This window comes from Candoia aspera, chromosome 1 (genome assembly GCF_035149785.1).
Source record: "Candoia aspera isolate rCanAsp1 chromosome 1, rCanAsp1.hap2, whole genome shotgun sequence".
NCBI classification, from domain to species: Eukaryota; Metazoa; Chordata; class Lepidosauria; order Squamata; family Boidae; genus Candoia; species Candoia aspera.
Genome location: NC_086153.1, coordinates 194,503,761 through 194,555,015, shown reverse-complemented (window position 1 = coordinate 194,555,015; position 51,255 = coordinate 194,503,761). Strand labels below are relative to the sequence as shown.

Genomic DNA, 51,255 nt, shown 5'->3' with positions numbered 1-51,255 from the left:
GTACATACGCATGCATATATACACACACACATTCACCACATCCTAAACTTTGGTTTTCTGTAAGAAGAAGAAGATGGGATAGTTTATTCTTTCTTGTTATTAACATTTTAATTATTTAATTATTGTCTGATGTTATACTTCCTGTTGTTTTCCTGAATTCTCAGGTCCAGTAATAAAAGTACTACATGCTACTGTGGGAATGATCAAAGTACTCCAAATCCAGCCTGTCTGCAAATCAGAAACTATCAAAAAGCCTTTTATTTTACTACAAGGGTGCTCCTTGGACAAATGGGATGTCGCTAAACTGCCCAACTTTAATTTCTCTCTTTCAGAATTGTCTCGCGTTTTTGGAGGAAATTTCTTTGTGCAGCTTCCACTGCGGCAAGTTTTGACTGAAATGAAAACGAAGTGCCTGGTTCAGCTTGTATACCGAGGAAATGGGTCCCTTTATTTTAATAGAGGGAAAGGATATGTATGTTTTGGTGGTATTTATCTCAGCCTTTACTTTAGCCTTGTGCGTTAATGCTACAATAAGGTCATTATACCCACTGGTAATGACAGTCGGATCAAAACGAAGCATGATGCATACCAATCTAATACGGTGGGCTGCAAGAGGTATGCATGTGTGCCCCATAAAGTAAGGCCCTTTTGGGGCCCTGTGCCATGTTCAGTAGGTCAGCTCAGGACACAAGGGTGCAATTTTCCCCCTGAAATTTCAAGACAATCTAACAGTCTGAGCAACTCCTGGAACTATGAGAACTTACTGGCATATTCCATGGTCAAAAACAAAACAATGTGCATAGCCTTGGATTTTGCTGCTTTTTCCTTTTTTCATAAATATAAAAAGAACCATTCTTCTGAAACACTTGGAATCAATCAATCTATCTTGTGAATTTAGATTTGAAAACACTTTCATAATAAACACTAAGCATTAGGACTTTTTTTTTCATTTGCTCTCTTTCCAATTAAAAGATTACAGAGGGAAACCCGAGGCTTGAACCTAGGCTAAAGTCCTCTAAGCAGCTTAACCAGAAGTTGGATTCACAAATGTTGCTAAGCTATTATTTGTCCTATAAGCCACAAGAGCTGGACTCCCACTTCATGCCAAGCCATAAAGCATGGTAAGCCCAAACCACATTATAGCTGAGGATCACACAGACACAAACAACGGACCTTCCAACTGTAAATGGAAACATTTGCCCAGCCTTCAGTAAGCTCTGATCTCAGGCACCAAGCGCGTGGTCGAACAACACTGCTCACAGGAGATTTGGATAGCGCTGGAAGAGAGCTGCATGGACATTGCTACTCCTGCTATACTCCTACCATCTTGATGTTCCCTGATTGAAAGTCATGCTAGAAATGGAATAACGCTTTGGGGAAAGCAAACTTCACACAAAAATCATAGAACATCCATGTAGAAATGTATCTTCCCATAACACTGTTTTTAGTTCCCATTTACATTTGGATACAAGCTGTATCCTGACAGAAAAGGCTATCTGATCCAGCACAGGTTTCCTTTAGTGAAGCCTCCCCATTTTCTGCTGTCCCTGTAGCAATTATGCCTCTGAAAGAGATTGAGAAGGGAAGAATCAGTGAAAGTTTCCACTTGCACAAATGGAAGATCCTCTTATCAATGAGATAGATATTTGTAAATTGTATTTTATCAAAATAATCTCAAGAGGCAAATTCTTGGGATTGTTTTAGTGGGCAGAGTATTTCTTAGTATTGACAATGCTTCAGGCACCATTGTCAATACCAAGGACATATTTTAACCCAAAGTCAAATTCAACTTTGCAAAATCAGTGAATGACCTAATCCTGCCTTTTTCAACCTTGTGACCCCAGAGGAACCCTTAAAATATTTTTCAGGCCTTGGGGAACCCCTGCACATTCAAGCTCAAATATAGGCCAGAAGTGACACAGTATTTTCATTTCATGGGTATGCCTGTATATATGCACTAACATTCTTTACTAAACATAAAGAATGAAACTTACCTCTTTAATGTGAAGTTGCCCGAGTTTGAAATATTTTTTTAAAATAAATTGTGGTCTCCCAGGGAAGCCCTAGTTACCTCTCATGGAACCCTGGGGCTCCACGGAACCCTGGTTAACAAACCCTGGCCTGGTTGCACCATTCCCTGCAAAGTACTGCTTTCCTAAAGGGAGAATGGAATGACTGCTAGAATAGTGCGGGATCACATGCAGCAAATAACGATTCCATGGGGGCAAAAAATAAATGTGCTGAAGTCTTGCTGCCATTCCCAATACATTTTTAAAATCCTTTTTTATATTAGATGGATGCTTAGTGAAAGCTCAACCAACACTTTGTATAGAAAAATCTGCTTAAGTTGGTACTGGCTACTGGCTTTGAAGTATAGCCTTTTGGTGCAGATTTCCTTGAATTTCATCCTTTATTTTGTATAGAATTTCCTGCACAGTGCAGGAATCCAGCTGAAAGCATCCCCAACAAATGTTTGCTGGGCTCAGCTTGACAGTATCTAGAAAAAAGGATTCTGCCATCTTCTTTGGTAATTGGTTGGACTATCCAACTATTCTTACTACTGAGAAGTATTTGCTAACATTCAGGTGGAGGCTACTTCCATGTACCTTAAGTCCATTACTCCATGTTCAGCACTCAGGAGGTCTTTCTGAGGTTTCCCTTAAACAGCCTTCCAAATGAAGCATTAGTGCCACCCTTTTTCATCTTGCACAGAATACCTAGAGGCTAGAGGCATTTCTGAAAATGAAGGTGAGTATGGATTCTTTTTGTTGTTGCTTCTTTGTTTAACAATTTACAAAATAGGTAGGTCAGAGCACCTAGAGGACCCAGGTGTTCTTTCTTTGATTTATGCAATTGCTCAACACATTTATCTTCCTGAGAGCACGGTTCTGTTTTCTAATGTCCTAGATGGTATTTGGAGAGGCATTTCCCTTCAGGCCAGTGGGGCTATACCTCACTTTCAGGGCCTGGAGGGCATTCTCTGCCCACCTGAATCCCCATATATTCAGGTGAAGCTCTAAAGAGGACTAAACTCTTACCCAGAATGTACAAGAGGGATCTGCAATAAAATATATTGTATCTACATCCTGAGCAGACCTGCTGCTCAGGGCACTAAGGAGCCATGCTCTCCTCAAGGGATACAAACAGTGTTCCCCACCCATCCTCCATTTTTGTTTGTCGGTTTCAAATTAATATTCCACAGCTACTGAATATGTTTAGTACAAATTGGACTGCCTGGGAATAGTTGTTTGGCCTCCCTGGATTCAGACATCTGTTCAACTTCTGCAAACATCAAATATGAGTCAACACAACCTGAGTTTATTTTTTGCTGCATGTATGACTGACTGGGTTTACACTTCACACTAAGTTATAATTTTTAACTACAGTTGTTGAATAAATAACTGTTTATTGTTCTGGTTCACGCAATGTTAAATTATTGTTCTTGAGCCAACGTGTCTTGTTTGTTTGTCAAATTTAGAAGGCCACCCAACTCCATACAGATTCTGGGTGGTATACAACATTCAAAACAGTAAGAAGAATAAAACAAAAGAATGAAATCTGTCCAGAAGAGTTCAAACTAACATTTAAAATTCTATAATGGACTTGCCACCCACTTTAACCCAAGGCCTGGAGAAACAGCCAGGTTTTCACAGACCTTTTAAGCACCCTCAGGGTGAGGGCCATATTGATCTCTGGGGGATGTTGTTCCAGAAGGCAAGTGCTGTGAAAGAGAAGGTGTGCTTCCTGGGTCCTGACAGGTGATGCTGTTTGATCAGTGGGACTTAGAGTATGCTCGATCTGTCTGATCATACAGGATGGGCAGAAACTATCAGAGATAGATAGTCCTTAAGCCTAGTCTTCCTTTTTAGCTAGTTACAGAACAGGTTTGCCGTTATTATGATCTCTTCAAACCTATCCTACTACACCTTGAATGAAAATATCTTATGTAATCCTGGGTGTGTCTTGCCCAGGTTTGCTCTTGTCTTGAGCAAAAAAAGATGGGCACACCTTGAATTGCTTCAATATCCTTGCAAGATGCGTCAAGGGAGGATTGGGACGGGAATAGCAGAAATGCCTGTCTGGCAGCTGCTGCCCCAAAGGAATAAGATGCATTTGCTTGTGAACATCAAGAATGGCCTACGTGGCACTACAGCTGTCCAACATTTACCAGCAGCTTCTTTACCATCTCCCTCTCTCACTGGCATTGACCTATGGCCTTTCCCTTCTTTGGGTGCTTTCCATGGCCCTTTTCATGAGTCCAGACTGGATAATGTCCATAGATGCATTTAAATATCCCAAGAGTTGGGAGTGGAGTTCAATATCTTTGGCAGCCACCTAGGTCCAAAGAGAAGCTAAGAAGCAGGACAGCGAGAGGGATCTTTCCTGTTTGTGTCTCCAGCACCTAGCATTTATTTTCCTATGTTTTTCTACCACAAAGAGTAGAGAAAGTCACTGAACTCAAACAACTTTAACCTGCTTATGGATATGCAGCAAGGGAGGGGCTGCAGGAGTTTGAGAGGAGAGGTTATGGAAGTTGTAATCTGACACCTATCAGGGATGTCTACTCGGTATAGTTCTGTTTTGCCACTGGTTCTCTGGGAAGTGATTGCTACATTGATTTTCCAGCCTTCCAACCCAGTGAGGATGCCTTGGGTTTCCCATCAGTAAAGGTTTCAGACACATAACTGGTCCAGGGTCACCTACTGAGTTTCATGGCTGAGGAGCCGAGTGGCAAGGGAGGGCTTGCCAATTCTACCCGACTGGGATCCCTTTTAATTCTACAGTGGTGCTCCGCTTGCAGGCTGATAAAAAGTGCACAGAAAACACTCCCCAAACTGCTTCTAGCCTTTTGATTTGTGTTTGTCTACCAGGAAGACACTAGATAACAATCAGCCACTGGGCTAGTCCCTTAATTATCTTGTGTTTTGCTTTGCTCATCTGACCTAACTGCTTGCGTGAAACTCCCTGCCTCAGACCTAGACTGAACTGGAAATGCTACAGCAACGGCAGGCAATTCAGAATGAAGAACCCACTTGCTGGCTGCACGGTGAGTGGAACATGGGCCTTTCTGTGCAACTCCTCTCCTTCTGTCTCTCCCTTAGACCAGGAGACCGGGTGTCAGCTTGGAAAGGGGATTTCAGATTGCAGCTTCACAAGGGCTTGGAGGCAGGCAGGCAGAAGGAATTCATCATTCCTACAGCACTTCCAAGTTGTGGGCTCTTTCCTGGAAGCTGGCCTCTGGGTTGAGCTGAACCATGGATTCCTGGGTGCTCTAAGTACCCTTGCCCCTTTCTCTTTTCACTCTCCCAGATGTTCCATCTCCAGCCCACTCACTCCTCCTTAAGCAGGCAGCAAGTATCTCTGTTCCTTTGGCGCATACCCAAAAGTTGAGGCATGCTACTGCTCACCTCCAGCATCTTGACTTTCTCAGAGTGGGGCCAACTTGAGGCCTCCTGGAGAAGTGAAGATGTTGGGGACAAAAGGGAAAAAGGAAGTGGAGGAAAAGAAACATAATGAAGAAGAGCACAAGCAGCATAGGACCCTCCTGAATGTTTTGTTTGTTTGCTTGAGGCTCCCCTTTGGGGCTGGTGGACATTCTTGAGATTTTGAAAGCATGACATGGGCAAGGCCACAAAATAGCTTCCACAAGGATTGTGTCCACTCAAAAACTACACCTTTGCCAGGACACTCCTTCTGCACATACTTAACCTGTTTTCCCAGCCCAGCCTGTCCTCTCCTGGAACAGCTCCTTCCGTCCTCTCTTTGCTGAAGCTAATAGGCGGAGAATCTGTGGGTGCAGCCAGCAGACTCCTTCCTAAAGCTGCAACCAAAATAACCAGCGAGTGGGGGGATTATACAGTATATTGGAATAATCCTAATGTTTAAATAATCTAATGTGAACAGGAGTTTAACTTAACCAAATATAATTTGTGCCAGGCCTTGTCCCATTTCTGAATTGCAGCCCCAACATACCACCCAAAGTTCCCCCTGTAACCCTTCTGCCGATAAAAGTTTGTCCACCCTTGTCCTACATCAGATAGTGCCTAACTTTTTCCAGCCCAAAGACTACTCTTGTCACTCAAATGGCAGGTCAAGGGTGAGGCTGCAAAACGTTACCAGCAGAGTTAAGGCAAAACTTCCTCCAACTTTTTGAAACAATCCTTGGGTGTAAAGAGTCATAGAGAAAGGAAAATGAAATGCAGTGCCCTTCCTAGTAGGGAGAAGACAGCCTTGTTTGTTGGGTCACTTATTTTATCGCCTTTGTCTGCTGCCCCAGTAAGAGATTCTGATCCTTGGTGGAACCTTAAGGACTTAAGGACCAACTATCAGGGCAGGGAGCCAAAGCATGTAACTCTTTCTCTGAGCTTCATCACTGGCTGATTTTGACTGGAAGACAGCTTGAAAGAATTACGCCCTCAATCCTGTGCCATGGTTCAAACTTCATTTTGGTTAGATGCTTTGCAAAAACAAGGAACACAAACATCCTTGAGGATAACATCTACATGTCACAGCATCAAGTGTATTTTGACCCTTTGGAAGCTACAACTATTTCACAGAAAGTCTATAGGGGCCACTATTTTGGGATGGAGGTAGCAGAATTACTGTCTTTCTCTGCTTGATCTGGGTCCATTGCATGTGGGTGCAAACTGGTTTAGGTTCTGCTGCTTTGTGCTCTTCAGCTCTATTAATATGTACAATGCCTTCAAAAAATTAACATCAGTCATACATTAGGAACAGAAAAACTGATATTCTGGAAAGAGGGAGATGACAGAGCAGGCATGTACCCTTGGGTGGATGCTAAAGAAGGTGTAGTGATACTGTGAATGCATCTCTTTCTGAGTAGGCTGGGCATTCAGTTTCTTGGGTGGAGATGCCAGATACTCAGAAATGGCTGCAACTCCGCAGTTGAAATTCTTGTGCAGGCACACATACAAATCTGGGCATTGTGTATAATCTCACTGGTTCATCTGTTTAAGAGATAAATTATCACTTTAAGTCTCCTTCCCTTTTTTCCCAATGTTTCCTCTGGGAAGAATCATTGGCACTCATTCCTCTCTCTCTCTCTTTCTCTCTCATACATACACACACACACACACACCTGTGCGGGTACAGACAGTTCCAAATGCTTTGTGCCAGAACAACATAGCAGGTCACCCTAGTATAGGCTTGAAATATTGCCAGATGTTAAACCCTGTAAGTGACTCAATCCATGTGCTGTGTTTCAGCATAATCGGGCATATCAAGAGCTGAAAGAGTATTCTAAAAATGGAGATAATTACTGCAAGCAACTCTTATCGATCCTTCAACAGAGGTAAGTATGATCAGCCTGAGAGAATTCAACAAATTCTGCTGCTGAATTTGTTTTTGTTTTCAAAATTGGGAAGGAAGAGAGTTGCTGTCACTTGGAGCAGGCTTTAAGATGGCTTTAAGATGAGACTGAATTGGTTGTAACAGGTGTTTAATTTACTCCTCCACTGATTACTAGGGCAGCTGAGACAATGGAGACAAAAGACAAGTTTTAGAATAATATTGTACACCTGGGTTTTATTTATTTTCCATGATGTTTGTCTGGCTTGATCATAACGCTCCCTTGTATTGTAATGGTATGTAGGAAAGGCCTTGGGAGACAGGGTGAAGAGATGCTGCCTAGGGAACAGTCAGATAGGAGACAGCATAGCCCACAGCTGGATAGTGGGCAGGGCAAGAGGCTCAGAAGGGATCCTCCCTAGTTTCTCAGGCTGTAAAGGAAACAGTGGGAGAATGGTACTTTCAGACTTGCAAGATTGATGTCAGCCTTACCAGGTAGACCAGACAGGAAACATGACCAGATAAGCGAATTTTGCTTTATTATAAAGCTACATTAACAGAATCTTGCAAGTCTGTTCACTTTACAGCCTAGATAGGAAACCTATGGTCTTCTAGATTGTGTTGGATGACAGTCCTGATCAGTCTCAGCTGCCATGGAGACAGAATGGAGACAATGGAAGCAACAGTCTAACAACAGTTGGAGGGCCACTTTTTCACAAAATCTTAATTGGCATGGGAATCATTGAATCACATCTTTACCTTGGTTCATCCTACATGACTTCAGAGGTCCAAGGTGATGGAGTTGTGTGATAGTCACACCCTCACTGCTCCAAAAAACATTCAAATTCTAAATAACATCCTACAACACAGGAAACTCACTGGCTAATGTTTTTAAGCTCTGCTGACTTCAACTGGGAATAATTTTAAACTGTTCCATTTAATTTAAAATGGATTACATTTAATTTAAATGTACTCTTCTACCTTCTTCATATCAATTGTATCTCTAGGTTAGGAGATATTTTTTGTAGCAATTATTGTTGATTTTATAACTCCATAATAAAAATGCCATAAGATCTACTAAGATATATTTATCACTGAAGAGAGAGGAAGGACTTTTAGCTGCAGTTTATTTCATCCTGAAAACCCAATTCATTTTGCTGTCAGATATTTTGAGTAGCTTTCATTAGCTGTGCATTCCAAAAAGCAATTGCCATTCCACTGAAGATTTGTCTTGCATCTGAAACCTTAGGACTTCCTTTGTATGCAATGTCTTTGTGAAAGTGATGCTTTTATAAATAGAATGAAACATTTCACCATCTGTGCAGTTAAAGGAAGGGAGAAATGAAGTTGAACAAAAATCACTGTTCTTCCTCTCATAGATGCTGGAGCATTATAGTTATTTTCATAATATTGAGATAATAAAATATACAACTTCTTCTGAGCTATTCTTAACAGCCTGATTCTGAATCAGGCAAGTATTTGGCTCAGTACTAGTTGGATTCACACACTGCAGTAAGCCATGGCTTGTTTTAACTGTGGTTTATTGAATAAACTACAATGCCTTTGCTCATACATAACACAGTAATTCCTAAAACTATGTACAAGATCTGTGTTCACACAAAACATGAAGTGAAAAAGGAAACCACTTCAGATATACAATTTAATGGGGTGGTGTGAGAAGTAGCTGTTCTCACATTTAAACATTTAAATTCTAGATAACATCTTAGAACATGGAGATCTCCCCAAATATTAATTTCAAGGCATTCTGATTTCAACTGGGATTGTTTTAAAGTTTCCATTTAAATTAATTTTAAATTTTTCATCTCAGTGAATTAAGCAGGTCACTTCCTCCCCTACTGGTTGGCAACCATTCCCAGGCTCTGTGTCACCACTTGCCACCTAAGCCTTTGAAACAAGAGATATCAAAATTGGCAACCTTGGACAGTGTTTCTCAACCTTGACAACTTTAAGTTATGTGAACTTCAACTCCCAGAATTCCCCAGCCACCAAGGCTGGCTGGGGAATTCTGGGAGGTAAAGTCCACACATGTTAAAGTTGTCAAGGTTGAGAAACACTGACCTAGGATCTTCTGTCTGCAAAGCATGAGCACCAATGCCTCTTTCTTGAAGAGTATGTGGTGCTTTTTCACTTGCCTGTGAAAAAGATTAGATACCCATGGACCCAATATTACCCAAATCTCAAAGCCAACACATTTCAACAGAGGCTGCTTCAGATATTCAACTGCAACTTATCAAATGAGGAATAATCAAGAGAAACAGCTCAACGTATGTACGTTTGTGTCTGAATTGGCATACAGATCTGTAATCAGTGCCTCCAAAAGATCCAGTTAGATCACCTCTGTCTGTAATAACTGTATTTAACTGTGTGCCTGTTATTTGTCCTATACATTTTCTTATAGCCCACTCCTGCCCCACCCCTCACTCGAAGAGCATGGTTGATGGATTACATTCTAGTCAAAGCCAGGAAGAGTGGCTGAGAGACGGAGACCAATTTTCTCATGTAAATTACATGAGCGCTGAGGGTGAACAGGGCATAACTGATTCCTGACAGTGCAAATGAGAATTCTTAGGAGAGTGGTGCTGACTTTAATGGGAGCTGCTGAGTGACATGAATTATGGAGCAGTGGGGAAGGATGAAATTTCCAGAATGATAGATAGCTCCTGTCAGTACAAGGAGCGGCATGTCCTGGAAGAGGGTTTTTGAAAATCCGTTGTTTTGAAAAAGTTAAAATCCATCTTCCCTCGGTAAAGAGGTGTCTGCAAAAGAAAAGCACTCTTTGAAAGAAGGTGCAAAATCCATTAACTTCCTTCCAAGCCCAACTAAATAATTATTTCTCCATCAGTGATGGATCTGCACTAATGCTGGAAATAAAAGTTATTTATTGAATTAAAGTGTAAACAATATTTTACAGTATTTATGTTGTTTATGAACTTGGCAGCAATCAGTTTCCAAATGACCTGTTGGAACTGGTTAAATACTTTGTTTCATTGTTGTTGCTGTTGAGTTTTTTGCAGGGAGGGTGGTATCTCCGTGCATGCACAGAGATAGAACCAGCACTGGGTGCAGCTAGCTGAACTCCCCCCACTCCTCTGAACTGGCACTTCCAGGTAGAGCAGAATATCTCTCTCTGTCCTGTTTCCTCCGATTTTATTGGGTTTTTTTTTAAATTTCAAATTCTTTCCCTCCCCCTTTTTAAAGGCATGCATGAACTCTAGTCAAGGAACCCTTAGGAAAGGAAAGTGTCAGTTCTAATTTAGTGTCATAAACATGACTGAAAACATCTGCAATGGCAAGGAAGGACATTTGCCAACCTATCCTGATAAACCATAATCCCAGATTCCCAGTTTTCACTTGGAGAGAGAGAGTAGTATTTGTAGCTGATGTCTTTTAAAAAGAAGTTGATTTTTGTTCTTTCTTTCTAAAGAATGTAAAACATCTCCTGCCAATGAATACAGAGCAAGGCCCTGGTTAGATGCTGGTTGCAAAAAGCAGGGTGATGGCTGAGAAATGGGGAGGGATGTCAGCCCGGCCTGGTTCATATACTGTAACAGGCTAACGTTTGGAGAAGGGAAGAGGGCTGAATGACAACCACACAGGTAGTAGTCCAGTGTTTTCATCCAGTATCCTGGTATGCGGGACTGGGCATATATGGAGGGGCAGGAGGTGGGGGAAGACATGGAAGTTGTAGTTGGCATATGTTAAGGCCCAGAAAAGTTTATGGAGTATCCGAGAACAGTTCGAAGCAAGTAAGCCTCACAGGTTTCTTTTCTGTTTCTTCCTGGCTCGAGGACCCCTCTGGTCCTTTGAAAGCAGACCTGGGTGTTGCCCAGCCAATTTGGCTTATGACCGCTTGCAAATGAGAGCCCTCTCTGGTATTTTTAGGCAGGATGTGGTGAGTCTCTCATGTGTTCCTAGAAAGCAGAGGCTAGACCAAATACGCATTTCAAGGAAGCATGAAACAGCTGGGTTCACGGGAGGGCAAACAGAAGATGTGCCCTCCTTTTCTACATGCATCATGACATCGTGCGCATGCCCCAGAGGGGCAGAGCTGGCAGTGCAACATCCAGATGCTGCTTTCGGCATTCAGATGAGAGCACCCACAGGCATCGCTACCTGGGATTGCAGTTCTTTGTGTACCAGATTTGTCGCCTGCTTTTCCTCCAAAATGGAGCTTAAGGGGATTGATCTGCCTTCTGACTGACAATTAAGTTGCTTTTCTTCCTCCACCCCATGCCTGATAGCGTCCCCTTTTAGGGTTTGAACAATACCCTTGGATTTCACTCATTTCACATTTTAGTTCCTGATAGAAATATATTGTCTGGAACCAGGTTTATTTATTTTTAAAAAGTATAGACCTAGTATCCCACTTCCTTAGTCAAGCGTATTTTTCTTGGTTGACCAGCTGTCTGGGTTGCTCCGTCATAATAGCAGCAGATATGATACTCTCTGGTTGTTATTATTATTATTATTGTCATTGTTATTCTTGTTATTCTAAGTGCAGACACAAAAACTGCATCTCCAGAAACACATATATAATTCCAGCAGTATTAGTATAGTATAATACTGTGAGCGGCATCACACAATAACACCCACAGTTACCACAACAATGGACTTCCAGTGCCCCTATTGTGCTAGATTCTGCTCTTCCAGCCACCTCCATGTCCACAAATGAACTGCACAACAGCATGTCTTCTTTGAACCCAAAGGACTACCAACCAGTATAATATAACATTCAAGTAATGCAAGAATAGTTAGCTGATGACAGAAAAGTGGTTGACCAATATTAAAGTAAAGGATGATGATGATCAAATTTATTAGCTGCCCAACTCCAATGGACTATGGGTGGCGTACAAAACTGAAAAATCCATAAAAACAGAGAAAACATCAAACCACACGACAGCCCAGGCTAAAACGATCTTACAAACTACACAAATCAAACAAAATAGGGGCCTCAGAAATACAGTAATACATTAATACATCAACCCCAGTCCTGGGATCAAAGCCAGGTTTTCAGAGCTTTCCAGAACTCCAGGAGAGAAGGTGCTGCTTATATCTCAGGGGGTGGGTGGCTGTTCCAGAGGTTGGGGGCCGCAACAGAGAAGGCATGCTTCCTCAGTCCCAGAAGACAACAACATTTAATAGAGGGAAACTGGAGCGTGCCCATTCTGCTGCAACATATCAGGTGGGCAGAAACATTGGAGACAAGCAGTCCCTCAGATACCCAGCCCTGTGCCAGTGCAGCTCACATAGCAGTGGTAACACATGGGCATATTGAAAGGCGCCTGTTACTGTTCACACTGCTGCATTTTGAACCAGCGGTGGCTTCCGAGTGCTCTTCAAGGGCAGTCCCATGTAGAGCATATTGCAATAATCCAATTGTGAGGTGACCAGGGAATGAGTAACTTTCTGAAGGGCCTCCTGATTGAGGAAAGGGCAGAACTGGTGCACAAGATGAGCCTGTGCAAAGGGCCTCCTGACAACAGCTGCCATCTGCTGTTTAAGCAGTGGCTGCAACTCCAGAAGGGCCCCTAAGTTGCACACCAGTCTTAAATGGGGAGGTGCAGCCCAACAATGGTAACCAGACCAAAAAACGGTAAGATCCATGACCCCAGGGGGGGCCAAACAGCCACAGCCACTCAGTCTTACCAAGACTGAGCCAAAGTCTGTTCTGTCTCATCCAGACCCAAATGGCCTCCACCACTGGGTTAATTTATCAACAGCTTCACCTGTGCAGCTTGGGGTTGAGATACATACTGATGATACTAAACCCTGAACCAGCGAATGACCTCACTAGTAGTTTCATGTAGATGTTAAACAGGACAGGGGAGAGCATCGTGCCCTGAGGCACCCACACATGAGGGGCCTTGGATGCAATCTCTACCCCTATCAACACCGACTGGGACCGACTGCTGAGGAAGGATGTGAACCACTGGAGGACAGTGCCTCCCAATCCTAACCCCCACAGCCATTCCAGAAGGATACTGTGGTCAAGAGTATCAAAAGCTGCCAAAAGATCAAGGAACTCTAGGATGGATGCACCACTCCCATCCCAGCTATGCCAAAGGTCATCAACAAGCGTGACCAGCACTGTCTCCGTACTGTACCCTGGTCTGAAATCAGACTTAAAAAGGGCCAGATAATCTGTTTCCTCCTGAATCCTCTGTGGCTGTTGTTCAACCACCTTTTCCACAAGCTTCCCCCAAAAAGGAAGATAGGAAATAGCAACTTTTCACTGCCCTTATCACCATGATGTAGGACAGAGTATGGGCTTTTAATTGTGTTCAGTCAGATTCACACGTCTTTCTTCAATGATGTGCTAGGCATCGCTCTGGCATTTTATCTCCCGGAGCTCTTTGGAAAACCGAAGAGCACCCCAGGCTCAGTACAGAGAGAGGCTGCATTGGAACAATCTGATCAATAAGGACTTCAGTTATATGCCTATTCCAGGCTGTAGCCAAGGCCTCAGCCAAACTGCCTGACAGGTCCTCGGGACAAACCCCATGCTCCCTCTGGAACCCCATAGGGTCCATCAGTTGCCTGGGGCGGGCCACCCTAACGGGCCCTTTAAATGCTCCAAACACTTCCCAAGTTTTTGTCTTTCTCTCCATCACCACTACAAAAGAGTTTTGTAAGTTATTTAGAACCATTAAGGGGATGAGAGGCATATAAATCTTCTAAATACATAAATGCCTCATGCTCCACTGTTATTCTCTACAAAAAGCCCATCAAAGTTTCCAAAATGAAGGAGAGGTTGCAGTTTAGAGTCTCCACTATTTATGAAGAAGTTTTATTCTCTGGCCTTCCAAAGTAAGACTGGAAAAAACTCTATAAAGTTGCTCCCTGTCAGTGTGGGCACTACTGAGCCTGATAGGCAAGGCTCTGATTTGATATAAAACACCTTCCCATGTTCCTATTCTAGAACAAGGGCTTTTTTCCTTGATTAATTAGGTGAAGTTGTCAAATTTATGAGAAGGATGGTTATTCCAAAAAATAAAAAAATCTAACAGCTCACATCCACAGAGAGAAGGGGAGAGAGAGAGAGAGAGGTCAGAGCAGTACAGGCTACACATGCAAATTGCAAGCATAGCCTGCCCTGTGGCTTTGATTCTTCCCTCCTGCCCATGGAGAAATTCCTGAGGCTGCCCATGATTCAGACTTTGAGAAACTAAGCATTCTAATGTTGTCCTGGGACTGGTGAATCTGTCCATTTTGCTTTAAAATAGTATTCAACTCCCTCCAAGTCTGACTTTTGTGATATTTATTAGATTCTGTTTAGTGGAAGAATCTGGCTTGCTTAGGCTCTAGCGCAGTTTGGGCCAAGATTGAAACTATCATTTTAACTCTTGCTGTATAGAGTCCTGTCTCCCCACTTACCCCACCCCACCCCACCCACACACATACACACACAACACTGATTTTTTTCCTCTCTTGGTGAAGTTTCCAGAGTTTTAACTTATAGGAGTAATAGGTGCCCATTGATTCTTTTCTCAACAGGACTAGTCTGGAGATTACATATGGTAAAGGACTGGAGAAATTGGCAAACAAGCTTGCCAAAATGCTGAATAAAATAAAAGTGAAGTAAGTGATAACTATACTTTTACACTCTTTTCCTCCACCAGCGGTCTAGGACTCTCTTCATGGGTGAAGACGTATAGCCCAAGATGGTTGTTGGAAGTCCAAGTGTACAAATCTTCTCTCTTCTGGGTGTGACAGGAGGAGTCTGTCTTGCTGGACATGCTGCAGTCATACATTCTGACCAAATGGTATGAACTCAGAGCCCTGATGGTTAGAAAGAGTTGCTCTGTTTGATACCAGCATTTCTTGATCTTTTCCATTTGAGAACTGCAGCAACAGCATCATAACTGGAACCTGTTGAGGACCACCATGCATGACGGTTGGTAATAAGGTGATTGCAGGTACCCACGGGGACTCCACAGGCTTCCCAAAATGTTTTTAAAACCATTGAAATTGTGTAATGTTACCAGATATTATGCGAGTTTAGAATTCTCACCTAAAACCATCATGTGAGGCTTGGCTATCTTCTGAGATGTTTATTTTATATTGGTGTCCACCACTGACCATTACAGTACCTTTGTGGATTAACAGAGGTCCTCAGACCACAAATGGGGAATGGTTCTTCTAATTTCAGCCAATACTCTATACCAGACACGAGCAATCTCTGTTAGAAGCAATTGTGTTTAGGCATGGCTGAGGACTAAGCAAGTAAAGCATTGGTGCAAAGTTAATGTGAATGGAGTCAGGATTTTCTCTTTTGCAGAGAGAGGTTCAGAGGAAGCTTGGGAGAGAGAATTCTCCATGTTTTCAAAAACTATGTTAAAGCCATTATAGAGCTTACACTGGGGTTTGTCTTTGTTTCCCACCCCAAAATAGGGAAGATTATGACACTATTATTCAACAGGAGCAATCAGATTGGAAAAAAAAATGGGGTTCGTGGTCCATATATAACTTTGGGACCTCAGAATGTCCCTCTGCTCTATCTGCATAACAGAATTGAAATAAAATGTTCCAATACTGAAAAAAATGGGGCAGCCCTCACTTTAACTACACATCACTCAGGTGTCACTTTGCCTCAAAACTGTTGTCAAACATAGCCAGCCTGCTTCCCAGTGTTCAGTTCTATAAAGCAATTTTTTAAAAAAATCCATTCAATTGTGTCTGATTCTCAGAGTGCCTGGACAAGTCCCTGCAGTTTTTTTGGCAAGATTTTTCAGAAGTGGTTTGCCATTGCCTCCTTCCCAGGGCTGAGCGAGAGTGACTGGCCCAAGGTCACCCAGCCGGCTTTCATGAGTAAGGCGGGACTAGAACTCACAGACTCCTGGATTCTAGCCCGGTGCCTTAATCACTATACCAAACTGGCTGTCTTAACAAAGAAGAGATCTGGTAACCTATGATATAAAGATTTTTTTAAAAATACACATCTGTAATTCATCTTTTAAAACTACTGTTGTAGAATTTGCCTGGGTCTCAGATTTCCAAAATATATCATATGAAAATGTAAACCCCAACCTAGTAAAAACAACATACTGCCTGGGATTTTAGGAATCATAATTCAGTCATTCAAAAGCTGAAATAAAAACAAATGTCTCCTTTCTTTAGCTGTATTCATAGTACTTCACTTTGTGTTTCTGAGGAGCTGAAATCTGCATCAGATTTGCACAGGTAAGTACAATCTGGTCCATTATTCAAAGGCTACGGAGGACTGGAAGGGCTTTAAAACTTCTACAATAAACATTTCAGTTTTATTGCTTGCTCTGAGGAGATTGCAAGGGTGATATTTACAACCATTTCGGCTGTGGTTGTCTGGCAAATAATATTCTGAGAAGGCAAGTTTTTATAATATAGGTGTATATATTTTATGTCCTGTGCCCAGAAAGCTTGGCAAAACCATTCAGACAGAATCGATAAACCCAATGAATCGTATCCTGCAGGACCACGAGAAGAAGAAAAAAATAGTGAGTTCAAGTGACCCTTGTTTTTATGATAATGTACTGCAACATTTTGCTCGTGGCATTTGGGCCTACCATGATCCTGGTTAGGATTCAAGCCTGTACCACAGATTGTCATCTAAATATCTCTCACTGGAAAAAACAGTCTTTATTTGAACCTCACCCATTCCCCAGGTCTGAACATGTTGCAAAGATAGCAGTATGAGCAGAAGTGACTTTGGCCAACACTAGCTAGCAGAACATCCCTAGAGACATAGACAAACAGGGACGATGGAAGAAGAAGGTGCGCTAGAAAAAGGGAAGTCATTCATGTCACCAAGACGTAAAGGCAACAGTTCCTTTCAAATCTGTCTTTATTGCCCATATCTGAGATGGTTCTTCTGAAAGTCATCCCAATAAAACCATTTCACCTGCCTCAGGATACATGTCTCTAACAAACCCAAGTGGGTGATGGTCACCATAGGTGACCAGCTCTCCTTGGATATGGTTTACAGTGGAACTGACTCCTCCCTCAAGTCCTGAATTTTAAAATATGCAAGGTGCAAAGAAGGTTACATGTGGCCTTTGGGGATGGGCTTCTAATTTCAGTGAGTGCCATGACTTTTACTGGGCAAAAGCAGGGTGACTATGTACTGGTGACTATTCCTTTTTTTTATATAATAATTTTTAATTAAAATTTAAAAATAAAAAATAAAAAGCTAATGCAAACTAAGAAAAATATAAAAAAGTTAAAAAAATGAAAAGTGCAGAGAAAAAAGGGGGGAAAGGAAAGAAACAAATTATAAGAAAAAAGAGGAAAAAAAATACACTATAAAGAAATGGCTTCCCCCTTCATCAAGACAAGGACAAACAATTTCAGTAACTTATCACTTTCTCTAACATTTCAACCAAAGATCTCTTCTTCCCATATCTCATCTCTTATCTATAAACAAATTATAAAGCCTCGTCATTCAATCTTATTCAGTAAAAGTCCATTAAGAGTTACCAGAAATGACAATATATACAGTATATTTTAATTTTAGTCAAATAAATCAGTTTCATATTCCCTTCTTTTATTTTAACACAGTAACTTATCATTTTCTCTAAAAATACAACAAAAAAATCTTCCCATATTTTATCTCTTATCTATAAACAAATATTTAAAGCCTCCATCTTTTGGTTAGTAAAAAAAAATCCATTAAGAGCTACCAGAAACAGCAACATATTAAAAATCTTAATGTTTAATCCCTTCAAATAGTATCCCACAAGTTAATTTCATGTAATTTTCTCTTTGTCTTCTCTCAGAAATTCCTTCTTAACACTTACCAGAAATAGCAACATCTATATTTTAACAAAAAACCTCTTCTTCCCATATCTTATCTATAAACAAATCTTTAAAGCCTGGTCATTCAGTCCTGGTCAAGAAAAACCCATTAAGAGCTACTTGAAAGAACATCATATATATTTTTTAACCCTGATTGAATAAGCCAACTTTATATTCCTTCTTTTTGCTTTAAAAAATCTTGATGTTTATTCCCTTTAAATAGTGTCCCAAAAGCTGACTTCTTTTCATTTTCTCCTTGTCTTTTTAAAGGAACTCCTTCGTAAGTATAACATATTTCTTTTGTAAGTCCAAGATAGGAAAGTTGTCCACATCCTGATTTATTACTTGTGTATCCCTTTTAGTTATTGAGAAATCAGCCAGTTTCATTTGTAAGTCCTGTGTAACATCTTCTTCCATATTATTCTTGTATATCACCATTTTTAAATCCATATCCAAAACAGCCTGGTTCTCAGTTGTACCCTCTTCTATCTCCTCTTTTAAACCCATTTTTATGGTAACAGACAAACTTAAGAGAAATTTCTGAGTGCATTGTTACCAAATAACCTTGAATTCTTCCACAGTTAAAATACTTTTCTCCCTTCTGTATTAGTGGGTCTCTTCTCCTTTAATTATAATCGTTAGCTCTTTCTGGTTGCCTCTAGTGTCCAGCTTTCAAAGTCTTATCATGTTTTTCTCTAATCCACAACTTTTTCCCACAGGAGGGTTTCTTGCACTTGGATTCAAAATCTTCATATATTTTTAATAGGATTTTAAACAACCCACAGGAAGGATTCTTATAATTAGTTTCAAAATCTTATTTCCAGTCCATCTGGCCCCTTAGTCCATTTAAAACTTTCCAAAAATAATGTTCTAATCACCCTTTTGCTGTTTATTTCAGACTTTTTAAAAGTTACGTATAACTTCTTTTGCTAAGGACTGAAGGAGAATCACCCGGTGTGATGAAACTTGCAATTCTGAAAATTCTTAATTTCCAAAAAGCAGTTAACAAGCCATTTCCTGGAGTGATTAAGAGAAGAAGTGGGTGAACCCAGTGACCGTTTGAAGGCTCTGAACCACAGCTTGGGCAAAGCTGACTTTCTCTCAGCTCCCAGAGCAATAAAATCCACTGGAGACTGCTGTTTTATGGTCTCCTTGTGGGGAGCGTCTGTGTAGAGCACATGGGTGATGCCAGGTCCTCCCTTTTATCTGGGCAGGAATTTCAAGGCCCGATCTGTTCACCAGCTCCTTGTTCTGCTGTGGTTGTTGGCTCTGCAAAAGGCGAAGCTGTCTTCAGTCCACTATTGCTTCCCATGAAGTCCATGAAGACTATTCCATACTGTCCATATTGTTGGCAGAGCATCATTAGAGTACTAAGTAGCCAATCAACAATTTGCTGTGTGATCTGGCAAAACGGGATTAAGGCATTACCCGCATTTCAAAGGTCTCTCAGGTAGAAAATCTTTCTATCCTAAAGACACACCTGTACCCATTCTGCCCTTTGTGACCAATTTGATCGGAGGTACTGTAAAATGCTTTGTGAAACAAGGTACATAAAAAACCCTCAACTTGGTGATAAGGGTAAGGGGAGATCAGGCTGAAAATGACAGAGTTGTTCTTAGGATGGTGTGCAATGGTACATGTCAGTCTGTGCAATTCTACTTTTCTCTCCCCCCTCCTTTTCCTACACAATTCACTATAAAGTTTCTGGCAGCGTATTTCTGTGGCAGACCGTGGGGGCGTCCATGGGGAGGGGTAGCTTAAAAAGTCAAGGTAGCCCATCCCGTTTTTATATGGGACACGGATGCTTCTGACAAGTCCTGCTCTGAAAGAAATACGAACTATTATTCCCTTGGACTTTGTTTTTCATTATGTATTGTAAAATAATGAGCATTTTTTTTAAAATTAAGATTTAGATCTTACCTTCTGTTAAAAAGTCTAACATAACTAAATATACTAGGTTATATTCCCCAAAGTAATTTATCCAAATGGTATCAGTCAGTTCTAACATTAAAAATGGAAACTTAACATTGAAACAATAATTTCCCCCCCCCCATAATTGCGGTGTTTCTTCCCCCCAAGGTAGATAAAACAGTTGAGAAGGCAGCTGAAGCAGTTATCAGCAACTGGCATCAACAGTTAAAGGCAAGTTCTTATCTTTTATTCCTACAAAAATACTGTACATGGAAGTGACCTACCCATCAGAAATTGCTGCATTGGTTCCAGTCACCTAAATGGGATTCAGAAGCTCTTCCTTAGACGTGAGCATCTCCAGTGACTACAAATAAGATATCCGCTGACTGGGTCTGAATTTGAAGAGAGGGAGGGAGGTGATTCTAAGACAAGGCACATATTGGGTTTTGCATTGTTCACTACAATGCTGATGATTTTTTGTTCCAGCATAGGAGAAATCTGCATGTTACACAAAAATTCTAACTCCAGAATTTGGTTGGCCTACAGGCTCAGTATGAATTGCAGTGAAATTTTTGCAGCACTTGTAAGCGCAAGTATTAATTTTAATGGTCACAAACAGTAATCTGGAGGGTACAATTCATTTTTCTTAAAAAATGTACATTTTCTTCTACCATATATTACATTCAACAGTATGCAACAATGAGATATTCTCAGGGCAATGGTGAATAGATCTCATCTAAATGTCATCAGCAGCAAGCTATGGGTCCGGGCCAGGGACGTCCTCTCTGTGTGTGTGTGTGCGTGTGTTTGAAAAAGTCAGTGGGACAATGAGCATTAAAAAGAGTGGGGCTTCAATCACATAGTTGTACCAGTCATCTTGACTTTTTGACATCCCCTACACCCATGGTTTGGGCTGTATGCAACTCCCAAGTCATGGAACAATAAGGCATCTAAGAGATTCGTACTGTAGCTCATATTCACTCTAACGGTGAACTCTATTGATGTTGTATTTGTGGGACAGGCCAAGAAGAAGTTAAAGGAGCTAACCAAGGACCATGAAGCACTTTTCCGTGATACAGAAAGCTCCTACCCGCTGGCTTCCCCAAAGACCAAAAAAAAGGTACTCCTTCAGACAGGTGTGTGCCCAAATGGATACAGCGGATAAATGAACTGGAATAGGCAGACAGGGAGCTTAATCCAGGAAGTCCTATGTTCCTCTCCCAGACGGACACACATCTGTTTGCTAATTAAGTTTTGGGGAAGCTTCTGTCAGCACTTCCATAGCCTATAATAGCACATTTCTCCTGGCACATATTTTTCTACATTACTTGGTAAATCTTAGTGATTACAGAGATGTTTCCTTTTCCTCTCCTTCCTTGCATGTGTCCAGATAAAAGATCATTTTCACCTATTAACCTCCTATGAAAGCAATGCCCCTGCTGAGTGAAATCAATTACTGTTTTAAAAAAACAATCCTGCACTTATATTTTCATTTTAGTTGCTCAGAAACCTAGAAAAATCTGCAATCAAACTGGCAAAGGACGATGAAGACTATTATAAGAAGAACTTAACTGCCTGTGAAACTCGGGTGAAATGGGAGCATACATTAGAAAATGGACACCAGGCAAGTCACCTGGGGTTCTCCTCTTGCGCTGTTATACCTGTCTCTTCTGAGCTTTTCTTCAGTCAGAAACAAGCCATATTCTTTCCTTTTCCAGTCATATTCTATTTTGATTTGCAATTCCATGAGGCACCTGATTTACAGCTGTGTGTTCAAGATAAAACATCAAGGCTCCAAAAATATGACTTTAAACACTGTTTTGTTGAAGACATAAAATAAAATTGTTTCCAGTCCCAGCATCTCAAGCACCCCACACTTGTCAGTCTATTGATGGAAAGGTTATTTATTTATTTGCAACAAATAAATCCCCAATCTAAATGGACCAATAATTTTAGCTGTATTGAAGTGGAGACCTCATATAGATTGTCACCATTCCAGCATAATGAACTGCGTCTGAGAGCAGGAACATGTTTGGCATCATTAGACCAAGCAATTTCATCTTACTCTGAAATACCCTGCACAGTCCCAAGACAAAAGATCTTCCCAGGACCACAAGTGTCAAAATACTTAGAGCAAGCTCTTGGGCTCCTTCAAGGGAGCCACCCACAACTTCCTGATTATGGAGGAGGGGAATCTCTTTCTCTTTACCAGCATTAGCCTGATGAGAAGATATAGGTAACAGTAGGTAAGAAGTTGTTAGTAAGGCTGCTGCTGGTCCCTTTGGAAGAAGAAAAAGAAATTCTTCCTTTTTCCTCTTCAGTTACACAGATTCAGCTTCTTTTCCCTTCTCCCAACTATGTTGGAATTTCATCACCATTACCCAATTTTTGGAGGGCAGAGTACAGGGCACACAGGTGCATATACAGAAGATCCTTCACATGCCAACAGAAGTGATATATTTTTGGGGACAATTATTATCTATATTTGGTAAAATCAAATATGATTACATGCATTTCATAGGCAATGTATTATTTTCCTTAGTTTCTGGCAAGAAAGAGGACCACATGACAAAAGCATATTGATTTACACAACTTAAACATTCTCAAGGTACATTTAATTTTAGTAGCGCATCCTGTCCTCAAGATTTATTCCTCGAGGACTGGATGAACAGTGAAATATAAAATCTTGGCTTGGATTAACTTCTGCTTATGTGCATACATATTAATTTTAAAAATAAAAATATTTAATTTAATATTTTTCCCACTCCCAGAAAAATCATTAAAATCAACATGTTCAAATTAAAACTTCCTGTAAGGAACAATTAAAGAATATGGATATGTTTAGCCTAAGAAAAGATGACCGCAGAAAGATAGCAGTTTTCAAACACCTGAAGGACTCTCATGCAGAAAAGGGGGTAGATTTATCCTCTATTGCCCCAGAGAGCAGGGCCTGAACCAGTGAGTTAAAACTACAAGTAAGTAGATTTATGGAAGATGTCAGGGGACATGTCCAGACAGGCTGCCACTTGAAAAGGTGACTTTTCCCTTGCTGGAAGTCTTTAGACAGAGGCTGGAGGGTTATCTGTCAGATATGGTCCAGTGGACCCTGCACTGACTTCCAAGGTGTCATGCGCTGCCTACCTCTGAATAACGTTCAGACACTGGGTTGCAAAGCAGGCTCTGGTTTATTTCAGGATAGGTACAACGTTGTTAGAAAAAAGCTGAGAGTGACAGGAGCGCGCCGGTGCGGGGTTTAAATACCCCGCGCCGGTCAGCGCCCCCTCGCTCTCGATCACGTCACCCCCCTTTGTCCCATGTGTTGCCCTGCCATTGGTTGAGGGTTTCCAGGATCGCCCATCCTCCGGTTTTCAATCTTCTGCTGATTGCTTTCAGCTGGGCGATCCCCGTTGCAATTGCCGCTGATGGCTTGGGTGGCTCCGTGATCCGTTTATCTATTGTCTATTAGCCGTTAGTCGTTGTGGGTTGATGGCTACTTAACTTGTCCCCCTTCACCTATTTCCTTGTCATTGTCATGAGTGCCATTGCGCTGATGACTTTAGCTCAACGGCACTCATGACATACTGCCCCCTTTCCGAATAGTGTTCTCCCCCGGGTTTCTGGGTTTTCCCCATGGAGCTGTCAAAACGCCATTTTTTTTTTTTTTTTTTTTTTTTTTTTCAAAGTTCCCGCCGGAGTAGTTGTCGCCCCTCCCTTTGCTCCTCCCTCTACCACGTGCCTTCCCAGGGTGTGTCCATGGTGCGCATGCTCGGGTTCTGACCTGGCGTGCGCATGCTCCAACCACACCCTGTTTGTTTGGCTCAGTTCGGCGAGGCGAGAGGCGTGGCTGGTCGGGTGCTGCTCAGCTCCAGGTAGGGCCCTTTTTTGCTTATTTGGAGTGCGTCGCCTTTGTTGTGTCTCCTGGGCGTTGCCCCCAGGTTGCCCTGTTGACTTGCTTGCCACTCCCCCGCGGCCAGGGGGCGGGGGGAGGGTGCTGGCGATCGTTTGTCACCACCCCGTGGGCCCGGGGCGGGGGGAGTGAGTCCCGGGGGGGGGGAGGTCCACCCAAGTCGCGGGCTTGGGGGGGGCCCCTTCCCTTGGGGCACGGGAGGCGGGGGGAGGCCTGCGGGGGGGGGGTTGGTTTTGCTGACCTTGATTGCGGTTTGTCGGGGTATGCCCGGTGGAATGCTCTGGTCAGGTCAGGCGCTTTAACGTTGTGCGCCGCCACCCATTCCGGGTGGGGGAAGTGTTTCCACCTGACCAGATAGTGTAGGGTTCCTCGTTGCTTGCGTGAGTCGAGGATGTCCCTTATCTCGAAGTGGTGTTGCCCGTCGATCATAAGCGGTGCGGGCTGAGGCGTGCTTGGGTGCCATCGGGAGGTGGTTGCCGGTTTTAGGAGGCTGGTGTGGAACACCGGGTGGAGCCTCCGGAGGTTGTGTGGCAGGTCCAGGCGTATTGCTACCGGGTTCACTATTTGCGTGACTCGGAACGGCCCGATGTACTTAGGCCCCAGTTTTTTCGAGGGTTGGGTTGACTTTAGGAACTTGGTGGAGAGATAGGCCATATCCCCCGCCTGGAACGTCGGTTGTTGGCGCCGGTGCTTGTCGGCCTGCTCTTTGTAAGCAGCCTGTGCCTCCTTCAGCGCCGCCGTGATTACTGGCCATGCTTCCGCGATCTTCCGTCCCCAGTCGCTGGCGTCCACCTGGGGTTCCGGGGGTTGAGGTAGCTCCGGTATGGGGACGAAGTCGCGCCCCGAGACTACTTCGAACGGGGTTTTTCCCGTGCTCGTGTGGACGGCGTTGTTGTATGCGACTTCGGCGAACGGGAGCAGTTCAGCCCAGTCGTCCTGGTGGTAGTTCGTATAGGATCGTATAAATTGCTCTAAGGTGGCATTAAGAACCTCAGTGGCTCCGTCCGTCTGCGGATGCCAAGCCGTAGACAGGGCCTGTTGGGTCCCCGTCAGCTTCAAGAAGGCCCGCCAGAATTTGGAGGTGAACTGTGTGCCCCTGTCGGTCACCACACGTGCGGGACATCCGTGTAGCCTGTACACGTGGATGAGGAAGAGTTTGGCTAGTTGTTGTGAGGATGGGACTGACGTGCAGGGGATGAAGTGGGCCTGCTTTGAGAAGTAGTCCTTCACCACCCAAATGGCCGTTTTCTTCTGGCTGGGTGGGAGGTCCACTATAAAATCCATAGAGATTTCCTCCCATGGGCGGGAGGGTTCTGCCACCCGTTGCAATAGCCCCGCGGGTTTGCCTGGTGCCCGTTTGGCCCTAGCGCACGTTGGGCAGGACGCCACGTAGGTTTTTACGTCTCGCCTGAGCGCGGGCCACCAGAATTGCCGCCGTGTTAGGTGTAGGGTCTTGAGGAACCCAAAGTGTCCCGCTTGCTTGGCGTCGTGTGACCTATGCAAGATCGCCTGGCGTTGCGAGTCCGGGACGTAGATTCTGCCTTCCCCCCATGCTAGGTCTTGCGCCATCGTTACCTTGTCGGGGTTTGCCAGGAACCAGGGGTCGGTTTTGAGGGCGGCGGCGAGGTCCGTGCGCATTCCCCCTGGTAGTTGCGGTTGCCGTCTTTCCGTCGCCGGTTGTCCCGCCGTCGGCTGCGCCGTAGCGTCGAGCTGCCTCCGTGCGCCGCTTCGGGTGGTCACGGCCATCCCCAGTTGCGAGGCGGATAGGACCGTCCCAATGGTGTCTGGGGCGGGCTCTTCGTCTTGGGGCAGCCGGGAGAGGGCGTCGGCCAGGAAGTTCTTCTTGCCCGGCATGAACTTCAACTGGAAATCAAAGCGGCTGAAGAATTGTGCCCATCGGACCTGTTTTGGGCTAAGGCGTCTAGGCGTTCGTAGGGCCTCGAGGTTCCGGTGGTCCGTCCAGACCTCGAATGGTTGGGTGGCTCCCTCGAGTAGGTGACGCCATGTTTCTAGTGCCGATTTCACCGCAAAGGCTTCTTTCTCCCAGACGTGCCATCGCCTCTCTGTCTCGGAGAACTTCCTTGACAGGTAGGCGCATGGTTTCAGGAGCCCCGTGGAGTCTTTTTGTAGCAGGATGGCTCCCAGGGAGAAGTCTGAGGCGTCGGCTTGGACCACGAACGGCCGTTCTGGGTCCGGGTGCGCGAGGATTGGCTCCGTCGTGAACAGCGCTTTCAGCTTGTCGAATGCGGTCTGGCACGCGGGAGTCCAATTCAGCACTGTGCCTGGGTTCTTGGCGCGTCTGGTGTCCCCCACCCCTTTGGTTTTGAGGAGGTCCGTTAAGGGGAGGGCTATCTCAGCGAACCCCCGGGCGAAGGACCTGTAGAAATTCGCGAATCCCAGGAAGCTCTGTAGTTGCCGTCTGTTGCGGGGCCGCTCCCAGTTTAGTACCGCTTCGACTTTTGCGGGGTCCATTTCGATGCCGTCCCCGGAGATTCGATACCCCAAATAGTCTAGGCGCTCTTTGTGAAACTCGCACTTTGTGGGCTTTGCATAGAGCTGCGCCCTTCTGAGCTTGTCGAGGACTTGCCTGACTAAGGTTACGTGTTCCTCGTATGTTTTTGTGTAAATAAGGACGTCGTCGATGTAGACCAGGACCCCTTTAAACAGATGTTCATGCAGTACCTCATTGATGAGCTGCATGAACACCCCAGGGGCCCCCGCGAGTCCGAAGGGCAGTACCTTGTACTGGAAAGCGCCTAGGGGGCAGTTGAACGCCGTCTTCCATTCGTCCCCCTCCCTGATTCGGATGCGATAGTACGCCTCGCGCAGGTCCAATTTGGAAAAGACTTTGCCCGTGGACAGGTGGGCGAGCATGTCCTTCACCAGGGGTAAGGGGTATTTGTTGGACAGGGAAGCCGCGTTTAGGCCCCGGTAGTCGGTACAGAGCCGTAGGGTCCCGTCTTTCTTCTCCCGGAATAAGACGGGGGCTCCGACCGGTGAGCATGCTGGCTCTATAAATCCCCTGTCTAGGTTTTTATCGATGAACTCCCGGAGGGTTGCCATCTCCTTCGGGGTCATCGAATAGATCTTTGGTCTAGGTAGGGGGACGTCGGGCAGTAGGTCGATTCGGCAATCCGTCTTGCGGTGGGGGGGTAGTTGGTCTGCCTCTGCTTCTCCGAAGACCTCGGAGAAGTCGGCGTATTGTTCCGGTAGGTCTGCAGTGGTAGCGGCGTTGTCTTGTGTGGTCGCCTCCGCTCGTCCTACCGTGGGGTTGCTTTTGCCAGCTGGTACTGGTGCTCGATACTCGCCGTCGCCGAATGTGAAGGTGCGGGTCGCCCAGTTGATCCGCGGGTTGTTTTTCGCGAGCCATGGCATCCCCAGGACTGCAATGGGCCGTCCGATGGGCGTGACTACGAACGACGTGCGCTCGGTGTGAGTGCCCATTTGCAGGGTGACCGGCTCGGTTTGTAGCGTGGCTGGTTTCCCCCCCGCTGTGGAGCCGTCCAGCTGGTGGAATGCTAGCGGCGTGGGGAGGGGGAAGCAGCGGAGTTCGAGTTTGGCGACTAGGTCGGGGTGGATAAGGTTTTTTGAGCACCCCGAGTCCACTAGTGCCGCGGCCGTGGTGGCTCCGTTGCCGGCAGAGAGTTGAATTGCTGCCAATATTACGGAGCTTTTGTCGTTTCGTTGAGGTGGTTCGCGTTGCTGTCCCGCCGCCTGCCTCGCCACGCGTTTCAGGGCAGGCGGGGAGCATTTCCCGCCGGCTGGTCGGGGTCGGTATTGTCCCCTTCTCCCCAGTAAGCGTCCCAGCCATCTTCCGGTGTCGCTGTGGCCACGGTCATTCGGCGGTGAGGGGGCGGCCCCGGGTTGGGTGGTTTGGGGCTAATTTTCGGGGCGGGCTTGGGCGCGCTGGTCGGCAGTCGGTTGGCGAAGCAGTCCGCCGTCTTGTGCCCTAATTTGCCGCACCTCCCGCAGGGCTCCCGGTTGAACTTCATTTTTGGGTATATGGGGCCGGCCATCCCCCCGTGTGGTGCGGGTACCTTTTTCCCGACGTAGTTTGTGTCTTCCGTGGTTGTCATAAGGAAGGTGCGGTGCGCGTGTTCGGCTTTCCCCGCGAGGTGGATCCACCCGTGTAACGTTTCTGGGTCGTCGCGGTAGAGGGCCCATTGGAGAACGTCGCGGTTGAGCCCCTTTTTGAAGATTTCTAGCAGGGTGGTCTCAGACCAGTCGCAGACCTTTCCCGCGAGGGCTTTGAACTCCAGGGCGTAGTCAGGGACCGTGCGTGTGCCCTGTTTAAGTCTCTGGAGTGCGCTTTTCGCCCGTACTTTAGCTAGGGGGTCTTCGAAATAGGTTTTCATCTCGTTGATGAAAGCAGGGAAGGTGGCGAGGGCGGGGGAGCTGGACTCGTACAGTTGGACGTACCAGTCCGCCGCCCTGTCTTGGAGTTTGATCGCCACGGCGGCGATCTTGTCGGCCTCGGAGTCATAGGAGTGTCCGTGCCTCCCCATGAACTCCCTAGCGTTGGTCACAAAAAACGAGAGTTTTGTGGGGGTCCCATCGAAGAAGATGGGGAAGTCCTTTGGGGCCCGGGCGTTTTGTGCGGCCCCGCCTCTCGCTTCTCGGGGTGTGGTGTCGGCCGCCTGTGCCGTCTGCTGGCCCTCCGCTGGCCCGTGTGGGTTCGATGCTTCGCTCGGGGTGTGGGCTTGTGCGGGGACGTCGTTGGGTGGCGCGGGGGGCATAAGCGCCTGGAGCATGGTCCGGAGTTCCGTCAGCTGAGCCCGCATGGCCGCGAGTTCAGCTCGTGCCTCCTCGTCCACAGCCCGCGCCGCCGCTGGGGCCGGTTCCGTTGGCGCGTCCTCGGGGGTGGGTTGCCGGCGGGGTTCATCGTCCCTCTGCCGCGGGTCCGCTTCCTCCGCCGTCTGATGGGTGTCTCCGTCGTCCTCCTCCGTGTCGAGCGCCGTGGGGCTGTCGCTCCACGCCCGTTGCTGGGGTGCGATGTGGGGCGCGGGGTCCTCCGCTGGTTTCGGAAGTCGTGCTGCTCCCTCCCGCGGTCGGGTTGCCTCCGTCGCCATCTCCCCTTGGGGTTGGAGCTGAGGCTCGGGTCGGGTTGGGTGGGCGTCCATGGCTCCGGGAGTCCGCGGTGCCTCTGGCCTCGGTCGGTCCTCCTCTGCCTCTTGCCGCGCGGCTCGCCCTCCTTGCCCGCGCCGTTCCGGCCTCATCTTGCTGGTCTTCTCGCCGTCTACTCCTCCCGCGGCTCGTTGTCGTCCGGTGGGGCTCGGCGAGGCTGAGTTTATGACTCTCAGCTTTATGTCATGCGCTGCCTACCTCTGAATAACGTTCAGACACTGGGTTGCAAAGCAGGCTCTGGTTTATTTCAGGATAGGTACAACGTTGTTAGAAAAAAGCTGAGAGTGACAGGAGCGCGCCGGTGCGGGGTTTAAATACCCCGCGCCGGTCAGCGCCCCCTCGCTCTCGATCACGTCACCCCCCTTTGTCCCATGTGTTGCCCTGCCATTGGTTGAGGGTTTCCAGGATCGCCCATCCTCCGGTTTTCAATCTTCTGCTGATTGCTTTCAGCTGGGCGATCCCCGTTGCAATTGCCGCTGATGGCTTGGGTGGCTCCGTGATCCGTTTATCTATTGTCTATTAGCCGTTAGTCGTTGTGGGTTGATGGCTACTTAACTTGTCCCCCTTCACCTATTTCCTTGTCATTGTCATGAGTGCCATTGCGCTGATGACTTTAGCTCAACGGCACTCATGACACAAGGTCCTCTCCAATTTCATGATTCCATACTGACCATGTAGCTCCATAGTTGGTATGTAGTCCTGTCGGACTCTCACTTTACTAAAAGGGCTCCCTGATGCCTTCTATTTTTTTCTTAGTATATATCTCTTTGAGTCCAACATAGTTAAAATCAGATTAATGACCATCCAGAATTAGATTAGAATCTAAAAAATAACAAAAGTACTGAGATTTGTTAAAAGTGCTTTTTTACAAAAGCATCAACAAACTGGTCATAAATCTCCTTCTCATTTTTTCTTGGAGCAGTTTAATTAAATGCTGTTGAGCATCACCACCTCCACTGAGCGCTTCTGTATTTTTAATTACATGCTTAGATCTTCTCCAACTCTTTCAGTACTCTTTAGCTAAAAGGAACACACCTACGTAACAGTCAGGAAGAGCCATGATCCAACCCAAGCTTACTTTTTGAGCTCAAGCTGCTTCATGGGTGATTGTTTGGATCCATTTTTTTCAGCTCTTAACAATGTGCAAGCAAGTTGCATTCTCTAGCTATTGTTAGGGCAAACGGATGGCTTCAGTGACCCAGAAAAACATTGTTGAAGTAATCTTTGAACCATCTCGTAAGGCCCCATAGTGAAATAAAGCTGCTCCTAATAAATGTAGCCCCCTGAATCTCATCTGCACTCCTTTGTTCATCTAGTTTTTGAAGGATGCATCAATACTGACCTGGCTGTACCACATTATATAAGCAGGGAAGATTCTGCTGTTTATGTTTGCTTAATATTTTGCAATTTGTTTGTGCTGATTAGAAAGAAGCAAGGTTTGATTTTGTATCTGCCTTACTCAGGGAAGTCTTATGAAATAAATGCTGAGTCAGGATGGACCTCTCCCACCACTAGTTCTAGCAGGACTGGAACCGACGGGTGGAAATTGTAGGGAGCTCTCAACTGCAATCTGCAGGCCAACAGTTTCTACCCAGTTGTGCTAGAACTAGTCACTGAGGGAGTTTCACTCTCTTCCCACCATCAGTTTTCATAAGCTTCATTCAGAAGGAGCAAACCTTCAACCTAGGGCCCTTTCTTTCCAACAACAAATAATGTAATTGGGATAGAAGCATCTTAATGCTTGGATAGGCACATTTTTTAAAGACCCATCTTTCAAACAGAATTCTACAGTATTGTTGAGTGTTCAACAGCAAGTGACAGCCAGAATGAAAGATCGATCCCCAAATATAAATCACTTTTTAATTACAACATGAATGCACTGTCACTGTAAAAAGACTTCTTGCATGTATATTTGATAATTCATAGCCACTAGGATTCAAAGTGCTCCTGATCAAGGGTCATATTGTACATTCAGAACTTATTTTGTTAGATTGATTGATTTTTATCCCACTTTTCTTTTTGGTCATCTCAAGGCAGCCTATATACCTAATGTTCCCACCTCCTATTTTCATGGACTCTAAGCCAATGGGATAATTAGCAATCATTCTGTGTGAATGAAGGTCCATCCCAACACTCTAGGATCCACTTTAGATACAAGCCATTGGAATTGGGCTAATGGCTGGGTATGCTTGAAGTAACTGATCTGACTATCATATTTAACTTGTTCTTTCTGTGAGGAGTAATCATTGTTCCCTTTTCAACAGAGCATTCTTGACCTTGAAAAAGAGAGACTCCTGCTTCTCTGCAATACGTTACATAGTTATAGCCAGCTTCTTTCTCAGTTTGGACAAAGCCTCATTGCTGTATGTTAATTCCAAGTTCTTTTGCTCTGAATTGAATATTGCTAGAAAGTGTTCCCATGCCTAATTTTATTTGTCATTATCCTAGTGCCAGGCAAAGGTTCACAGTGCTGTTGCTGAAGCAGAAATTGACAAGGACATGCAGACATTAGTGAACGAAATGTCGGTAACCACGGCAGAGACCAAACTGGAGCTCTTGTTAACAGACTACTATGTAAGTGCACTGTCAAATTTCCTGTCTTCAGTAATGGAAGGAATAATTCTTAAGGCAAGGAGATGACTCTTCTGACTGGGATTCTGGAAATGAAATAGAGCACTTCTGGAAGACATCAGGATGGATAAACTGCCCTGGAGGTATAACCAGGCTGGGTTTGCATAACACATAACCACAAGCTAGCCAGCTGTGCTTTTTGTAGAGGAGTCCTGGCTGGAATCCTTCAGTTCATTCACAAGCACAGGATATGCATGTGACAGCAGTGTCCATGAGCTAGGTGGAATACCAAAATGTCAAGATGATGATCACAACAGTGCAGTCCTTTGTATATGCACATGATGTCAACACATATACAAAAGGGGCAGGACATTGACCATGTGGTTGCAATTACCATCTTGACTTTTGTTTTACACCACTCCTCCCCCTGCCCATGGGTGTCCTGGTACATGAGTAGAACCCAAGTCATTTAGAATATCTAGAATTAGAAACTTAAAATCCCAAAGGGCCTATAAACTGTATGTAATGTACATTTCATGCTCCAGTAGAAAACCTTCATGGTGAAGAAGAGAGATGGCAGTACTCTTCCCATTGGAAGTAGGCTGATAGGCAGAGCTTAAGAGAGTTAGTCTTCCAATCAGGAGTGTGCAGAACAGAGAGAAAAAGGAGAACAAAGGAGTCATCGTATGTATGTATGTATTCTTAATGCCCCTAGTAATCAATAGGACTAAAAGTGGCAAGAATCTTTGCTTTTGGAGCTGTATCTCCAATACACATTTTAATCTATTGTATTCTCAAACCCAGCAAGTGTGCTAAATGAACTCCAGAAAGAGTCCTGATTGAATTAACTATGCTTAACTATGGACAAAGTGTTGTGCCAACATAGCTTATATCTCAATGCATTCTGTGGGAATCACGGTCTGGAAAGTCAACCTCTTCAGCATCAATGACCTAGTTTTAGGCCTTATTTGCCTAGCTTGAAGGGAAATACAGAAAGTAAACACTACTTGTATGGGGACTAAATAATATCTATCCTATCTGGACCATACCAATTCAGACCCTTACCAGATGGCAGGAAAGAATTAGAGTTTTCTTTATCTCTGTGGTGCTTTCTAATGGTCATCCAGATTGTTGTAGCTCTAACCAAATACAGCAGATCCCCAGTTTAAGAATGTCCCAGTTTACGGACTATTTCTAGTTAAAAACAGACTGCCATAAAGACTATTATATTAAAAATTCAAGTTAAGTACAGTGTTTTGGGTTAAATACACAATATTGTACACTGTGTATTATTATGTTTAAGGTATTTTAGTGAATTTGGAAGTATTTAAGTGTTTTATATGCATAGAAAGGTTAAATGTATTCTATACAGTATATTAAGACAAACATTTGACTAACTGATGCTAAATAACTTTTCCAACTTACATACAAATTTGACTTAAGGACAGACTTAGGAACAGCACTCATTCTTAAACCGGGGACCTGCTGTATATTTTCTCCTCTGAAGGATGCAAGCCATCAACAAGCAAGTTTGCTCCTGTCTATGTACCTATGTATTGTCCTGTCCATAGCCTTGACTCATGTTGAATGAAAGACATTGTTAAAACACTTTCCCATGAAGTATGCCTGTCACACACATGGACGTGTGCTTCTTTTGCGAGCTGGCCTTTTCAGGTGCAACCTTATCTGTACCTGGCATCAGAGGGTAAACTGCTAGCCTGGTTAACTTTATACCTACATGGATCAGTGCCACACAGAATGCTTATATGAGTAACACTATAGCCAAGGTAAACCAGATCAGAGATGTAGAAGAGTGTGATACCACAATGGGGCAAAATGTTAAGAAATGCATTTGGCATTAAAAGAAATCGTTATGGGAATAGCCAGGATTTCAGAGTCATTATTTTTAATTGAAGAGGCTCAAGAGTAGCTACTACAATCCAATATTTCAATTACCCACATATTAATTCTTTAAATGGGTCTGTAGCATTTCAAATTCACTGTTTTAAGAACTGGTCACATATCAACATGGGGAAAAGCCATAAAGGGTCGTGTCTATTTCACAGGGACATAGATTTCATTAAAATAAATTCTTATGGCCATAAGAAAAGATACAAGACAAATAGAGAATTGCTTTTTTCAGCTTCCAACCCTTCATCCCAAATAATCTCAATGTTTATTTAATATTCTATATGTTTTTTAAAATATACTGTATATCCCTATCTGGAGCATTCCCCTGGTACACACCCGCCCCCAGGTTCGGCTTATGGTCACTCACTCACACGCTCACAGCCTGTTGAGGCACGTGGATCTTGTCAGCCCCCCTTGCTTTTTCTCCCTGGGCTTTCCAGACAGGTGCAGCTTGAGCAGACAAGACACACAGCCCTGGTCAACAACTGGGAAATAATTAGGGACACACAAGTAACTTCCAACCGAACGCTGAGGCACAACAGCTTCTTTGAAATACAGAGACCCAGTGAATTTAAAGTAACAGCAAAACTTTTCTAGTTATAATGTATGTTCGCTCTTTCTCACATGCACACCACACTCATCCACATTTACCCATGTCCTTCTCAACTAGGCTTCCAGGCGCTAGCTAGAGGGACAGAAGCTGCCAAGTCTGGATCCAAGGATGACTCAAAGAGTGGGCCGGCTTTGGGACCTCTTTTATCCCCAAAAGTCCTTGCTTTGTTGATTCACAAAACTGGCAGCTATTCTTGCCTTGTTAATTTACAAGTCTGGTAGCTGTTGATGGGATGGGGGTGGGGGTTCCTATGTGCTCAGGCCCAACTTCCTTTGTCTGGTTCAGGTGACATTTTTCCTTTGTTTCCTTAACAACTTGCTTCCAACTTGTCTACCTCCCTAAAGGGATCTTTTAGACATGTTTCCTGGCTTTTGTCCTCTCTGCTTACCCTCCTGCTTCATCTTTAGGTTATGGCAGCTTCAGCCTAGTCTCACACCCTGTAACTATTTGTGAGGTGAAGGTGAGAGCTGAGGAAAGATTAAATACAAGGAACAGTTCTAGGAGCCAGTCTTGACTGTTATGGCTTTGGGACCATATAGATCTGTGTCTGGCATCTTTTTGCATTTTGATGAAACTTTTAATCAGAAAGTGACAGTTTGTCTCCCTGGCACCAACTGAAGCAAAAAGTTGGTGCAGAGAATGGACCCCCCATTAATGAATTTTAAAACCAAGGAACCTGATCTGTTGCCTTCCACTGATGCTTCTGCCTACTTTGAAAACTAGTTATTAAGGGTCAAATGGAAAAAGTATATTGGGGAGGGAGGGCATCTCTGATCTTCTCCCTTAACTGTGGCTATCTGTCAGCTCTGTCCATCTTTTTTTTTCCACTAGCCAAGGGGATCTAACTCTCAGTCTGGTGTCTGAAGCATTTCATAATTCATAAGGCTACCAAAAATATAGCAAATTGCCAGCTTGGCATGGTTTGTGCTCACCATCCTGGTTCTGTCAAGCTCAAGCTAAGATTGAGTTGCGAACATTACCAAAGATATACTTCATACCCTGCCTGCGTTTTAATCAAAACATATTTATCTTGTTTTCCTTTCCCCTTATTTATTTTTTACTATAAAAGGAAGAAGATTTGATGAGCCTAATTGAAAAAGAGAGGAGACAAACTGCCATTAAAGCTAAAATATTACGGGTACAGACAGACTTGGAGAAGGCCCTACAGGACAAAACAGGTTACCTCACATTTCAGCACTTTATATTTGGTCATTTACACAAGGATAAGGTGTATTTATTTGGTGCCTTTTCAGCCCTTCCAAAGTTAAGGAAGACCAAACTTTTAAAACTCTCAGTTCCCCTTGGATAATTTGCTTTATTGGTCCCTTTAGCTGATAGCATTTACAGCAGGGGTTTTTAACCTTTTTGGGCCATGGACCCCTTTGAGAATCTGTTGAAACCTACAGATACCTTCTCAGAAAAATGTATTTAAATGCACAAAATACAGATAGATTACAAAGGAAACCAGTTTTGCTCACATAGTTACCAAAATATTTTAATAACAAATGTCCAATATAGTGATACATGTGTTTCTTTATTAAATGCATTAAATAAAAAAAAGACAATACCCTTTTTTAGAGTATAATTTTTGATAATGAAATATACTGAAGTTAACATTATGGAGTCTAGAGGCCATACATTATCTTCTCGCCTACATACATTATTGAATGAAAAGCTAGATTTAAGTTAGAGGTTAATAAAAATAATGTGATTTTTCCCCCAAGTTCACAGATCCCCAAGGGGTCAAAGGTCAAAAACCTCCAGTTTACAGCATGGGCTACATCCAACTTTTTAATACTTAGATGGAACAGGAACTTTCCCAATACTTACAGAGATCTGAGGATGTATGGTAGGAATGCAAGTAATGTCTTCAATTTGAAACAGCCCTTTCAAATATTCTGAGGTTAAAACATGTGTGGGTTCCTAAAGTTTGTTCTGAGGTTAAAGAGGACATTCTGTCACTGAAACAAAACTGGGTGTGTCTGAACAATGTTCCTTTTGATTGCTACTTCCACCTTTGAAAATAGATGAGTACCATTGCATGCAATCTAATGTTTCTGTCTTTTTTAATAGCACATCTGCTACTTCATTCTAACCTTAAATATTGTGTTGGGAACCTAAAGGGTTTTAAAAAATACCATTTTAATATAAGTAACTTGGGAATTTGCTAACAGTGCTGTAACGTACCACAGTTGATTTCCAGGGTTATTTAAGAGTTTATGAAGACTGAGCAAATCCTTGTATTTATATTTTTAAAGGCTTAGAACGGATGCTTCAGGCTTACAAAGAAACCCCACAATTTTCAGATGCAAAGAATATAAATGATACCATTGGACAGCTTAACGAGGTACATTGGAAATTAATATATATTTTACATTTTAAAAACCTGCATTACTTAGTTTGTGTTTAGCTAAAATGCTATCTTCAATTTTAATCCTTTGGCTATCTTCAGAGGTGCGTCTTTAGGTGTCCCCATCAAATGAAGTTAGTTGTTAACAACAAAGAAGGCAACCTTTCAGTTCTGGGGCCACATTTAAGAATGTCTTTTCCAAGGCACCTTGTACTATTTTCAGCTTCAGGTTAAATGCTTTTCCCAAGCATTTTTACATTTGCATCTTTACATTTTAGTTTTAAATTGTTTTGTCTTGTACTTCTTACCCTTTCACTTTTTAAAAGCTTTACAAGTCAATCACGCACAAACTAAAAAATACAATGAAATGAATAAATGAATCAAGTTGAAATGTTCAGGAACGTCCTCTTTGACTAGAAGATTCATTGGCTAGATTTGAAATAAAATCACCTGCCAAACTCAAATTTGTTAATGTTGTTTGAGCTTTATTTTAGGACAATAAGAGAAAACAAGTACAGGTAGTCCTCATTTAGCGACTGCCTTGGGCAGTGACCGTTTGCGGTTAAAACAGTGATGAAAAAATAACTTGGTGACCAATCCTCGTATTTACGACCTTTGCAGCTTCTGCCTCTCTGAGTCAGGTATTCACTATTACAGTCAGTCAGTACAGTATCACATTGTCTTGTGCCTGACCCATTTTTTTCTTTTTTTCCCCCTCACAAAGCAGATTGTCAAAGCAAGCTATCTCTTCCTGAGCTGCTTTTCTCTGCACCACAGTACATCCGTAAAAAGAGTTAACCAAGTTAACAAGCTCAGCTCTGGGACCTTAATTAGCTGGCTGGCAGCTGCTGCCTATAACTGACAAGACTTTAATCAGTTTCACACCTTCTCCTTTTGTTTGCGTCCTAGGCAGCCTGGGGCTCGGAGTGGAGCGCGCTAGGCAAACAGCTGGCACTAGCGTATTCCTTTCAATGTGTATTCCCCATTGTGTGCCTTACTCTCTTGTAATACCTTCCTCTCCAATTAATGTAAATTCAAACATCATCAATTCTCTTCTTGCTAATTATCCCAGCGCCGGGGTGAGTGTTCCAAAGGAGGGAAGAGTGGGGAAAAAGGGCTTTAAGATTTGCTCTTTTACCCAGCTTTTTCATGAGTCAAGGTCTTGAAATCTTCCCTGCCATTTGGGCTCACCCAGCTGTATCCTTCTGGCACTATAAAGCAAAGGAAAGCTGAAGTAAAATCGTAAGCACAATTGCAGACACATGGTTATTCATTTAGCAACTGCTTCACTTAACCAAGTTGCCAGTCCCAACTGCAGTCACTAAATGACTACCTATATTTTAAAAGTTTTTAAGTTTTAGTCATAGTCTCTCTCCCCACCCCAAAAAATCAGAAAAAAAAATGTGCATCAAAATACTTGCTATTTACATGTATTTTTAAAAAATATATTAAAGGCAACTCTGAAAGCTGCCCTTCTGCAAGCAAATCATTTCAAGTTGGGGAGTGTGCTAGCTGACATTGAAAAGAGGCCTAAACCAACTTGTCTCTGGAATGACTGCATTTCAAAATGGAAAGAAAAGGTAGTATTACGGGTTATGGTACCTCATATCCATAAGATGATTCTGGACATCAGATGTATATGTCTATAACATAATCCTATAGGCCTACAGAACTCTTTCAGCCCTTTTTCTTAATCATATAGCTAAGTAATGGAAATCAGATGTTATTGCTGCTGATTCTAAACCCACCTGAATATGGATAGTCAGAAATGTCCCAGTCTCAGCATCAACCCTTGGTTACTTATTAACACCTTGAAGGCAGTTAATCGTGGTGTATGCATACCATGTCAGTTATTATATTACATATTCTCAGGATTCTCCAAATCCCTTCTGGATGATTTTGCTTTATTTATCAATATTTACTTGAATTCGATGCTACCGTTTTAAAGTTTATACTACCCTGATTGCTAATCATAATCCCTTTTCTCGCACATGTGTAGCTGGAGCAAGTATTGTAACATTTTTAATATTGTTTTTAGTCAAAATTCTTTACATATCTTTCTTCTAACTATTCTGATATTGTCAATTCATATTTCCTTTGTGTTGGTTAATGACTGCAATAAAGTCTTTCATTTCATTTCATTGTTGCCAATAACCTATCTGTGACAGGGGCAAAAACCATAAAAAAGCCCTTTTTTGTCCTTCCCAAGTAGTCTTTTGGAGCATGCTTAGTTTTTCAAGCACTTACACAACACGGCTGCCATGATGGATTTGGCCAGTCACAAAAGCCCCGTTCATTCAAAGGAAAACTGGTAAGGATTCCCCCTCCCACCTTCCAAACTAAGTATTATGCTGCAGCCACTCACATTTTTTATTTCCCTAAGGATGCTTTTGAGGCCACACAGCTCCCAGGAACATTTTTGGAAATGGAACGAATGTCAGAGGCTAATGATTTGCATCGCAACATACCAGATTTATTTAATGTTATAGATTCTATGTAAAGTTAGATGGATTTGGAAGTATCCACAGATCCCAAAAGACATGTCCACCAGCCCCCTCTTCTATATCTTGATACTATGACTTGAAAAATCCTCCAGAAAAGCATCCCTGACTTATATTGTACCCTAATAATGAACTTTTTTAAAGCTTCCATCTCCTCACCCCACCCCTTCAAGCATACAGGACAAAACCAGCAATTAAGAGATATATCCTAACGGTACGGCACACAAAGATGCAGTGTCATTAAGAATAGAATGTTATTGAAAGTGGATCCAGGAAAGTTCCAGTTTCTCAAAAGTAACACATAGAGGGGGAGACAAGTATCGCATAACACATGGCCAACACATGCATAGGGACTTTACTTAGTCAGTTCTTGCTTCTGAGATTGTGCGTGACAAGTTTTTGCCTGCTGTGCTATAGATCAGGATGGTTGCAGAGCTGCCGGCCAAAAAGCAGGGCCTCTTTCCTGTAGCCTTCAAATGAAAGCTCTTCTGAACCAGGATCCCCTTTAGAAAATCTTCCTACATCTTCTTTCCGATCAGCTATAACATTTAGATGTTGTGCTAAATTCTGTGGCATCCAGGATGATTACTTTAAATGTTTGGAGAATTAGAACTTATCTGTTGTGATGGTTTTTTACAGGATTATTGATCAACAGAAATCTAGGCTGAACATTTCTTCAATAGGCAAAGATAAACAATACTATTTTCTTTTCCCTAAAATTTTAGGACTGTGTACATAGTTCTGTGGCAGTCAGTTGCCCTGTTACAATGAGGAGCATTAAGCAGACCTTGAAAATGAGGAACACCAGTGAAGCTGGGATTAGCTCTAACTGTCTGCCAGGTAACATTATTCATTTATTTATTAGGCCAGCATATATCGCCCCAGTTTTCTTCTCTCTTTTTGGTCCCTTCAAGAGTTTTTGACTCCTGGAGACAGCCTGGACAAGTCCCTGCAGTTTTCTTGGCAAGGTTTTTCAGAAGTGGTCTGCAATTGCCTCCTTCCTAGGATTGAGAGAGAGTGACTGGCCCAAGGTCACCCAGCTGGCTTTGGCCTAAGGTGGGACTAGAACTCAGTTTCTAGCCTGGTGACTTAATCGCACCAAACTGGCTCTCTCTCATATAATTACAAAGGTGGAAAAAGGTCCTTATTCTATCAAGGAAATATTAGAAAGCTAGGCATCAAATAGTAAGAGAACCCATAGTTTGTCTGAATTAGTTTTTTTTAAAGATAATATGTTTGTTGGTAGATTCCTCAGTCCCCTCCTTATCCCTGTTAATTCTTCCCCACTCAGTTGTTCCTTGACTGCAAAACTAACTGTATTCTACTTCATATACTATCAGAGCAGCTATTAATCAAAGAAAGATGAAGCCCAAACAATGCTTCATTGAGAATTTAAAAATAATAAAAATGACATTAGAATTTGGAATTTTGTTATAGAAAAGATGCTAAAATGCAGCTACTGTTAATATACTATGGGATAGGAACTGAGGGGAGATTTTCCCATGACAATTCATTTCCAAATAAGCTTCTTTCTTTTCAGATTTTGTGTGTTTAGGATTATGATACATTTATTACCTACACACACATGGTAGAACTGATTGATCTTATCTAGGCTTGGAATCTAAGCAGTGTCAAGCCTGGATGGGAAACCTTCAGAATTTCTCAGGCCTGAAGGCTAGATGGGAAATTGAAGACACAGATCATCATAGAAACAGGCAGTGGCAAGCCACTTCCTTATGGTTGCCGAGAAAACTGACTGCATCCATGAAGTCATCAGCAGTTGAGCTTGTCTTTGAGGCATTTCCCTCCTGTACAGAGCTTTGGTATCATTTGCAGAGAAAAAGGAGCAGATGCAGGATCATCAGGTCAAAACTAAAGCCACCAAACGTGATGGTGATAGATAGATGACAGATATATTAGAAAAAAAACTAACTAAAAAGGAATCACTATACCAAGCATGACATCTCTGGTTGCAACAGTTTCCAACCCTGTCCTTTCTTAACTACTTAGTTCAACAGCGGTAACCGGGCTGATATTAAGGATATTACATCTTTGGCTTGACGTTGCAGAAATGCTGGGCAGTGCAAAGTCCACCACCTCTTTGCAGCTGGAGAATGGAAATTCAGCAAGTGGAGCATGTCGAGCTTTGTACGATTACCACACAGAAAGGGAGGATGAGCTTTACTTGAGTGAAGGTAACATTTCCCCATTCTAATCTCAATAGAATATTTTTTCTAAATTCTCTCAGGAAAAAAAGAGCTAGAAATCAACAAAATGTAAATCCCCTCGGACTAGCATGAGGAGGAGAAAGATCTATGTGCTATCCAACGTATTTCTTAAGGGAAGAAGGCCCATTAACATGTTACAGAACTGTTTTGGGCCATGTGGCATGGTCTGCCAATTTCAGCTGAACTTACTACAGTTGATTCAATATTCAGAGCTTTTGCTACCAGAGATGCTGTTCAGTATTCCTACTGTGCCACCTCAAGGCAGTGGCCCCTGTCCTTATCCCCTTTATTGGATACTAAAAATTAATGTGGAGAAAGGCTGAAGAGGTAACCAAGATGGTACAGTGCATGTCTGCCCCAAATTCTGAAAGTGTGCATGTCATTTCATGCATTGCAAAATCTATGTTCTGCCCATGCCCTTGGATAATTCTTTAAGAATGCAGCAAGAGAAAGATATGCGGTTAGAATTACCTTTGATGAGCAATCTTGGGGTAAGAAGGAAAATGGTATGAGCTAACTATGCAAATAACTTTAAAAGAAACTAATCTGGAAAAGGTTTAGAACACTGCATGACTCAATAATAATTACCTCAGTAATGAATGGGCTGATCCTCAGAAAATACAGGTTTAAAATAACCACTGTCTTCAGATTGCCAGATTAAAACCCAAGGGGGAAAGTTGTGGATTCCTTATTATAATCCCAATGAAGAATCACTGCAGTTTAAACATTTTTCTGCAGGTGCTTCACTGATCAAAGATAAACATCTTAAAAAAAGATGGATATCTACTGTATGCATAAGGAAACCATCTAGGGATTTAAGAAATTGAGTTGATATTACAAAAGGACTGGCCTACAGCTAAAAGCTACTAAGAGCAATAAAATGTTTGTGGTGTCAACAATATTTCTGTAGCTTTAGAAATCAAGCAAGCCATAAATTTGTTGAACAATGTGGTTGCTGATTAAGCAATGAACCAAAGGAATGGAGTGAACTTTATCTGGGAAGTTCAAAGAGTGGACCGTTTTTCCTAACCCAGCTGCAGCCCTGGTAGCTGCATCCCTCGGGCTTCTTCCTAAGTATGTGCAAGATGCACTTCCGGTTTGGAGGCCTGTAGAGAGAAGGGCTTCTATACATCTGTCTTCCACTGGCTGGTAGATATTGCCCCATGCATTAGATTAAATAAAGACATGACATATTTAAGTAAATATTAACTTGCTTGTATTGTCCTTTTAGGTGATATAATTGTAATTCATCACAAAGACAAGAGGGGCTGGTGGTACGGTTCTAGAAATGGGGAAAAAGGCCATTTTCCTGCTACGTATGTGGAAGAAGTCACTCTCTCGACCAACAGGAGTGATGAAGAATCTTCTCTTTAAAAAGAAAAAGAAAAAGAACCACACCAATATGGACAGCAAGTTCACCTGACCCGTTTCTATGCTCAGAATGGAAGCCAAACAATAGTTTTCTCTATTTATAAGAAGCTATGAAACTGAAATGTGATGAATTATCATTGTAAGAAAATCATTAGAGACAACTTACATTAAATCCCTTTTAAATTATACTAACTCTTAAATCATCATATCAACTTGTCATTTAATGAGTTGTTGGGAAAAGATCTTTGCAATGCAATGAAAGGGAAACTGACATTTATTTTTGAAGTGCAGAAAGCCAATATAGCATAGGCCATTCATTAACTGAACTGGCACAACATAACCAAATTCTATACAAGTGCTTTATGAGACCCATAAGACTTTAGAAGGACATGAAGATAATAGCATCCCTATTGCAAGGCTGAGTAAACCAGAAATTTGTTCCGTCAGAAGATACAAGACATCCAATTTGTAAATATATTTCCCTGGATATATATATCCAGGAGAGGATCCTAGATACTGTTTTGCCTCATGATGAGGTAGGGACAATCAGCCAAGAGATGACCTGTAACCATTTCGTAATTCTATTATGGTATAGTTAGAAATGCTACATTTAAATCTTACCTTTCTTTCAAGAGTTATGTGCAGCATACCTGATTTTCCATCCACACCTATTTTATTCTCACAACCACCCTCTGCCTAACTTGTAAGTCTCAGGGGAGACCCCTGGTTACATACAACACCCAAAATAAGAATGGGGATCTGGACCTAAGTTTCCACAGTCCTAGTCCAAGATCCTCAAGTAGTTACAAGACTTTTATTTTTCCTAAACAACAAGTGACAAAATATGAAGGCAGATTTAGAGAAAAAGCAGTGCATTATTGGTATGTCAAAGCAATGAAGGCTTTTCTAACATTGGCAATAAATGCAGAGAAATTGTTGGTTTCTCTCACTTTCTGCTGCAGTTCTTCTATGCAGTCCAAGGGAGGAGAACAAGAGATCACTAGGAAGAAACAGTGAATTTTTTAAAAACAAAATTGAAAATAAGACATCCTAACATGGCACATTACATTTGGACATATTTTGTCATAAAAGTCACAAAATGACATAGCAAAGAATATCCCGCATTCACTTCTCATAATTTTCTATCCCAGCATAAGACCAAGAAACGCTTCTGTTGTCAGTTTGACCCTGGCTTCGTATCATCAGCTATCTCTTATAATTGACTGTGCAGGTTTTAAATTTTCTTGGTGGATTTTATTGAAATATATTATTCTATTTTGGAATGTTTCACCGTAAACCATTTGGGGATTTTTAATGAATGAGTCAATACATTCTATTGCTCCAGGACCTTAAGAAGATTAGAGTGTCTTTTATCATTGCTTGCTAGATAAGTGGCCACTGATACCCTGCAATGCAGAAGCAGCAGAATGGATAGCTACAAGAATGACTGTGCAAATCATTCAGAGGTCTCTGTGAACATCCTGCAGAAAAATTTTCTGCTCAAGCACCTACATGGACAGATGGCCTGGAGAGGCCCTTGAGGCAGCTGCACTAGAAGATCCCAAGGAAGCAATCACCTGGATGCTTTGCTTGCAGCATTGCCATGTTCAACAGACCCTTCCATATGATTCGCACAACCCTGGTGCCTCTGCATTATACAAAACCAGGCTGCTGTTTCAGTTGGTAAAACCAGGCTGCTGTTTCAGTTGGTAAAGAAGGAGAGCAAATCTTCAAGCCGCCTGGTCTTTTTCAAGGAGTAAGAAACCAGAACAGATTTCATGTAAAGCTGCCAAAATGAAACAGTTTTAAATGTCTTAAGTCCAGCATTATTGGACAGAAGGCAGGGAAGTTTTGGAACGCAGGACATAAAAATATAACCAGACATATAAACTAGTAAGTTGTTCAAGCCCTGTAGAAAAACCCTGGAAAAAACAGGACAAGTTGCCAAGAGAAAGATATAAAAATTAAGGCAAAAACCGAGAAGAGAACTACATCCTTAAAATAACCGTTCCAATAGCAAAGGCCTTTTCATAGGATGGAAATGAGCGCGTGTGAGCTCACCTTGATATAAGGGAAATAGGAAAAGACTTCGTTGGAAGCTCTGTACATACCTTCGTATGCTCCCTCTTCATTTATGGAAAGAGTAAGCATGTATGGCTTTTCAAAATCTTTATGATCAATGCAGCGGAATACAAACTGCAAATGCTTATCTAGGTGCAGAAATAAGAATGTATTAAAGCTCAGGTATGCCAGATAAAATTAATTTGTATGTATTTCAGTTGTACTGCCATTTTATAAAGTCTTAAACATGTATTGCTTTATTCTCACAGAAATTACTTGCAACGGATGTCTAAATAGCGTAGGAAATGGTGTGGAAAATGGCAAACTGTTCCCTGGGAAGGCTTTGACCAATCACAATCCCTGGTTTATTTGCAAAGACACTTATTTCCACCTTGAGAAAGGCTCCCCTAGTTCCAAATAACCATTTATAAAGGATCAGCAGGAACACATAATGCAAGGTTGGCCTACTGTGTGTTGTTGCTTTTTTTAAAACCCTAACTCTGAATAATCTAGGGTACAAAATATTAACACCTTAACTGCAGTTTCAGAAATTCCCTTTAAAGAACAGATGTGCTCCACTTAATCATGTTTGTTCTCCCCTCTGCGTGCACATATGGAAATAAACAGATGCTGATTGCCTTTAATAAAGGGCAGGCAACTCATAGCCCACACGTGGCTGCTGCTATCCCTTCTGAGATCTCTTAGCCATTTTCCAGGATTTTAAGGATGGAAATGAGAACCGCTTGCCTTCCCCAGAGTCTCCAACTCCCACGTCTATCCTTTAAAGCAGGGGGAAGTCCAACTCTCCCAGTAACATCATGGCATTGGAAGGTTTTCAACAGCCCTCCAGTTAAGTTGTGGGAAAAGCTAAAGGCCTTGACAGAGGCAGAATTCCTTGGCTATACGAAGGGATGAAAAAAAGGAAGTTGGGTATTTAGGAAGCTGTAGGACACAATCACATATGCTTCCCAGTCCTTATCAAGGGTGAGCAGAAAATAGATGAATGCTTGGAACATTCTGTCCCCCAAATCTGCACATCCTTAATTATCATGGTAATCAGTTGAAAACCACATAATAGCTGGGATGGAAGCAAGCAGCAAGTGGGGCGTAACCTGAAGTGGACAATGACCCCTAGACTCTGCTTCTCCCCTGTTTTTGACAGTCCTCTTTCATTCATTTTCTAAAATTGTCTCTCAAGCAGAAGGCTGAAGACAAGGTTTACCAGATGGCTGGACTGGCCTCTTACAGAAAGCTTTTAAAATGAGGCTGAGAGCGATGCTCTGCACTGGCAATAGATTGCTGAATGAAAGGGCCTTTGCTCCAGCAGAACCCTTTGGCAATAGTGTGAATCTGCATGGAAAAGTACTACTGTTTAAGCTCATTATTGCATAGCACAGCAGCAATGACCACCAGCTTTATAGGCAAAAAGTAAATGAATTGATTTTGCTACAAAGTCCAACATTAGTCATTCTGAAGTAGAGATGTGTGCATCACTCTTACCACATGTTTTGCGTATCTCTAACCCAAGCCTCTCTTTGAATAGTTTTTCAGCCTTATGAAGCCTTTCCTCCATTTCTTCTGCTGCATTGTGCTTTGCTGGGAATTAAAGAAAACAAAACTTCAAAATCTCCACTAAGCTTTATGCCTAGACAGTTGGTAAATTTATGAAATCAAAGTGTCTTTTCTTTTTCTAGCACATCGGTACCTGACTTTTTCAAAGTAACAGAGTTTATTTTAAAATATCACCCAGCTTATCACTTGCAGTTCCTTAATGGGTTACATAGATTAGACTGCATCTGTGTGGACTCTCTGTGATCAGGGATCCAGTAATGCTCTCTAGTTTTCTGAGTTCTGGGAGATGAAACATCACAATAGACACTCAAATCATTGCTGGAGGAAGGCAAAAACCAAATCTGATTGAGCACGAGTTACAGCCTTCATTAGGACTTACTTGGTGGTGGTCAGAGCAGCAAAGCAGACTCACTTCTCTGCTCTTGTGTCCGCTGATAGCAACTGGCAACCCTGTTTTGGGTGACCAGATCCCTCCTCGCCAAGGACAGGATGGGGAAGCCCTTGCAGAGTTGCTGGGAGGATGATTCTAGCTTGTTGGACAAAGTTGCTCAGATCTGCTGATCTCCTTGGACCCAACAGTACTGAACAATTTTTGTCCAGTTTCCAACCTTCCCGTTTTAGGGAGGGTTGTGGCGTAGCTGGTAGATGCACAACTTCTGGAGACTCTGAAAGAAGCGGATTATCTGGACCCTTTCCAGTCAGGAGTTGGTCCAGGTTACTGAGACAGCATTGGTTGTGCTTGTGGATGACCTCTGGAGGACTTGAGATGGGGGTGGTGCATCTATCCCTGCCCTCCTAGATCTTTCAGTGGCTTTCAATACCATTGACTATGGTAGCCTTCTGGACTAGCTTCAGGGACTGGGAATAGGGGCACTGCTCTGCAGCGGCTGTCCTCCTTTCTCCAGGGCTAGTTCCAGCCACTGTTGGTGGGACAGAGGTCTAGCTCTAGGTCCCTCTTATGTGGGGTGCCTCAGAGCTAGACTCTCTTCCCACTCCTATTTAATATCTACATGAAACAACTGAGTAAGGTCATCTGTTGCCACAGCATGAAACATCATTAATATGCCGATATCAGCTGTGGGGGTCTGAATGTGGGAGACAAGGTTGCAGCACAACCCCAGCAAGACTAAGTGGCTTTGAGTTTTTGGCCCCTGGATATGGTGGTTCTTCATATAAGCACCACTCAACCTGTATGCTTACTAACCGTACATGCTTAGCTCGAAAAGCACACTAAAGTTAGGGTCTTCATCTGAAATCAAGTATTTCGCTTTTCATTTAAAAATGCAGGCAACTTTGCAAAACAAGCATTAACCCAAAATGTTAACATGAAGTACTGTACAGTAAAAACTCAATCAAGAAAAAGAAATGAGTGAATTTCTGCCTGATTATTTTCTCCATTCTCAGATATCCCTGTTTTCTATATGGTTCTGTCAACAATATAAAATTTCAAAGCCTTTGTATCATTGCTGGACTTGGTAAATAAGGGAGGTCCATCACTTACCCATGCGCTTTGGCAAATGGTTATCATTCCACCTGCTTTGAAGCAAAGCCCAAAACTATACTTTTTTTTCCTATTTAATATGCTCTCCGCAACCATTTAATACAGATAAGTAATACATTCAAGAGATACTAAATTAGCATAAGGAGCAGGAAGAAAACACAACTGAATCAACTTGTACTATTTATTTCACTATAGGGAGAAAATTCTCCATGTAAGAAATCTAACATCGTAGTTCCAGATGCACATCGCTGAAATAGAATGGCCAGCTCCAGCATCTCCTGGATCGTTATAAAAATAACCAGTATAGTGTAATGATTACTGTGTTCAACTGGGACCTGGGTGTCCCACGTTCAATTCCACCCTCAGTTATGGAAGCTCAGGAGATGCTGGGCCAGTCATTCTCTCTCATTCCAACCCAACCCAACCCAATGCAGGGAAAAATTGGACGGCAAAGTACTACATACGCTGTCTTGAATTCCGGGAGGAAGGCAGGATACAAATCTAATCTATTCATGTTCAGTTTTCCCACTACAACTTACTTTCGCTTTTTCTGATCAATTCTTCCTTCAGCTCTTGAATGCTTTTCATCAAGTCTGTCTCTTGTTTTTCCTCCTCTTTAATATTAGAAAGAGTTTCTGACATTTTAGCTTGTTTTTCTTCAATTGATTTATTCTTCTGACAGACTTCTGTATGAAGTAGAGAAAACTCGGTGCATATTTTTAAACGTAAGAGCTATTACAACTTTGGGCTCATCCCTCAGTAATTCCAATAACATGGAATATTCAATAAAGCATTAAAAAATAAAGCATAATCTGTTGGAAAGATGCTGTGACATACGCGGCATCAGTATGATAAAATAAATAGACTGTTATATAAACTGCTATGAATGTTTTCAAATACTATATGTATTAGATATTAACTATCTTTGCCACTAAATATTCAAAACATAAAAATAAATGCAACACATACTCATGTAAAATAAGAAAACCAAAACTTGTTTTACTAAACTATATAGCACCTAGATGATACCATATTTATTGTATAGCTCAGTATTAACATAGATGTGGTTAGTACTTGGATGAGAAACCACCAGGCAGGGCCAGGACTGTGGACTAAGTTGGGAAGAAAAAGAAAATCCAGAAGAAAGCCATGGGAAAACACTCCCATACCGTTGTCGAGAAAACTATATGGACATATCCCTTTGGGCCCCAGGAGCCAAATTTGGCTCATGGGAGATTTTTCATTTAGTTCCAATCTAACAGAAATATGCATTCCCATAAAACTGTCACCTTCATCAGCTTAAGAATATTAGACAATGGGCATTATCCAAAACAGTTTGGTTTATAGACATTTGAGAAGAATGTAAAAGAAGGAGCATTACTGAAAATGCAAAGATTATCTGAAGTTCATAACTATCCTCTTTATAATTAAATATTTGAATGAAGTATTATTGTATTACAGAACTGAAACTTGGATCAAGAGGCTTGGCTTATCTGCACTGCATTCAGCAGTTTACGTTTGCTTTTATAGAAAAGGTGGTCCAGACATTATTTTTCAGGATAAACACCAACATAAAAACATTTTTCAAGGATGCTGCTTTGTCTACTAGCTTCTGTAAAGATTGTAAGAAAAATGAAGAATGATTCATACTGTACCATTTGTATACTCATGGAATTTGTTGATAATTTCATCTCCTTCTTTCAGTCTTTTAGACCATTTATCTATAATGTAAAAAACAAAATTAAAACTCAGCCAGAAATTTTTATTATTTGTTTTTATTTTTGTTCTATATTATATGTTTTGTGTTTTTATTTGTTTTATTGTAAAGCCACCTAGAGTCATGTAAAAGTGAGATGGGCGGCTATATAAATCAAGTAAATAAATAATATTGGTACTAGTTTAAATCCTATACAAAGCAGTGAAAATATATAAATTTAGCCTCCTGAGAAAGGTAGCATTTAAATCTAATCAATAAAATTGCCCACAAACTTTACATTCAGATGAAACTCTCCACAACATTGTTGTGAGATGGAAAAAAAGGAAAGCATCATATATAGTTTAGATTTTGATCTTTTTTCTCCATGGTCAGCTTCCCCCACAACATTTTACAGACCTAGAAGGGGGAATGCAGGATATACTGTATATTTCATCACCTGTTGCAACAAGATAATAGAATAATAAACCAGATTTAATTTTACCTGAAAGGTTGTTTATGGATTCATACCATGAATCTCGTAACCCCAAAATCTGATCAATAGGCTCACTGCAACAAGTAGTTTTGAACTTAGTCCAAAATTCCTTTATTTCTTTTTCAAGCATTGCCAGCTCATCATTATCTTTCATGTCAGCCATTATTCTAAAAAGAAATTGCAAATAGTAAAAATTAAATATTTCCAGTTTAAGGACAGGTTTGCAATGGAACTCTACTGGTCCCCAACCTATTACATAACTGCTCACTTAAAAATCCCATGCATTCAAATCATTTAACCTGGCTATTTTGCATAACATTTATAACTGAATGCCTCCGACTTAAAACCTTCAGAAAAATTTTGATTTCACAGAGAGAAACCAAGATTTATGCACACACCAAAGCAGGTTTTTGAGAAAAGTCCATTAGAAAATAAATCTGAACTGTATGTAACAGAACCGGCCAATTTTATATCGATAGTAACAGGTATCACAGCTGGTCACTTCCATTTGCAAAAGCCCTTGGTAACGCTTAAGTAGCAGGAACCTTCCAAAACAGTTTAGCGGTTCTACTTCTGCCTCCGTAGAATTATGTCAAGCGAATTACCATAATTAGTTTTCATTTTAAAAATGTTTCTAGATATCATTTTAAAAAAAATAGGAGAAAGGTCTATCGACAAGGTTCCTTCCAACCAGGAAGGTTTTGGAGTTGCAAACTTGAGTCTGCCCCCAGGAAACTAGCGAATCGTAGAAATGAAGGAATCCAGGGGTTCTCAGAGCAGTACTAAAATGCGGGTTTTCCATAACAACACCCCCCCCCACCTTCGCAGCCACTTGCCTTTCTGACTTACCCCGAGCGCTATTTTATTCAAAATTCCAACCACTTTCCCGCCAACACTCAACGATCGTTTCCCCATATTATTGGCTGAGCGAGGGCGCGAACGGTGCTCGCCATTGGCTCGCATCGCGGGGAAAGGTCAAACGCTACGGAATCTCCTTCTCCATTGGGCAAGAGAGACGAGGTGTATGATGGGAGTTGCAGTTTAAGAGCTTTTGCTGCGGGCAGGTTCGGCTTCCTGGTTTGGAAACTTGGCGTTCGCTGGAATGACGAAGACGAACAGGGACGAAAGCAGCGGGGCCGCTCTTGGCAGATATCTGTCGGTCCCGAAATCTGCCCGTCGCGCTGGATCAACGGTTGCTTCTTCTCCCCGCTGTTTTCCTTAGGGCTTGTGTGGCAGACACAGGAGGAAAGCATAGCGGGCTGCAGTGCCAATGTAAAAAGGATGCTAGAGAAACCAAGAGAAAAGACGAAGAGGAGGTCTCACCTTCGCTTTTTTAACTGCCTTAA

General features: G+C 42.7%; 2 protein-coding genes across 2 annotated transcripts; one reads left to right on the top strand and one right to left on the bottom strand.

Moving 5' to 3' along the window:
• The first annotated feature begins 5,020 nt into the window (after window positions 1–5,020).
• On the top strand, window positions 5,021–42,796 carry NOSTRIN (nitric oxide synthase trafficking). The gene is made up of 16 exons (XM_063318225.1): window positions 5,021–5,047; window positions 7,227–7,312; window positions 14,824–14,907; window positions 16,447–16,509; window positions 16,721–16,802; window positions 20,179–20,241; window positions 21,032–21,130; window positions 21,509–21,634; window positions 31,306–31,404; window positions 31,490–31,615; window positions 35,206–35,314; window positions 36,395–36,483; window positions 37,941–38,066; window positions 39,713–39,827; window positions 41,057–41,182; window positions 42,447–42,796. Exons 1-16 carry the CDS (start codon window positions 5,021–5,023, stop codon window positions 42,587–42,589), a joined length of 1,563 nt encoding a protein of 520 aa, XP_063174295.1. The 3' UTR covers window positions 42,590–42,796.
• Window positions 42,797–43,385: 589 nt separating this feature from the next.
• On the bottom strand, window positions 43,386–50,883 carry SPC25 (SPC25 component of NDC80 kinetochore complex). The gene is made up of 7 exons (XM_063292215.1): window positions 50,759–50,883; window positions 49,919–50,076; window positions 49,376–49,441; window positions 48,260–48,406; window positions 46,148–46,243; window positions 44,698–44,796; window positions 43,386–43,586 (listed from the first exon to the last, which is right to left on the bottom strand). Exons 2-7 carry the CDS (start codon window positions 50,070–50,072, stop codon window positions 43,462–43,464), a joined length of 687 nt encoding a protein of 228 aa, XP_063148285.1. The 5' UTR covers window positions 50,073–50,076; window positions 50,759–50,883; the 3' UTR covers window positions 43,386–43,461.
• Between the last annotated feature and the right edge of the window lie 372 nt (window positions 50,884–51,255).

Coding starts and splice junctions, on each gene's coding strand:
- NOSTRIN (XM_063318225.1), top strand. CDS start 5,021: ATGAAGAACCCACTTGCTGGCTGCACG. Junction 16,510..16,720: donor TCTGCATCAGATTTGCACAG/GTAAGTACAATC, acceptor TCCTGTGCCCAG/AAAGCTTGGCAAAACCATTC. Junction 21,131..21,508: donor CCCCAAAGACCAAAAAAAAG/GTACTCCTTCAG, acceptor TTTTCATTTTAG/TTGCTCAGAAACCTAGAAAA.
- SPC25 (XM_063292215.1), bottom strand. CDS start 50,072: ATGGCTGACATGAAAGATAATGATGAGCTGGCAATGCTTGAAAAAGAA. Junction 49,442..49,918: donor ATCCATAAACAACCTTTCAG/GTAAAATTAAAT, acceptor TTTACATTATAG/ATAAATGGTCTAAAAGACTG. Junction 48,407..49,375: donor ATTCCATGAGTATACAAATG/GTACAGTATGAA, acceptor TACTTCATACAG/AAGTCTGTCAGAAGAATAAA.